The following is a 72,089-nucleotide window of genomic DNA, read 5'->3' on the forward strand; positions in this document are numbered from 1 at the left end:
TTCTGCTTGGGGCCAATCACACGCCTCCCTGATGATATGGCATGATGGAGAAGTATCTGCCTGTATTTCTCAGCATTGAGGACACCATTAATTGGGCAACGTTGAGGGCCACAGACGCAGTGGTCAGCCAAGGAAACTTAATGCAGCAGATGAAAGACACATCATGCTTACTTCCCTTCCACGTCAGGAGATGTCCAGTAGTGCCATCAGCACAGAACTGGTCGGTCCGAGAGAGGACAAGGTGGAACAAGGTGCAGATTCTTTGGAACACAAAGGGTCTTCAGAAGTAGATGACGGAACATAGATCGTGGCCTTCTGAAGAGGAAGTAAGAGGAGAGTACCCAGTAGATCCTAATGTGAACCTACTGTAGCTAGAGTGTTTGTTACCCAAGATGGCGGCGGCATCAGAATCAGCTTGGGTCTTAACACACCATGGGATCCCTGGACGGGTGAAGGCCCTAATAGTAAAAGTCAGCAGCTACAGTATTTGTAGTTGCTGACTTTTAATTTCTTGGTGGTGGAGCTGGAGCTCCACTTTAAGCATGTTCCCTTTTTTTTTTTTCTCATTAGGGCAGACAAAAAAAAGGTGAAGGCCAAATGACACGTAAGAATTTCGGTTAAGGTATAAAATGTTCGCTTGTATGAGCCGAACTGAAATTCCTAACGCACGGCCCAGGCGAGTAACCTGTCAGATAAGGGAGCTCGTAGTAACATGACTCTGGAACGCCAGTATGAAAATTTTTATTCTTTTTTTGGGTTGCCAATCGATTTCATGTCTTCCTCGTCCATGGAAAATCAAATAATCTGCCGGTTATTTGATAAAGCTGAAAAGGCACAAAGAAAACCTTTACGGCGGAGTAAAATAATCTACTTTCTCTTCGGGGGAAACATTAGCCATTGGGAACGGTGTTAGGACGGCGCTGAAAAAAAAAAAAAAAGCCTAAATAGTTTTGGACAGCCGGCTTCTTTATAATTAAGTTTTGGTTCGGCCCCGAAGACAGTGAGGCGAAATATGTTGGAAACTCCGGGTTTGGATTGCGTATCGTGTAACGTTCCTCTAATACGGAGTAACTGAAGACGTCTTCTCCTTTCTGTCATCCAACGTGTCAACCAAAATTGGAGCGCTGTGTCAGACGGCGCGTTGTTTTAAGGTTCCCTCTGCGTTTTTTGGGGCTTTTTAAAAAGAAAAAAAAAAATGTAAGTAGAATTTGAGAGGGACATTGCTGGAATGGTCAAAACAGTCCTTGTATCGAGAATTCTTGGAAATATTATTAAGGGGAAAAATACTGAGATGAGTAATTTTGTGGTTTATGAGCTTTGACCCTTTATATTGAAATGCCACGGATGGCTAGGACTGGGCTGTATCTATCTGGGAGTATCTATCCAGCAATCGATCATTATGACAGAACATTGCAACCTCAGAGTTAGCACAGGAATCATTTTTAATGGAACGTATAGTGGTTTAGAACATACACTCACCGGACACTTTGTTAGGTCCCCCTTGCTAGTACCGGGTTGGACCCCCTTTTGCCTTCATTCCTGGTGGCATAGATACAACAAGGTGTTGGAGACGTTCCTCAGAGATTTTCCTCCATAATGACACGATAACATCACGCAGTTGCTGCAGATTTGTCGGCTGCACATCCATGATGTGACTCTCACGTTCCACCACATCTCAAAGGTGCTCTATTGGATGGAGAGTGGTGAGTGTGGAGGCCATTGGAGTACAGGGGGTCCCCTACTTACAAACATCTGACTTACAAACGACTCGTACTTACAAACGGAGGGAGACAACAGGAAGTGAGAGGAAATCTACCCCTAGGAAGGGAAATTCACTCCTGTAAGAGTTAATATGGGAAAAAGGTGTCTCCACTGATGCTTTATCACCTATCCTTATTTCCCTAATAACCCCAAATTTTCAAAATCCAATTGTCATTGGGACAGAAAGTGAGGTGAAATCTTCTGAACAGGGGCACAGACAGCAAAACAAATGTTACAGGGGTGATAACCCTTCCCTATGCTATCTACAAAACTTAAAAATAGATTTTTTGGCTGGAGCTACACTTAAAGAATTTACCTGTTCCGACTTACAAACAGATTCAACTTAAGAACAAACCTAAAGTCCCTATCTTGTTTGTAACCCGGGGACCCCCTGTACAGGGACCTCATTGTCCAGTGGTGAGATGATTGGAGTACAGGGACCTCATTGTCCAGTGGTGAGATGATTGGAGCTTTGTGACATGGTGCATTATCCTGCTGGAAGGAGCCATCAGAAGATGGGGACACTGTAGTCATAAAGGGATGGACATGGTCAGCAACAATACTCAGGTAGGCCGTGGTGTATAAACCATGCTCAATTGGTACTAAGGGGTCCGAAGTGTGCCAAGAAAATATCCCCCCACCATTACACCCCCACCACCAGCCTGAACTGGTGATACAAGGCAGGATGGATCCATGCGCCAAATTCTGACCTCACCATCTGAATGTCGCAGCTGAAATCCAGACTCATCAGACCAGGCAACGTTTTTCCAATCTTCTTTTGTCCAATTTTGGTGATCTTGTGCCAATTGTAGCCTCAGTTTCCTGTTCTTAGCTGACAGGAGTGGCACCCAGTGTGGTCTTCTGCTGCTGTAGCCCATCTGCTTCAAGGTTGGATGTGTTGTGCGTTCAGAGATGGTATTCTGCATACCTTGGGTGTAACAAGGGGTTATTTGAGTTACTGTTGTCTTTCTATCATCTGGAACCAGTGTATGTTCTCTTTATTTATTTTTATTTATTGTGGAACTACACGGCATCTGAGCACCACAAGCTTTCTAATTCCTTTTTAATATTCAAAGCAAACTCCCCCATCCATCCATTCATCTCACCATGCTTTATTTTGCTAAGAAATCACTTACAAAAACGCCCCCTAGCCCCCTAGCAATTCAAATGCAGCAATCTAGAAATCGGATGAAAGGTTTAGTGCTGGAAAACACTTTTTGATAGATAAAAAGTGCATTTTATATAAAACTGTATAGATCAGACCAAAATGAGGGACAAATGAGGAGGAATGAGGGACAGAGGGACATTGCTCCAAATCAGGGACAGTCCCTCGAAATCAGGGACAGTTGGGAGGTATGCCATTGGTCTTGGTGACCACTACAGTTTCCCCTCAGTTTGTAGACTAAATCTATAAAGTCAGGCCTGGAGGTCCTACAAGGTGGGTAGTAGTGAATGTGAATTGGAATGGGACCCGTCTTGGGTACGGCTCCCCCTAATTTAGAAGGTTTATGGTAATACCTGAGATTACCGGCAACCGTCTCTGAGTCGGTGTGGTGTGGCTGGAGGCCTACTTTACGAGTTGTCTAAGGAACTAAGTTTAGTTCAGATTAGGTGCCTACAAGGACCTTGAGACTCCAGTATACATTAGTCATTGGAGGTCATTCTGTTTTTATGAGTTTTTTTGGTGTATTTGTTATTATTATTGGTTATTTTGGTAATAAAGTGGTGGCTGTGGCCATTAAAACTCCAATTGGTGTTGATCTGGTTTTATTTTGGTAGCTTGTTATGGTGGAGGGGTGGCCAGGCAGCATGAGTACCAAACTTCATCTTTAATTTCTTATCCATGATTATAATAAGCTTGTTGCTGTGGCCATTAGAACCCCAATTGGTGTTGATCTGGTTTTATTTTGGTAGCTTGGTATGGTGGAGGGGTGGCCAGGCAGCATGAGTGCCAAACTTCATCTTTAATTTCCTAGTCCATGATTATAATAAGCTTACCAAAATTTCCTGAATGAAATCCAGGGACACGCTAGTGGCTATGCCCACTTTTGTCCATACAAAAATTTATTGGAGGAACCTGCTAGCCAACATTTGTTGGCGGAAAGTCCGACAAGAAATGTCCGATGGAACGTGCACACGTTCGGACTTTCCGCCAACAAGCTCACATGCAACATTTGTTGTCGGAAAATCTGATCGTGTGTACGGGGGAATTAGTGCTTTTTGCATTTTGCAGATTTGTACTACAGTCCATTTAACATGGTTTCCTATGGAACACGTTTTGTAGTGCAAATCTGCAAAATATGCAAAAAGCTCTTAAAAATGCCATAGGTGTGAATCAGGCCTAAGGCTCGATTCACACCTATGCATGTTGCTTTTGAGCGTTTCTGCAGTGTTTATTGCGGTGCTTGCCACGTTTTTGAACATGCGTTTTTGCCGCGTTTTTGACGTGTTTTGCATATTTTTTTTTTTTCAGTTTTTTTTTTTAATACTGTATACAGGAAAAAGGAAAAAAAAAACGCAAAACGCGGTAAAAACGTAGTACTTGCGTTTTTGGATGGGGGTCCATTGAGTTCTATTAAAACGCTGCAAAAACGCTGCACTTGCACCAGCATCAAAAACGCAAGTGCAGCGTTTTTGCAGCGTTTTTGATGCGTTTTGCGTTTTTGGCGTTTTTTTTTTTTTAACTGTATACAGTCTAAAAAAAACTGTAAAAAAAAACGCAAAACGCGTCAAAAACGCAGCATAAATGCTGTAAAAACGCTACAAAAACGCTGCTCAAAAACGTGGCAAGCATCACAAAAAAAACTCCAAAAACGCTCAAAAGCAACATGCATAGATGTGAATGGAGCCTAAGTGGAGATTAACTCCCGGCCTGGTGTAACAGATATTGTGTTCTTTAAGAAGTTACATGTGACACATATGCAGTAGTAATTTTGACCATGCAGAACAGGCTTACTACTTGGTTGTCCCGGTAGACCTTTCACATCCAAGTTTGACACCATGTCTACCACCGCTAAGAAATGTCCCTCATGTTCCTTACATCAAGCGGAGTTTCAGGCCCATACTCTACTCCAACCTCCAGCTCCCATTCAATCCCAAAACTGCGGCTTTGCACTACTCAAAGCTGAACCCCCCCCCCCTCCACTAGACTCAGATGGACGTGCTGCTGGGTTGCCAATACCTCCTGACCACTAATCTCCCCTTTCTCCCCTTGATTCTGTTACGTTGGCGTTCGTATTTCCAACCCACCAGCCTAAGATCCAGGCACTCTCCCCAACGTCAGGTAATCATAAAATATGTGCTGTTTGAAGACTGGATGGCTCGGAGGTAAAATGGAAAAGCCGTGCAGACACATATGAAACTAATAGCAGTAGCTCAAAAGTAGCCAAACAAAATTCTCCAAGAGCGACCGTGCCAAAGAACCTCAAGCCTGACCTGCAATATCTCCGGCAATTGGGTCCCGCTCGGGGGGGGGCTGCAGATACCGTGTTACATCATATATGTGTGTGTGTGAGATATTAAGCGCCCGCTCGAGACTCTGTAACGGCTCCCAAAACTAATTTATTTCCCAAGCGCTGCGACTGACGTGAGGCTTCATGCTGGACCAAGAAATTTTTAGAGAGCGTGGAAAATGGTAGCACAGTCGTCTCTCTCTCTCTGTCGGTTCTGGCAAGCCTTGCCGCTGTCCTAATCACCAACATGACGGATGTTCATTACAAACGTCTCACTCGCTCCCCTATACTCCTGTGGTTTTTGTATATTTCGAAGCCATGAGAAGTCCCTAATGGAACGTAACAGTATCCTAATGTTTCCTTTCAAAGTTGTTATTGTTTCTCGAGGATATAACCCGGCCCTCCTTATTTTTCTGGCCATCTCTGCTAATCCACGATTTAATCCCCTTTATTTCTTGGGCTTTCCCTAGTCGCAAATGTGTATAGCTGTCAATTTAACCCAAGGCCCTCCATCTTCTCTAAAAACAACTTCTTGTTTGCTGCCTTCTGGGTGAAGGCTCAGATCCATAGAAAAAAAAAAAAAAAAAACGCAAGAGCGACCGGGGGCTTCAGGTCTTCTGTTCTAATCAAAGAGCTATTTGGTAATTCTGTTTAATGACTACAGAGCTTAAAATATAATCATATACTAGACAAGTGACATGCGGAACATACGGTAGGAACTCGTTTTAGAGCTGCTTACGTAGAATGGAGTGAATGAATGCTTACTATTGTGTGTCAAATTATGGTCTTTTGGTTTCCCACTATCAACTCCCAACCTGCAGCTGTTGGAGAAGAAAAAAGCATGGAGTTCAAAATTTTCAAATGTAGCGCGCCCGCCAAGGAACCGCAAGTAGAATGGGATCCCCCACCCTGCCCATCCAGGCACACACACATTTTTACAGGCACTCCAGGTTTGTTTTTTTGTTTTTTTTGTTGAGGGATTAGAACTTGGATAGGGATTGAGAAATTATGGGATGCCCGCTTGACTTCAAACACCTTCTGGGATGACCTTCCTATATACAGTCTATTAGGGTTGCACCGATACTAGTATCGGTATCGGTGCCGATACCGAGAATTTGCACAAGTATCGGTACTCGTGCAAATGCACCGATACCTGGAACCAGAGGCGGCTCTAGACTTTGTGAGGCCTTAGGCAACACTTAGACATGAGGCCCCACTCACTCCCATAATGGGAAAAATAATTCAAGGGATGAAAATGAACTGTATTAGAAGGGTACAGTATTGGGGAGTGGACAGTACAGGGGGTAGGTAAGTGGGCATAATAAAGATATATTTTCCTCAAGCAGAGCTGCACAGGGAAGCTGCTCTCACAGATCCTACCTATTCTGGTAGGCTGTCACTAAGAGAGAAATTAAGGGGGATGGGTGGAGAAAGAAAGAAAGAAAGAAAGAAAGAGAGAGAGAAAGAAAGAGCTTGTTGTCGGAAATTACTGACCGTGTGTAGGCCCCATCACACAGTTTCCATCTGAATTTCCGTCGCATAAAATCTAAGTTCCCCCCTCTACTGCGCCTGCGCAGTAGGTATCGGCGGAAATAGCCGAAGCAGAACAGCTGAAAATCAGCTGTACACGGTGTCTGTAAGAGGGCCCCTCGCAGGCTCGCTTCGCTCGCCACGCTTCGGGCACGGCCTCGCTGCGCTCGGCACTTTTAGATTCCCCCTCTAGGTCCACTTGGATGGTGGGGAAGGAACCTGGACCCAGAGCGCAGGCGCCGTGTACAGCTGATTGAAGCATTTGAGCTTCGGCTATCTCCGGCGGCTGAGAGTAGTATGTACTGCGCAGGCGCTGCGCCTGCGCAGTACAGGGGGGAACTTATCCGCCGAGGGAACATTCTCGGCAAGACACCGGCAATGTTAACAGCCCCTGAGGCTCGGTTCACACTGGGGCGACTTGGGATCCGACTTGTACGCCCTCAAGTCGCCCCAAGTCGCCCCAGAAATAGTTTCAATGGGAGTGAACGCTAGCGTCTTAATAGACGCTACTGAAGTCGCTCCGACTTCAGAACGTACTCCCTGTACTACTTTGATCCGACTTGGTAGGCGACCTGTACCATAGGAATCAATGGAAGTTGCCTCCAAGTCGGATCTCTCTGTAAAGTCAAGCGACTTTGCAGGGAAAACCCCTCCCTCCCCCCTTCCTTCCCAGAGAGCTGATTGGCCACAGGCGAAGTGGCCTGTCATGGAGGCGACTTCAAGTCGCCTTGTAATTTGCTGAAGTCGCGCTGAAGTCGCGCTGAAGCCGCGTTGAAGTCGTGGTACAAAGTCGCGCTGAAGTCATGTTGCCCCAGTGTGAACCGACCCTGAAACACTAACATAAAAAGAAACATTGTTTCTTTTTGAATCTTTCTATTTCCTCAACTGCAGATCAAAGGGATGAACAAATGTTCCTCTATTTAACCCCTTATAAACCCTTAATTTACTCTAATCAGCCTAAATTAACTCCCTATTCTCCTCCATTTAATTATTTTTCTTTTTTTTTCTTTTTTTTTTTTTTTCACGTCTATTTTATAAACGATAAACAATTAAAACTTTTTTTTGTTTGCTTTGTTAGTGAATATTTTACCACATCTATATTAACATATATTTACACATTTCACATTGAAAAAGCGCAAAATTAAAAAAAAAATCTATTTATTTCATTTGTAAATAACTTTTCAATGCTTTGTACCATTGCTGACAGCTGAAGTGAAAACACAACAGTTACAGTAGGTACCTGTAATTGGTGTCAGTGGGAGGAATAGTGCCCCATCATTGGTGTCAGTGGGAGGAATAGTGCCCCATCATTGGTGTCAGTGGGAGGAATAGTGCCCCATCATTGGTGTCAGTGGGAGGAATAGTGCCCCATCATTGGTGTCAGTGGGAGGAATAGTGCCCCATCATTGGTGTCAGTGAGAGGAATAGTGTCCCATTGTTGGTGTCAGTGGGAGTAATAGTGTCCCATCAGGTGTGTAGTCCTGGGAACTCAGCACAAGGATGGAATAGAAAGATTAAGATATTAATATGCAGCGCAAATCTGATGTTACATATGTCATAATGGGGTTAATTTACTAAAGGCAAATAGACTGTGCACTTTTAAAAGTGCAGTTGCTCCAGAGCTTAGTAAATGAGGGAGAGCTCTGCTGGCTTCCATCATCCAATCATGTGCAAGCAAAAATGAAGTTTTTTTTATTTTCCTTGCACATGATTGGTTGTTCTTTGTACCTCATTTACTAAGCTCTGGAGCAACTGCACTTCCAGAGAGCAACTGCACTTTCAAAAGTGCACAGTCTATTTGCCTTTAGTAAACCAACCCCATAGAGTCCACATAGTGGATGATGAAGAAAACAGATGAAAGCCCCGAACCAGCTTCAGTGTGAAGAATGATACACACAACACCACAGTGTTTCCCGCAAGTCTCCTTACCAGAGGGGTTGGACCCTCAAGTTATAGAATGGTCATGTATGCATGTGACACAGGACTACCCCAGTCCTTAGCACTGGACATCAGGTGAAGCGGCTCACCTTAAGGTCTCTATGGGCTGTATGTGCAAACTCCCTATGCATGCAATCGGCATCACGATCATATGCACACTCCGCTCCCTGATCATCATTAAGCTCAGCAGGATAATAAGCATGAGAAATCCCATAGTGAAGCACGTTTAAGAAGATTCAATTCCTTTATTAAAAATTGTACTTACAAACATCCCATAAAATCAGGCATCAAAATGGAACAGTCATAATGGCAGTGGCTTTTGGCGTGCTTGCGACATTCCTAACGCGTTTCGTCATCAATTAGAGGCATACTAGGCACATGATGGTGAAAACCCCTCAACCCTTACAATGGGCACAGCAGGTGCACAGACCCAGAATTCAGCACAGGGATGGTGGGAACCCCTCATAATGGGCAAAACGGGTGTACAGACCCACGAACTCAACACAGGGATGGTGGAAACCCCTCATAATTGGCACAGTGGGTGTACAGACCGGGAAACTCAGTGCAGTGATGGTGGGGACCCCTCATAATGGGCACAACAGGTGTGCAGGCCTGGGAATTCAGCACAGGGATAGTGGGAACCCTTCATAATGGGCACAGCGGGTGTGCAGATCCAGGAACTCAGCGCAGGAATGGTGGGAAACTGCCATTCCGTTCCTTGACAGCGAGGTGTGAGGTTGCTGGTTCCTTTGCTTCCAGAGACCAGGGGCTGGAGTTGCTTCTCTGCCCCAGGAGAAATGCTGGATCCTGGGGAGGACCTTGGCGGGGGCACCCTGGATAGGCCTGTGACTAGGCCTCAGCCTGTGGAAGATACTGGGCCTGGCCCAAGGAGTGATGAGTCCCTGTCTGCCTTTAAACAGAGGATTGTTGGAAAGCTGAAGCGGATTGAGAATGAAGAGGAGAAATTGTTGATTTTGATGGCTGAATTTAAGAAGAAAAAACAGGTTTGTGCCAAACTATACAGCAAGAAGAGACCGGCTCTGAGGCCTGAGTTGAAGGACTTGGAACAAGCTGTGAGGAAGCAGAAGGAACTGGTGAGCTCTCTGAAGAAGAATAGTGGAATATTTAAAGAAAAATATAGAAATGAGGAGCAGCGATTTAATTGCATGAGAAGAGGAGCCGCTTCCTGCATGGAAAGTGACCCAATCAATGAGGAGATGCAGGTACCGACAGAGTCAGCAAAGAGTGAGAAAGTGGGCCCGGAGGATGAGCCCAGCTCTTCAACACCTCAGGCATCTGCTGAGCCCTCAATGGCGGAGGCCTCTGTCCCCCTCCCTCTGCAACAGCAATATGGAACATCTGAGCAGGAGGTTGAGGGAGGTACCGGCATGCTGGAGTTTATCACTAAGCTGGAATCCCCTTTGGGTGTGGATTCCTCAGATGATAATGAGGAGATGGACACGGATCCTCGTCCTGTGAAAGAGAGACCTGTGGAGAGAGCAAGATTCACCATGAAGTCTGCAGCAGCTGGGGGGAAGTCTGATCCCACCGTCAGCCATAACATCTCAAAGGTAACAGCACAGCAAGCAGGTACAGTGTGTGTGTAGGATGGTGATGTGGACTTCATTAGTGACAATGGGCTTGCTGAGGGTTGTAGTGCTACGGGCAGTCAGCCCAGACCCATAGACTATGTACAGCATGAAGTGCAGTCTGAATTACCTGCTGAAAACAAAGCTTCAGATGAAACTGGTGAGAGTAACTGTCAGCTTCTGGGGGAAGAGTCTGCAGAGAGGAGCGCCATGAACAATACAGAGACTTTGCCTGGACCAGGCACAGCGGCTGTTTCTGTGAATGGTGGAGGAGATGCTGGGAGCAGTAGTGCTACAACTCTCCAGGAGTCTGCAGTAATTAAGACTGTGATTGATCCCAGGATTGAAGCTGTGTGTTCAGAGCAGGGGGAGGGGGAGGGTCCTGCCTCTGCTAATCAGAAGACTGCTATCCCAGCTGATTCAGACTCTCTGCCAGCAGGTTTGATTGTGTCTAAGGACAAGACTGCAAATGCTGCTGGTGTAAGGAAAACTTATGCTGGTGTTGCTGCCACAGGATCTGGGAAGGGGCAGCAAGTAGGGAAGGAGCATGAAAATGGTTTATCTTCCTCCCTGTTTAAAAGAAGAAATGTTGTTCAGTAAAAATGGGAAGGCGGTGGAATCCCCCCACATAGGAGGGCAGTGGTGGATAAGATTTTGCAGCAGGTGTACAGACCCGGGGAACTCAGCATGGGGATGGTGGGAACCCCTCATAAGACATGGGACCTCAGCACAGGGATGGTGGGAACCTCTCATAATGGGCACAGCAGGTGTACAGACCTGGGAACTCAGCACAGGGATGGTGGGAACCCCTCATATGAACCAGAAACTCAGCCCAGGGATGGTGGGAACCTCTCATAATGGGCACAGCAGGTGTACAGACCTGGAAACTCAGCACAGGGATGGTGGGAACTCCTCATAAGACATGGGAACTCAGCACAGGGATGGTGGGAATCTCCCATAATGGGCACAGCAGGTGTGCAGAGATGGAAACTCCGAGACGGCAGCGCAGGAATCTCACCAATAGAGTCCTTGAAATAAGGGACTGTCAGGTGGTTTAATTCTCCAGCATCCACTGAAATATTCGTTCTGTGTGGACTGGGCCGTTAAGAAAGACATAAAAAGAGAAGAGTTCCAAGATCCGGGTTATAAATAAAAATGGAAACATAGTTTTCTTTCTATTTTTTTTCCTCTTGAGTTGTGTATGGGATCCAGCACTCTGTTCACACATGGCCCTTAGCAATTGCTCGGCCTCACCGTCTTTAGAAAAATTCTTGTTTTATTGTACTTTTAGAGTCAATAAGGTTGGTCAGCCACCATCCATCTCTCGTCGGGTTCTGCTGGTTTTTTTTTGCCATCGCCATGGCAATGTAATGAATAAATGCTTTTATCTATTTTAAACAAATTGGAAAATGTGTATCTTGATTGCTGGGCCACCTGATTAATCACCCGGAGTTTTGTCACAGGAGCCTGCGATCGCTCAGCTCGCCTCCCGGCTGGGCACAGGGTGTGAGGGAACTGACAGCTCATATGGGTGTTTGTGGTGGGAGCCGAAAACCACAGAGCCCCGAGCATATGGATCCTATTCCCTATACTGGACAAGGATGGAAAGCCGGCCTGTAGAAGGGCGAACACCTCCCTCCGAAGTATGGTGGCGGTGCCACACATTTCCATTTCTGTTTGCAGTTTTGCATCACGTAGAATTAAAGGGGATCAAATCTAATTAGTTTTTTTATTATTATTTTAGCCTTTTTAATTGCTACAGGCTTGCACCTTTGCATTATGTGCTAATGAGTGGCACTTTGCACACTGTGTTGGAGTTCCATTCACTTTAAAATGGCAACGCACCTCACAAGGTGTCAGCAGGCCCGCACTCCAGCACACCGCAATCTACATTGCCATGCATTGTGTTTTGTTGCATTAAAAAATGTTGCAGATCCAGCCTTTCTTCCTTTGTCTTGCATAGGCAGCCTATTAAAAATGTATCAAGAAATGAAATGACCCACATGTACCCCTAGCATGCAAGAAACAGTGAGGATAGGGATTTCAATGTGCTTCAAATACCTCCAAAAGGACACAACACCATCATGATATATATACATAACAAGTCAAGTTTATTCTAACATTAAAATATTCCCTCATACAGTGGAACCTTAGATTACGAGCATAATCCATTCCAGGAGAATGCTTGTAATCCAAAGCACGTGCATATCAAAGCGAATTTCCCCATAGAAGTCAATGGAAACGAAGATAATTTGTTCCGCATTGACTTCTATTAGATGCAATACCGCATGTGGTCAGAGGTGGAGGGGGTGCGCCAGAGAGCCTCGGAAATACTCTGGGACAGCTCGGCTTAACTCGGAAAGATTCGGAAACACTGGGGAACGGAGTATTTCCGAGTGTTTCCGAGTATTTCCGAGTGGTTCAGAGTATTTCTGAACGGCTCCGAACCATTCCGAGTGTCCCCGATGCCCCCGCACCTCTGGCCAAATGTGGTACTGCATACCCCATTAGCTTGAATTCTGCTGGTTTTGTGAGACAGCGCTCGCAAACCGAGTCAGAATTTAAAAAAAAAAAGTTGCCCATCTTTAAATACGCTCGTTAACCGTGTTAGTCTTTAACCAAGGTTCCACTGTACATATAAAAACAGTGGTCAACAGCTGCCCAAATAGTTTTTACATTTAGGTACAAGGAAGTAAAGAAGCGATGGATCGACATGTTTCGCCCGGAAGGGGCTTCTTCAGGATCCACTTCCTCTTGTAGTCTTTCCAACAAAGTAGCCAACCAAAAAGAGTTTCTTTGCTTCAGTTAAGGGCCAAACAAAAGGAGAAGTACCCAGCGGTTAGTAAGAGTCTCAAAAATACGGAAATATCGATCATGAGTCATAAAGGTAATCAACAGGAAAGGAGTCACCTAGATGGATCCCACCCACTAAATCCACAGGGCTTAACCCAGGGACTTGACAAATATCAAAGGAGGGGAAAGATGACACAAAAGTCACCTATGCCCAATATCTCCTATGCCCAAAATATAAAGATCTTAACCCTAACAAAAAAAATATATAAACCCGGAAGCGTCCATAAATCACAGTTCAAAAGGTGCTGTTGCCATTTTTTGAACTGTGATTTTACTGTATTTGAGGCACATTAAAATCCCCATGCTTACTGTCTTATTGCAAGCTGAAGGTACATAAGGGGTTTTTACATTTCTTGATAGTTCTAATACTAAGGGATGGTGCGATTTTTGTTGTTAACAGGATTCCCCACCCTTTATGCCATAAACCTATTCAAAATGTGTTGAAATGGCCATTTGTAGTCTCCTTTTGGAAGCCCATGTGACAGAGTGAGAACATTTTGGAGACAGAGGCAGAACGTTGTCAGTGTCACCCTGTAACAGGGAGTACGTTTGGCCTCAAATAGGCCAAAATGATGTCATACATCTTGGGAGTCTTCAGGAGGGAAGGTGGGGCTTTCTCAGCCAAGCACACCCTCCCGCCTGCATGCCCCAGCTAAGGGCAGATGGATTTCAGGAAGTAAATGCTACATGAATCATCTGCCCTTACTCAAGATGGTTCGTCCAGAAATGCTAGGCGGGGGTGTTTTTTTTTTTTTAATTTGTCAGCAAAATAAAACATGGAGACATGGATGAATGGGGGGAGTTTGCTTTAACCACTTAATCCCCGGACCATTTGGCTGGCCAAAGACCAGAGCGTTTTTTGCGATTCGGCACTGCGTCGCTTTAACTGACAATTGCGTGGTCGTGCGACGCTGCACCCAAACAAAATTGATGCCCTTTTCTTTCCCCACAAATAGAGCTTTCTTTTGGTGGTATTTGATCACCCCTGCAGTTTTTATTTTTTGCGCTATAAACAAAAAAATAGCGACAATTTAAAAAAAAAAACGCTATATTTTTTGCTTTAATAAATATCCCCCAAAAATTATATAAAAAAACTATTTTTTTCCTCAGTTTAGGCCGATACGTATTCTTCTACATATTTTTGATTAAAAAAAAAATTAGCAATAAGCATTTATTGATTGGTTTGCGCAAAAGTTATAGCGTCTACAAAATAGGGGATAGTTTTATGGCATTTTTATTGAGTGCGACATTATGGCAGACAGATCGGACAATTTTGGCTCGATTTTGGGACCATTCACATTTATACAGCGATTAGTGCGATTAAAAATGCATTGATTACTTTGTAAATGTGACTGGCAGTGAAGGAGTTAACCACTAGGTGGCGCTGTAGGGGTTAAGTGTGTCCTAGGGAGTGATTCTAACTGTGGGGGGGGGGCTATGTGTGACACGACACTGATCACCGCTCCCGATTACAGGGAGCTGTGATCAGTGTCCTGTCACTAGGCAGAACGGTGGAAATGCTTGTTTACGTCGGCATCTCCCCGTTCTTCCTCACCGCGAGACGATCGCGGCTATCCCCGTGATCTGTGGGAGTCCGCGGGACCCGCGGTCACGGAGCTCCGGGGGGGGGTCTCGCAGACCGCCTCTTAAAGGGCAACGTATAGGTACGTTAACCTGCCTGTACGTGCCCTTCTGCCGCCGTATATAGGCGGTCGGAAAGCGGTTAAGGGGGTCGCAAACCCTCATTTTTTTTTCACCTTAATGCATTAAGGTGAAAAAAAACTTCTGTCACTGACCGGCCCCCCGCGCCCCCCCCCCCAGTTTTACTCACCTGAGTCCTGTATTCTCCCGCCGGAGAAACGCGCTCTTCCTCTGTGCTCGAGGTTCTCGGCTCTCGATTGGATAGATTGATAGCAGCGCAGCCATTGGCTCCCGCTGCTGTCATTCAAATCCAATGACGCGGGTGCCGGGGGGAGGGGGGGAGGTCGGGGGGGGCCGAGTCCCACATTCGGCGTCTATGGAAGGCAAGGTAACCCCCCCGGTAGAGCGCTTCTTCTAGGGGGTTATACGATGCGGGGAGGAGCTACCAGCTACTTCCTGGTTTCTGGCCTAGGCCAAAATGATGTCATACATCCTAGGAGTCTTCAGGAGGCGAGGAGAAGGCGGGGGGCGGAGATGGGGAGGGGGGGGGCGCTTTCTCAGCTAAGCACACCCTCCTGCCTGCATGCCTGAGCTAAGGGCAGATGGATTACAGGAAGTAAATGCTACACGAATCATCTGCCCTTACCCAAGATGGCCGCGGCCAGAAATGCTAGAGGGTTAGAGTTTTTCAAAGTGATCTGTCAGCGAAATAAAGCACGGAGACACAAATGGACGGGGCTTTGAATAATAAAAATGAATGGAATAGCATTTTTTTGGTTTGTGGTGCCGCGTAGTTCTGTTTTAAAGTGGATCTTCACTCCATAGGTGTGCGCACAGGGTGTGCCGGGTGTGCCCAGGCACACCCTATGCAGCACAGAGTCCCCCTACTGCCCTGGCTCCTCCCTCAGCGCTGCCAGCTTCCCTCCTCTCCCTCCGGCTGTTGCTGCAGGGATGTTTTAGGATGAGTGGGGGGGAGGGGCCGGTAAATATGTAACTTACTGGCCCCTTCCCTTTCACTGCGAGTGATCGATACTATGCGCTTGAGCTTTGGGGTGCACACCTAAATGCAATAGGCTGCGCTCACCTATGCTTCACTCTCTCATTCAACATTGACTATTTGTATTCCTTATGCTGCCAGCATAAGTAAATACTGCAGAAAGGTACACATAGGTATCTGTATATTATATATACTTATTTTTAAACTTTTTTTTTTTTTTTCGTCAGTCACTTCCTGGTTTATGGCCTAGGTCAGTGATGGTGAACACCCCAGATGTTTTGGAACTACATTTCCCATGATGCTCAATTACACTGCAGAATGCATGAGCATCATGGGAAATGTAGTTCCAAAACATCTGGGGTGCCAAGATTGGGGTGTCCATGTTTTTTTTTTTTTTTTCCGTTTTTCGGGTCATTTGTTATGATCGAAATTCGTTATTTCAAATACATTCGAAAATTCGTAAACTCGTAAATTCGAAAATTCAGAAAACCAAAAATTTCGAAAATTTGGAAATTTTTCGGAAATCCGAAAATAAGAAAAGACAATCCGAAAAAACGAAAATCTGAAAATTCTAAAATCCAAAATAATTAACTAACTAATTAATAATAACTAACTATTAAATTATAGGTATTGGAGTCTCCTTTCAAGTTTAGCTGTTAGTGAACGTAACGAATACAAATTTATCCAAAGTTACTACGAATTATCCAAAATAACGAATGCCGCATCTAATTGAATGGAACGTAACAAATTAATAATAATAAATAATCATAATAAAAAGTTTATATGATTATTATTATTTATGATATACAGAACGGAACAAATTCATAATAATAATAATAATTAAAACGTTTTATTATTATTATTTCTTAATTATTATTTTGGATAATTGGATATTATATTTATTATTATTTATTATTAATAATTTGTTACGTTCCATTCGTTTAGATGCAGCATTCATTATTTTGGATAATTAGATATTATATTTATTATTCTCTATTATTAATAATTTGTTACATTCCATTTGTTTAGATGCGGCATTCGTTATTTTGGATAATTAGATATTATATTTATTATTATTTATTATTAATAATTTGTTGCGTTCCATTCGTTTAGATGCGGCATCATTATTTCAGATAATTAGATATTATATTTATTATTAATAATTCATTACGGTCCATTCATTTAGATGCAGCATTCGTTATTTCGGATAATTAGATATTATATTTATTATTATTTATTATTAATAATTCGCTACCTTCCATTCGTTTAGATGTGGCATTCGTTATTTCAAATAATTAGATATTATATTTATTATTATTTATTATTAATAATTAGTTACGTTACATTCATTTAGATGCGGCATTCCTTATTTTTGATATTTAAATATTATATTTATTATTATTTATTATTAATAGTTTGTTACATTCCATTCGTTTAGATGCAGCATTCATTATTTCGGATAATTACATATTATTTTTATTATTATTTATTATTAATAATTTGTTACCTTCCATTCGTTTAGATGCGGCATTCGTTATTTCGGATAATTAGATATTCTATTTATTATTAATAGTTCGTTACGGTCCATTTGTTTAGATGCAGCATTCATTATTTCGGATAATTAGATATTATTTTTATTATTATTTATTATTAATAATTTGTTACGTTCCATTCGTTTAGATGCGGCATTCGTTATTTCGGATAATTAGATATTATTTTTATTATTATTTATTATTAATAATTCATTATGTTCCAATCGTTTAGATACGGCATTCGTTGTTAGATAATTAGATATTATATTTATTATTATTTATAAAATATATTTAGTAAATCAACCCCTTTGCATTAAAAAAACTTTGTGGTTGATTTACTACAGACAAATAGACTGTACACTTTGTGCAGTTGCATTTGCACCAGTGCAAGCAAAAATGTGATTTTTTTTTTTTATTTTTTTTTTTTTATTTTTTTTTTTAATTTTCCTTGCATGTGATTGGGTATTCTTTGCAAAGTGAAGCTTCCCCCCCCCTCATTTACTAATCTCTGGAGCAACTGCACTCTGCAAAGTGCACCGTCTATTTGTCTTTAGTAAATCAATCAACCCCGTGATTTATTTGTAAACCGAATGAGCAATTTATTCTGAAAAAAATTTCAGAAATACAAAATTCCCCTTTAAATAAATAAAAAAAAAAAATGTCCCCAAACGATGACATGTTCCTATTTGGAAAGGTTTTCCTTCATCCTGGCGATAGATCCGCCTTCGCTGAGCCCTTCCTCCACACACACAATATTGAAGGAAGGAACTGGTTTGTCCTCTTTCTCGGTCACGGGTCACGTCATCGGAGTTCTTTCACTTTGCTCGGTCTTGTGATCTGAGCTCCTCCGGGTGTCAGACGGGTCCCGTGGATCCGGCTCTTCCAGTGGGCACAATGTTCTGCTGCCTGCCCTGCTGTGCGCAGGGTAGTGCCGAGGAGGTAGGAGGGGGGCGGGGTCGTATTTAGGGTGAATATGTGTGTGTCGCTGACAGTGGCAGTGGCGTGTACCTGCTGTGAAGTTCTCTGTTCCCAGGCCCTTCAGATAGGATCTTTGGACAGGAAACATTTCTTAACTGATCATTCCAGGAAGTAACACAAAGCTTGATGATAAGAAAGTCTAAAGAATGAACATTTTTGCGTTACTGTGATGGTTATTTTTCAACAATAAGTCCAAAGTTTAAGCCATATCTCCTTTATTATTATTTTTATTATTATTATTTTATTATTGTTTGTATTTTTATTATTTTATTAACCTCCCTGGCGGTTTTCCCGAGTGTGACTCGGGGTTAAATTTCATCACCATTAGCGGTACCCCCGAGCCACACTCGGGATTGCATTGCAGGATCCTGGTGTGGTGTACTTACCTTGTCCCCGGGATCCTGCAATGTCCCCCCCACTGTGTCTGAAGCCTCTCTGTGCTGGGATCTGTTCCCTGCGATTGTCGCAACGCACAGGGGCGGAGCCCGGCGGCAAATAAAAAAAAAGTGAAAAATCATAATACATACAATCAGGGGCATTGCTAGGTCTACAAAAGATCTGGGGCTAGAACCCATAGCAGCGTATTAAAGAAAGCCATACACTTGGGTGGGCATACACATGTAATATACTGTACGTGTGTGTATATATCCCCAGAGAGCCTCCCCCTTGCATCAGGGTCCCCAAAGAGGCTCCCCCATGCATCAGGGTCCCCAGAGAGTCTCCCCTTGCATCAGGGTCCCCAGAGAGCCCCCCCTTACATCAGGGTCCCCAGAGAGCCCCCCCCTTACATCAGGGTCCCCAAAGAGGCTCCGCCTTGCATCAGGGTCCCCAGAGAGCCTCCCCTTGCATCAGGGTCCCCAGAGAGCCCCTTCTTACATCAGGGTCCCCAGAGAGCCCCTTCTTACATCAGGGTCCCCAGAGAGCCCCTTCTTACATCAGCGAGCCTCCCCCTTGCATCAGGGTTCCCAGAGAGCCTCCCCCCTGCATCAGGGTCCCCAGAGAGCCCCCCCCCCTTACATCAGGGTCCCCAGAGAGCCTCCCCTCCCCTTGGGGACCCCTGCAGAGACTTGGGGCTATGGGCCCCAGATTCAGGGCTTTAGCCCCAAAAGCCACCCCCTAGCGACGCCACTGCATACAGTACACTGTAATCTTACAGATTACATTACTGTATGAAATTATTTCACATCCCCTTTTCTCCCCAGTGCTTTGTCCAATGCCCCGCATGCAGTTTTATATTATATATACTGTTGTCCATAGCAACCAAAAAGTGTCCCTTTACTTCAAAAGTGGTTTTAGACCAGCTAGAAAACAGCGATAGTAAATTAGAACACTTGCAGAATTGAGCGATAGTGAATCGTGGGGAAAATAATTTTATTATTATTATATTATTATTTTTTTATAAGTATTTATAGTTATTTATTATATTATAATTTATGATTTTGTGTTTCAAACTTCATTATACCCGGGATATCTACTAGACTCTTGTTTGGACAGATTTAAGTGTGTTATTGCTAAGAATTACAGGCCTACAATATAAAACGCCAAATTTCTATGCAAAATAATTGTACCGCTTTGAGACGCAAAAATCTGACATAATCATACTGCCAGGGAGGCTACTATTATTATTATTAATATTATTATTTGTGTTATTATTATTTTATTTATTATTATTATTATTATTTATTATTAATAATTTCAGCCATATCCCCATTATTATTATTATTATTTGCATTATTATTTGTATTATTATTATTTTATTTATTATTATTATTTATTATTAATAATTTCAGCCATATCCCCATTTTTATTATTATTATTATTATTATTATTATTATTATTATTATTGTTGTTGTATATTATTCTTGTTATTATTTGTATTATTATTATTTTATTTATTATTATTATTATTATTATTATTATTATTTTGTTATTATTTGTAATGTTATTATTTTATTTATTATTATTATCATTATCATTATTGCATATTATTTTGTTATTATTTGTATTATTATTTACATTTGGTATTATTATATTGTTATTAATATTAATTATAATACTATTATTATTTAAAATGTTTATAATTATTATTATTACACGATATTGCCATTTAGACACCTGCCTTTACACGCACATGAACTTTAATGGCATCCCAGTCTTAGTCCGTAGGGTTTAATATTGAGTTGGCCCACCCTTTGCAGCTATAACAGCTTCAACTCTTCTGGGAAGGCCGTCCACAAGGTTTAGGAGTGTGTCTATGGGAATGTTTGACCATTCTTCCAGAAGCCCATTTGGAAGATCAGGCATTGATGTTGGACGAGAAGACCTGGCTCGCAGTCTTCGCTCTAATTCATCCCAAGGGTGTTCTATCGGGTTGAGGTCAGGGCTCTGTGCAGGCCGGTCAAGTTCCTCCACCCCAAACTCGCTCATCCATGTCTTTATGGACCTTGCTTTGTGCATTGGTGGGCAGTCATGTTGGAACAGGAAGGGGCCATCCCCAAACTGTTCCCACAAAGTTGGGAGCATGAAATTGTCCAAAATGTCTTGGTATTCTGACGCCTTAAGAGTTCCCTTCACTGGAACTAAGGGGCCAAGCCCAACCCCTGAAAGACAACCCCCACACCATAATCCCCCCTCCACCAAACATTACACTTGGCACAATGCAGTCAGGCAAGTACCATTCTCTTGGCAACCGCCAAACCCAGACACGTCCATTGGATTGCCAGAGAAGCGTGATTCGTCACTCCAGAGAACACATCTCCACCACTCTAGGGTCCAGTGACGGCGTGCTTTACACCACTGCACCCGACGCTTTGCATTGCACTTGGTGATGTAAGGCTTGGAAGCTGCTGCTCGGCCATGGAAACCCATTCCACGAAGCTCTCTACGCACGGTTGTTGTGCTAATTTGAAGGCCACACGAAGTTTGGAGGTCTGTAGCTATTGACTCTGCAGACACTTGGCGACTTCTTCGCACTGTGCGCTTCAGCATGCGCTGACCCCGCTCTGTCATTTTACGTGGCCTACCACTTCGTGGCTGAGTTGCTGTTGTTCCTAGTTGCTTCCACTTTGTTATAATACCACTAACAGTGATGGGCTCAGGCATGTTTGGGATGGTAGCCTCAACCCACCTGAGCAATCCCACCAGGAAGCCGACATTGCACACCGCAAGTCATAGGCAGTGAGGCATTTCCCAGTCTGTGCAGCTGCAGACCAGGAAGTGCCTCACTGCCTATGAGTGGCGGTGTGCCGTGTCGGCTTCCTGGTGGGATTGCTCAGGTGGGTTGGGACTAGAATCCCAACACGTCTGAGCCCATCACTAACCACTAATAGTTGACTTATGATGGACTTATTGCACAGGTGGCAACCTATCACGGTTCCGCAAAGCAGTCTGCATGCCTAGGTGCGTGATTTTATACACCTGTGACCATGGAGGTGATTGGAACACCAGAATCCAATGATTTGGAGGTGTGTCCCAATACTTTTGGCAATATAGTGTATTATTATTAATATTATTATAGAGGATTTATATAGTACCAACAGTTTGCGCAGCACTTATCAATATACAGAGGGACAGTTATAATACAATACAGGAGGTTCCCTCTTATAACAGCTTACAATCCTAAAAATGTAGACCCCTTTAAAAAAAAAAACCCTTGTAGCGTATTGATAAAGCTTTAGGGGAAGGTGGTGTCATGTGCAAGTTAGACTTGCCTCCATGATGTCCAAAATGCACTGATCAGCCATACCATTACTGACCACTGACAGGCAATATTGATTATCTCATTGCAAAGGCACCTGAAAGTGGGTGAAATATCTTAGGCAGCAAGTGAACATGTTATCCCTGAAGTTGATGTGTTGAAAGCAGAAAAAAAATGTACACGTGTAAGGATCTGAGGAACTTTAACATGGACCAAATTGTATTGTCTAAAAAACTGGGTCAGAGCAACTTCAAAACTGCAGCTCTTGTGGGATGCTCCCATTCTGCAGTGGTCAGGACCAAGCAAAAGAAGTCCAAGGATGCAAAACTGGCCATATTACATTTTGTTTGGGGAGGGGGCATCACACAACCCAGGAGGCTTCGGGCAAATCTGCAGTACACTGTGCCAGGAACTCTGCACGTGCCGCCACACTTCATCAGGGGGTTGATTTATCAGGCAAATCTGCAGTGCCAGGAACTCTCCGCCACACTGTGCATGTGCCGCCACACTTCATCAGGGGGGTTGACTCATCAGGCAAATCTGCAGTGCCAGGAACTCTCCGCCGCACTGTGCATGTGCCGCCAGACTTCATCAGGGGGTTGACTCATCGGGCAAATCTGCAGTGCCAGGAACTCTCCGCCGCACTGTGCATGTGCCGCCAGACTTTATCAGGGGGTTGACTCAAAGACCCTGGAAGAGACAAGTGGCTTCTTGGTGATGCCATGTGAGAAGATGGTGGCGCGGGACCTGGAGCGCAGAGATGGAGCGGCAGCTTATACCAGACAGCGCTGGATTTGCTGGGTGGGTGGGACTTTCTTTTGCGAACAAACCAGAGAACAAAGTACGAGGGTAAAATTTGGGTGAAATTTTAATTGGGTAATACATGTAAATATCATTTGAAAAGCATCTCCAAAAACAGATATGCAACAAAGTTTTTACCACAACGCACTATTGCAATGGGGTGCTGTTCACAATGAATGGCACAGCGATCCATCAGTGCAGTTAACGTGTGTTACCATGTGCTGCAGTAATACGGGGGTCACAGCAAAGTCAGGGCCCTCTTTAATACTGATTGGACCCTGGGCAAACACTTAAGCCCCAAACAATGACTGGGCCCGGGGCAGCAGCCCCTTTTGCCCCGTGTTAAAGACAGCCCTGAGCAAAGCCCTCAGTCCTATGACTGTACCCAAAGATGCAGTTACAATTTAAGCACCACCATTAAAAAATAATCTTGCTGAGCTCTTCCAGGTAAATCAAGCAAATGTGAAAATGTTCAGCTCTTACCTTTTTTCCTGCTCCTGCTGTCCCCAGGGAACTGTATTGGGATACGACCCCCGGCCAGGTTACATTATCTTCCTGATGATCTGCAGACATCTTCAAGGAAAAGAGTTTGTGTATCAGGGAACATTCTTCTTCTCCGTGGCTTTATGTCAGGCATGTTGTAATGGGGAGGAGGAATGGAAGGGCGCTAGGTGATCAACATTTTATATGCCGTTTATTTTTATCTCCTCATTTCATTTGTCAAATGCATTTTTTTTTTCCACAGACTGAACCCTTGTCTACACAAGTCAGGCACCCCAGACAAGTGAAAGGTAGGTGTTTTAAATAATATTAAAGTGTAACCCCACCCACAAGGAGCTACTTAGCTTTGGGTACGTATCTGTTTATTTATTAACCACTTGAGCCCCGGACCATTATGCTGCCTAAGGACCAGAGGTCTTTTTCCAATTTGGCACTGCGTCGCTTTAACTGCTAATTGCGCGGTTATGCAATGCTGTACCCAAACGAAATTTGCGTCCTTTTCTTCCCACAAATAGAGCTTTCTTTTGATGGTATTTGATCACTTCTGCAGTTTTTATTTTTTGCGCTATAAACGGAAAAAGACCGAAAATTTTGAAAAAAAATGATATTTTCTACTTTTTGTTATAAAAAAAATCCAATAAACTCAATTTTAGTCATACATTTAGGCCAAAATGTATTCGGCCACATGTCTTTGGTAAAAAAAATGTCAATAAGCGTATATTTATTGGTTTGCGCAAAAGTTATAGCGTCTACAAACTAGGGTACATTTTCTGGAATTTACACAGCTTTTAGTTTATGACTGCCTATGTCATTTCTTGAGGTGCTAAAATGGCAGGGCAGTACAAAACCCCCCCAAATGACCCCATTTTGGAAAGTAGACACCCCAAGGAAATTGCTGATAGGCATGTTGAACCCATTGAATATTTATTTTTTTTGTCCCAAGTGATTGAATAATGACAAAAAAAAAAAAAAAAAAAAATATTTACAAAAAGTTGTCACTAAATGATATATTGCTCACACAGGCCATGGGCCTATGTGGAATTGCACCCCAAAATATATTCAGCTACTTCTCCTGAGTACGGGGATACCACATGTGTGGGACTTTTTGGGAGCCTAGCCGCGTATGGGACCCCGAAAACCAATCACCGCCTTCAGGATTTCTAAGGGTGTAACTTTTTGATTTCACTCTTCACTGCCTATCACAGTTTCGGAGGCCATGGAATGCCCAGGTGGCACAACCCCCCCCCAAATGACCCCATTTTGGAAAGTAGACACCCCAAGCTATTTGCTGAGAGGCATATTGAGTCCATGGAATATTTTATATTTTGACACAAGTTGCGGGAAAGTGACACTTTTTTTTTTTTTTTTTTTTTTTTTGCACAAAGTTGTCACTAAATGATATATTGCTCACACAGGCCATGGGCCTATGTGGAATTGCACCCCAAAATACATTTAGCTGCTTCTCCTGAGTATGGGGATACCACATGTGTGGGACTTTTTGGGAGCCTAGCCGCGTACGGGGCCCCGAAAACCAATCACCGCCTTCAGCGTTTTTAAGGGCGTGAATTTTTGATTTTACTCTTCACTGCCTAACACCGTTTCGGAGGCCATGGAATGCCCAGGTGGCACAAACCCCCCCCAAATGACCCCATTTTGGAAAGTAGACACCCCAAGCTATTTGCTGAGAGGCATGGTGAGTATTTTGCAGCTCTCATTTGTTTTTGAAAATGAAGAAAGACAAGAAAAAACTTTTTTTTTTTTTCTTTTTTCAAATTTCAAAACTTTGTGACAAAAAGTGAGGTCTGCAAAATACTCACTATACCTCTCAGCAAATAGCTTGGGGTGTCTACTTTCCAAAATGGGGTCATTTGGGGGGGTTTTGTGCCACCTGGGCATTCCATGGCCTCCGAAACTGTGATAGGCAGTGAAGAGTGAAATCAAAAATTCACGCCCCTTAGAAAGCCTGAAGGCGGTGCTTGGTTTTCGGGGTCCCGTACACGGCTAGGCTCCCAAAAAGTCTCACACATATGGTATCCCCGTACTCAGGAGAAGCAGCAGAATGTATTTTGGGGTGTAATTTCACATATTCCCATGGCATGTTTGAGCAATATATCATTTAGTGACAACTTTGTGCAAAAAAAAAAAAAAAAAAAAAAAAATTTGTCTCTTTCCCGCAACTTGTGTCGCAATATAAAATATTCCATGGACTCGACATGCCTCTCAGCAAATAGCTTGGGGTGTCTACTTTCCAAAATGGGGTCATTTGGGGGGGTTTTGAACTGTCCTGGCATTTTATGCACAACATTTAGAAGCTTATGTCACACATCACCCACTCTTCTAACCACTTGAAGACAAAGCCCTTTCTGACACTTATTTTTTACATGAAAAAGTTTTTTTTTTTTTGCAAGAAAATTACTTTGAACCCCCAAACATTATATATTTTTTTAAAGCAAATGCCCTACAGATTAAAATGGTGGGTGTTTCATTTTTTTTTTTCACACAGTATTTGCGCAGCGATTTTTCAAACGCATTTTTTGGGGAAAAAACACACTTTTTTAAATTTTAATGCACTAAAACACACTATATTGCCCAAATGTTTGATGAAATAAAAAAGATGATCTTAGACCGAGTACATGGATACCAAACATGACATGCTTTACAATTGCGCACAAACGTGCAGTGGCAACAAAATAAATACATTTTTAAAAGCCTTTAAAAGCCTTTACAGGTTACCACTTTAGATCTACAGAGGAGGTCTACTGCAAAAATTACTGCCCTCGATCTGACCTTCGCGGCGATACCTCACATGCATGGTGCAATTGCTGTTTACGTTTGACGACAGACCGCCGCTTGCGTTCGCCTTAGCGCAAGAGCAGGGGGCGACAGGGGTGCTTTTTTTTTTTTTTTTTTTTTTCTTTATTATTTTTTTGCTTTTTTATCTTATTTTTAAACTGTTCCTTTCATTTTTTTTTTTTTTAAATCATTTTTATTGTTATCTCGGGGAATGTAAATATCCCCTATGATAGCAATAGGTAGTGACAGGTACTCTTTTTTGAAAAAATTGGGGTCTATTAGACCCTAGATCTCTCCTCTGCCCTCAAAGCATCTGACCACACCAAGATCGGTGTGATAAAATGCTTCCCCAATTTCCCAATGGCGCTATTTACATCCGGCGAAATCTAAGTCATAAAATGCTCGTAGCTTCCGGTTTCTTAGGCCATAGAGATGTTTGGAGCCACTCTTGTCTCTGATCAGCTCTATGGTCAGCTGGCTGAATCACCGGCTGCATTCTCAGGTTCCCTGTTGAGACAGGAGAGCCAGAGAAAAACACGGAAGACGGTGGGGGGGGGGGGGCATTCCCTCCCACGGGTTGTAAAGGCAGTCTAGAGGCTAATTAGCCGCTAGGATTGCTTTTACATGAAAGCCGACCGCTGGCTGAAAAGAATGATACCAAGATGATACCTAAACCTGCAGGCATCATTCTGGTATAACCACTCAAAGTTGTGAATGGCGTACCTGAAGACAAAAAAATGGTTAACAATAAAGCACAGTAAACAATAAAGTATAAATAATTACATACCTGAAAAACAAACATGATAAAACATAATAACAATAACAATAACAATAACAATAAAACACTGCAGAATAGAATACAGTAAAAAAAGAGCAGAACAATAGAGAGAGAGAATAGAGAGAGAGAACAATAAAACGACAACTATTTTTTTTTATTTTATATATATTTTTTTTTTTTTTACACTTTTTTTGTAACTAACTTTTATAACTGTAACCGGTTCCAGGTTCGGGTCTCTCAAAATGCGATGGCATCTTGGGAGACCCTGTGAAAGTGTGCCTAGTCTGTGCAATGCTGTACCCTACGCTAATACTCAACTAGTGTATGGTAGCGTTCAAAACATTCACCAATGCAAAGACCAGGATTGTCAGGACAGAAGGGACAATAATAGCGGGTGTCACGCCTATATCCGCGTTTGCTGCAGACACAACATCTTTTTGGGGGGGGTTCGTTGGGTAGGGGTACTCGGGAGCACATAAAAATGCCTCTCATGCAGCCGACTGCATTTCGTTGGGGGATGTGAATGGGGGAAGTACGGGCGCTGCAGAAGTGGTGGGTTCCCAATTAGGATTGGCGAATGCAGCAGGAAGGGCACTATGGGCACGACGGGCCTGTGTTTGTCTTTTTGGTGGCAGCGGGACACTACTTGTGCTTGTCACCTCACCAGCTTGAACTGCACTTATGGGACTCGCCACGTCACCAAGTGTTACTGCAGTGCTGGTTTGACTACGACCGGGGTGTACTAGGCCGCTGGTGCTTGCCAGTTCAATAAAAAGCTTCCAAAAAAACTGTTAGCGATCGCAGGGATCAGGCCTGACTCTGCAAACGCTGCAGTTATGCGTTTAGTGTTTTGTAAGTGACAGTGATCGATCGATACTGCACTTGGGTGGGCTGGACTGGGCCGGGCGGAGGGGCAAAACGCAGGTGCTAGCAGGTATCTGGGTTGATCCCGCTAACACTGCGTTTTTGGGAACCCTAAACTGCTGGGGACGCTAGTATAGATCTGATCTGATCGGATCAGATATTGATCCGTTCAGATACTATACCACTAAAGGAGGCGTATGCTGCGTGCGTGGGTGTTAGTGGTACTGGCGCTAACCTGACGCTGCCTGGGGCCGGTGCTTGCTAGTTCACCAAAATGCTACCAAAAAAACTGTTAGCGATCGCAGGGATCAGGCCTGACTCTGCGAACGCTGCAGTTATGCGTTTAGTGCCTTGTAAGTGTCAGTGATCGATCGATACTGCACTTGGGTGGGATGGGCTGGGCCGGGCGGAGGGGCACAACGCAGGTGCTAGCAGGTATCTGGGCTGATCCCGCTAACACTGCGTTTTTGGGAACCCTAAACTGCTGGGGATGCTAGTATAGATCTGATCGGATCAGATATTGATCCGATCAGATACTATACCACTAAGGGAGGTGTACGGTGCGTGCGTGGGTGTTAGCGGTACTGGCGCTAACCTGACGCTGCCTGGTGCTTGCTTGCCAGTTCACCAAAATGCTACCAAAAAAACTGTTAGCGATCGCAGGGATCAGGCCTGACTCTGTGAACGCTGCAGTTATGCGTTTAGTGTTTTGTAAGTGACAGTGATCGATCGATACTGCACTTGGGTGGGCTGGGCGGAGGGGCAAAACGCAGGTGCTAGCGGGTATCTGGGCTGATCCCGCTAACACTGTGTTTTTGGGAACCCTAAACTGCTGGGGACGCTAGTATAGATCTGATCAGATCAGATATTGATCCGATCAGATACTATACCACTAAGGGAGGCGCATGCTGCGTGCGTGGGTGTTAGTGGTACTGGCGCTAATCTGACGCTGCCTGGGGCGACGCATATCACCGCCGGGCGATCAGGGGGCTAAACCTTTATTAGGTAATAAACGGCGGGTGCCCTGACACTATAAAAAATAAACGAACTAACCTGCGTCACCCGTAACGGTTATACGGTGATCAGTGGTGAAAGGGTTAACTAGGGGGCAATCAAGGGGTTAAAACATTTATTAGGTAGTATATGGGGGTCCCTGTCACTATAAAACGCTGACGGCGAACCTAAATATTTACCTCACTAACTAGCGTCACCAGCGACACTAATACAGCGATCAGAAAAATGATCGCTTAGCAACACTGGTGACAGGGGGTGATCAAGGGGTTAAAACTTTATTAGGGGGGGTTAGGGGGGTACCCTAGACCTAAAGGGGGGTGATACTCACTGTCCCAACACTGTAACTGTCACAAACTGACACTATGCAGTAATCAGAAAAAAAAAAAAAAAAAAAAAAAAAAAACCTGCTGGTGTCAGTTTGTGACAGGGGGGGGGGGGGTGATTGGGGGGGGATCGGGGGGCGATCGGGGGGGGGATCGGGGTGTTTTGTATGCCTGGCATGTTCTACTGTGTGTGTGTGTGTTGTGCACTCACATTGATGTCTTCTCCCCTCGGCGCTGGAACGGAAAATACCGAGCCGAGGGGAGATGACATCATTTCCTTTGCTGCTGTTTAGCATACAGCAGCAAAGGAGTGTTCCCATTGGCCGGCGGCGATCGCGAGGGGGGGGCCACGAACGGATGGCCTCCCCCTCATCTCGGATCGCCGGGGAACAGAACGGGACCGCTTCGGGCACCGGGGGGGGGTCCGATCGGACCCCCCACCCGCGAGAGGCAAATCACGTACATGTACGTGATTTTGCCTGCCCGTGCCGCCTTGCCGACGTAAATCGGCGTTAGGCGGTCCTTAAGTGGTTAAGCTGCTGCTCATAAAATTTTCAGACATGTTGTAGGAAAAGTTACCAATTTATAAAGTTATGTTCATCAGAAACATTTGGAGAATCCAGCAAAAATTAGTTGGATGTGTCAGTGCCACGGCAATGGGCGGAGCTGGGGTCCACTGCTGTGGATTTCCTTTAGGCGGCAGGGTTGGGCTAACAATTCAAGCTGAGCAAAAGTTTGGCCTGAACATCGCCTGAATTTGCGTGTCCAAGGCCCCCCCCCCATGCTGCTTTTTTTTAACATTTCTGTATTGCCAACAACTTAAATATCATTTTTTTCTCTTTATAGATGTCAGTTTTGCTGCAGCAGGTTCTATACATGGTACAGATGCGCTACTTTATAGGCATACTAAGGGGACCCCCAGGCACTATATTTATAGGAATTTTTTTTTGTTTTTTTTGTTTAAACATTTGTTTAAACACTTTAAACATCATTAATTAAATCATTAATTTAATTTGCATATAAGCCTTCAAAATGGGGCCATTTGATTTTCCAAGTTCGGGTCCCATAGACTATAATAGGGTTCGCAGTTCGGATCTTTTGCGATGGTCGAGAGTTCTGGCGCAAATCTAACCGGGGGGGGGTTGTTCGGCCCAAATCTATTAGGCGGTTGTCGTTGGCTCTGGATATGATGGGTGTATTATTACTGGTTGATGAACTCGGTACTGTTTTCAGAGCTCTGTTGAAACTTTATTTAGAAAAAGACCTTTGTTTTCAGTGCGGAAACAGCAGTCTCTCTGCACAGGTATGACACACCCCCTACTGAGTCAGAACTACAGCTCTTCCATCATCACAGCTCATTTTCTCTGCTGATTGGGGAGCTCTGGCTAGTACCCAGCAGGGGTGTGTGTTTTACTCAGCGGTAGATTGTCTGACCTTTGCAGAGAGACCTCTGCTTACCCACAGTGAGTAAGCAGGACTTACTAACTGCACTAACTGCACTTTAACTTCTTTCTTTATTTCATCTGTACAATCGGTTATATCCTTTCAGTTCTGGAGAAAGGGGAAAGGCTGCAGGTGAAGACGGTCAATGTTCCTGAATACGATGAGAAATTTTCGGAGATCGCCGAGCTGTACAATAAACAGGTGGAGAACCACAACACCATGAACCACTGCTTAGCCCAACTCAACGTCAGTGCTTCCCGCAACCTTGGCAGCTGTATAGAAACCCTGAAGACGCAATATAGTATGTGACCCATGTGTGTTGTCTGAGTGATTGCCATTTTCTGCTGGAGGGGGTAAGCGGGCCATGGGGGGGGTTAAATTCTTGAAACACAAGGGTCATCTCAGCAATGACCATCCTATAGGCACTGTACAAATCAGCCACTTTATTAGTTACACCTTGTTAGTAGCGGGTTGGACCCCCTTTTGCCTTCATTCTTGGTGGCATAGATACAACAAGGTGTTGGAAACATTCCTCAGAGATTTTGGTCCATAGTGACCTGATAACATCACCCAGTTGCTGCAGATTTGTTGGCTGCACATCCATGATGCAAATTTCTTATTCTACCACATCCCAAAGGTCCTCTATTGGATGAGATGTGGTGAGTGTGGAGGTCATTGGAGGACAGGGACCTCATTGTCCAGTGGTGATATGATTGGAGCTTTGTGACATGGTGCATTATCCTGCTGGAAGGAGCCATCAGAAGATGGGGACACTGTAGTCATAAAGGGATGGACATGGTCAGCAACAATACTCAGGTAGGCCGTGGGGTTTAAACCATGCTCAATTGGTACTAAGGGGACCAAAGTGTGCCAAGAAAATTACCTTCCCCCCCACCATTACACCCCCCACCACCAGCCTGAACCGGTGATACAAGACAGGATGGATCCATGCGCCAAATTCTGACCCCACCATCTGAATGTCGCAGCTAAAATCGAGACTCATCAGTCCAGACAACGTTTTTCCAATCTTCTCAATTTTGGTGATCCTGTGCCAATTGTAGCCTCAGTTTCCTGTTCTTAGCTGACAGGAGTGGCACCCGGTGTGGTCTTCTGCTGCTGTAGCCCACCTGCTTCAAGGTTGGATGTGTTGTGCGTTCAGAGATGGTATTCTGCATACCTTGGGTGTAACAAGTGGTTATTTGAGTTACTGTTGCCTTTCTATCTTCTGGAACCAGTCTGCCCATTCTCCTCTGACCTCAACAAGGCATTTTCCTCCACACAACTTCCGCTCACTGGATATTTTCTCTTTTTCCCACCATTCTCTGTAAACCCTAGAGATGGTTGCATGACGCTATCATGTCACTTTGGATCAAAATCCCTAAAGGAATGTTCCCTTGTTGAATCTATGCCACGAAGAATGAAGGCAAAATGGGGTCCAACCCGCTACTAGCAAGGCGTACCTAATAAAGTGTCCGGTGAGTGTATATGGGAGGCAGGGACAGAGCGTTGTCACCCTATTACAGGAAGTGACTGGACAAGGACTTCCATTGCAGGATCAACAGGGATTATTTTAATGAAAAAAAAAAAATATTGCTGATGACAATTCTTTTAGTGACCTTACCAGTGTAAAGCTTCTATGAAATATTGGTGATGGGTTTATATCTACTCTACCAGTAACTATGAACATTTTCAATTTTATACAACAGATAATAAAGTAGCCTGTGAGTATATATATATTGTGGGGACGGAAAGTATTCAAACCCCCTTAAATTTTTCACTCTTCGTTATATTGCAGCCATTTGCTAAAATCATTTAAGCTCATTTTTTTCCTCATTAATGTTCACACAGCACCCCATATTGTACACACAGCACCCCATATTGTACACACAGCACCCCATATTGTACACACAGCACCCCATATTGTACACACAGCACCCCATATTGTACACACAGCACCTCATATTGTACACACAGCACCCCATATTGACAGAAAAACACAGAATTGTTGACATTTTTGCAGATTTATTAAAAAAGAAAAACTGAAATATCACATGGTCCTAAGTATTCAGACCCTTTGCTCAGTATTTAGTAGAAGCTCCTTTTGATCTAATACAGCCATGAGTCTTTTTGGGAAAGATGCAACAAGTTTTTCACACCTGGATTTGCGGATCCTCTGTCATTCCGCCTTGCAGATTCTCTCCAGTTCTGTCAGGGGGGATGGTAAACGTTGGTGGACGGCCATTTTTAGGTCTCTCCAAAGATGCTGTATTGGGTTTAAGTCAGGGCTCTGGCTGGGCCATTCAAGAACAGTCACAGAGTTGTTGTGAAGACACTCCTTCGTTATTTTAGCTGTGTGCTTAGGGTCATTGTCTTGTTAGAAGGTAAACCTTCGGCACAGTCTGAGGTCCTGAGCACTCTGGAGAAGGTTTTCGTCCGGGATATCCCTGTACTTGGGCACATTCATCTTTCCCTCGATTGCAACCAGTTGTCCTGTCCCTGCAGCTGAAAAACACCCCCACAGCATGATGCTGCCACCACCATGCTTCACTGTTGGGTCTGTATTGGACAGGTGATGAGCAGTGTCTGGTTTTCTCCACACATACCGCTTAGAATTAAGCCCAAAAAGTTCTATCTTGTTCTCATCAGACCAGAGAATCTTATTTCTCACCATCTTGGAGTCCTTCAGGTGTTTTTTTAGCAAACTCCATGCGGGCTTTCATGTGTCTTGCACTGAGGAGAGGCTTCCGTCGGGCCACTCTGCCATAAAGCCCCGACTGGTGGAGGGCTGCAGCGATGGTTGACTTTCTACAACTTTCTCCCATCTCCCGACTGCATCTCTGGAGCTCAGCCACAGTGATCGTTGGGTTCTTCTTTACCTCTGTCAGGTCCCACACTTACCAGACAGGTGAGTCCGCTTGGGCAGAGGGTAGGCTCCCTTAGGTATCCGATTCGGGGCCCCTGGTAGAGTAGACAGGAGGCCCGCGAATGCGGAGTGGTATGAGGGCCTGAAGTGAGAGTCCTGGAACACTGTGGTCTGGCAAGCAACCGGTAGGTCTTCAGGCTGGATAGAGCAGATGCTGAGCAGGAGCTAATCAGGCAGGTCACACACAGGCAGAGGTCGGCAACGGGCTGGCAGCAACAGTACAAGGGATAAGGCAGAAACGAGGTCAAACAAGCCAGGGTCGGGTTCAGGCAGCAGTCAAGGAGGGTCCAAAGGCAAGCCGGGTCACAACGGGTAAACACTACGAAGATACAGGAACACAAAGATGATCACGGGACAAGGTACACAGCTGTTTGATCAGGCAGCACCGGGACAGTGCAGAGGCAAGCTTCAAATAGACTGATTGGCGCCAAAACGCCCCGCACGTGCGCGCGCCGATTCGCCAAGGCGCGCCGCGCCCCCGCACGCGCCCGAGCGCGCCCCCGACACCGGCGTGCACGCCCACACTACCGGACATGTCAAAGGTAACGCCCGCAAGCGGACGCGCGCTAACGCGGACGCGCGCACGCACGAACGCCCGGACGCCACCCCGCACGCCACGGCCGGCCGGCCCAGACACACCGGCGCCCCCAGGGACACGCGCCCCAGCACGAACAGGGACACGAGCGCCAACGCGCCCCGGCGCCCAACCAGGTAACCTTTCTGACAGTGCCCCCTCCTCAAGGGCAGACTTCGGATGCCCAGCTGGGCCATCTTTGAGGAATGAGAGGTTTTAAAGGATTGCAGAAGTTCTTTAGCATGTAAATTGTTTTCCGGCTCCCACGAATTTTCTTCGGGCCCATAGCCCTTCCATTTTACCAGATATTGTACTTGGTTGTGCCTTCTTCTGCAATCTAGAATTGCCTCCACTTCGAACTCCTCTTCGCCATCAACCACAATAGGTTTGGGTGGGCCAATACTGCGACCAGGAAAGAAATTGGGGGTGACCGGCTTCAGGAGGGACACGTGGAACACTGGGTGTACCCTCAAGGAGTTGGGAAGATCCAGTTCATATGCCACATTGTTGATCTTCCTTTTGATCAAGAAAGGACCCAGGTATTTGGGGCCCAGTTTCCTGGATGGGCATGCTAACTTGAGATTAGCGGTGGACAGCCAGACAGAATTGCCAGGTTCAAGGACAAGTTCCCCCCGTCTCTTTCTGTCAAAGATCTTCTTGTAGTCTTCCTGAGCCTTGGTCATGGTTTCCTGCAGCAATTTGTTGTTGTTGGAGAAAAAATCCAAGGTTTCGGATACTGCAGGAACAGGGCATTCAGGAAGTGCTCCAGGCAAGAAGGATGGGTGGAAACCATAATTGGCATAAAACGGAGACTGATTAGTTGCTGAATGTAGTGAGTTGTTATATGAAAATTCTGCGATGGGAAGCAAGGAAGCCCAGTCATCCTGGGAGAATGCAGAGAAACAGCGGATGTATTGCTCCAAGGTCTGGTTTGTCCTCTCGGTTTGTCCGTTAGACTGAGGGTGGTAGGCCGAAGAAAAGGACAACTCGATCTCAAGGGCGCCACAGAGGGCCCTCCAAAACCTGGAGGTAAACTGGACACCTCTGTCTGAGACTATACTGGTCGGGACTCCATGTAGTCTGACGATTTCTTTAATAAAGATGGAGGCGGTCTCCATGGCTGAAGGGGTGCCCTTCATGGGGAGAAAATGAGCCATTTTAGACAGCCTGTCTACTACGACAAAAATGGACGAAAAACCCTCTGATGGTGGGAGCTCAACGATAAAGTCCATTGAAATCATGGCCCAAGGTCTGTCTGGGACTGGTAATGGTTTCAACAGGCCCCATGCTCTTGTCCGGCTAGTCTTGTTTCTGGCACACGTGTTACAGGACTCCACATATTCTTTGCAATCCTTGGCAAGGTGAGGCCACCAAAAGGTGCGTTGGACAAGGTCAATTGTTTTCCGTGTGCCGAAGTGACCCGCAAGCTTGTGATCATGGCACAGGCTTAGCACTCGTACTTTTAGCTCCTCAGGAACCACAATCTTATTCTTGACCCAAAACAGCCCATCCTTGGTACAGGCTTCAGCAGGAGGAGGCATTCCCAAGGAAGCTCGTCTGATCTGAGAAATCAAGTCCTCCTGTAGAATTAGGAAATTTCCAGAGGGGAGAATGGTGTCTGGGGACAGGGTTTTTTCCGATTCGAGAAACATTCGGGAAAGGGCGTCAGATTTGACATTCTTGGATCCGGGTCTGTAAGTGATGTGGAAAACAAATCGTGAAAAAAAAAGTGCCCATCTGGCCTGCCGGGGTTTTAATCTCTTGGCTGTTCTTAGGTATTCTAAGTTCTTATGGTCTGTGTAGACCAAAATGGGGTGTGCTGCACCCTCCAGGAGATAACGCCATTCCTCCAGAGCTGCCTTAATGGCTAGAAGTTCTCGATCACCTACGTCATAATTTTTCTCGGACGGAGAGAGTTTACGAGAAAAGAATCCCACGGGGTACAGGAGTGCTTTGGCACCCTGTCTCTGTGACAGTACGGCTCCAACTGCAACCTCGGAAGCATCCACTTCCAGGACGAAAGGCAAGGCAGGGTTGGGATGCTTAAGAATAGTGGCTGATGTAAACAGCGTTTTGAGTCTTTCAAAGGCCTCTTGTGCCCTAGGGGTCCAGCGGAACCGGCATCCTTGTTTGATAAGTTCTGTAATAGGAGTTATGATTGAGGAAAATCCCTTAATAAACTTCCTATAGAAATTGGCGAAGCCAATAAAACGCTGTACTCCTTTTTTCTCAGTCGGTGCAGGCCAATCCAGAATAGCGGATACTTTCTGTGGATCCATTTTAATGCCATCAGGAGAAATGATCAGGCCTAAGAACTGGGTGGATTGGAGCTCGAATTCACACTTTTCAAGTTTGGCGTAAAGGCCATGTTGTCTCAGCCGGGAGAGTACATTTCGTACGTGTTCACGGTGCTCCATCAGGGAGGCAGAAAAAACCAGGATATCATCCAGGTAGACGATGACATATAAGTCCAGTAAGTCATGAAAGACATCGTTGACAAAGTGCTGAAAAGTTGCCGGTGCGTTGCACATACCAAAAGGCATGACGAGATACTCGTAATGTCCGAATCGAGTACGAAAGGCTGTCTTCCACTCGTCTCCTTCTCTTATGCGGAATGCAAATTATAGGCCCCACGGAGGTCTAGCTTAGTGAAAACGGTAGCAGATCCTAGTCTCTGAAATAATTCAGGAACCAAGGGTAGCGGGTATCTGTTCTTGATAGTGATTTTATTAAGCTCCCGGTAATCAATGCAGGGACGTAAGGAGTGATCCTTCTTTTCCACGAAAAAGATGCCTGCCCCAGCTGGAGACATGGAAGGACGAATGAACCCTTTCTTCAGGTTTTCGTCTATATAGGTTTTCAAGGTGCCCAGCTCCTGCACAGTTAGAGGGAAGATCCTCCCAAAAGGAACTTCGGTACCCGGTAGAAGTTCTATTGGGCAGTCATAGGATCTATGTACCGGAAGGGTTTCTGCTCCCTTTTTACTAAACACGTCCAGGAAATCCCGGTACGGTTCAGGAAGATCTGGGTAGAGCTTAGTTTCCGAGTCCATGCACAGGCATTGGGAGGAGGTTAGGGAGGTCCCCCGTAAGCAGTTTTGTCTACAATACTCAGAAGAAAACTGGATTTTGCCCGTAGACCAGTTGATACTAGGGTTGTGAGCCTGTAGCCAAGGTATTCCTAGGATAACTGGGAAGAGAGGAGAGGAGATGACATCTAGACGTAACAGTTCCTGATGTTCTGGGCCAATGGTGGCCAATAAGGGAACCGTTTCTTGGGTAACGGGTCCGGAGCGGAGGGTGGAACCGTCCGCTAGGAAGACTGCCAGTCCTTGGGCTTTGGTTTGAGTGGGGATATGGTGAGTTTCAACAAAAGTCCGATCAATGAATCCACTGCATGCTCCCAAATCAATGATGACCGGTACTGGGATGCTCCTTCCAGGTAACTGTAAGACAATGGAGAATGTTAAATGGTTACCGGTACTAGGTAGGACAGGCGCACACAATGAGGAAGACGGCAGACACTTACGTCTTTTATTGGGGCATGCTCTTGCAAAGTGACCAGGCTCTCCACAATACAAGCACAGGTTGAGTGTGCGTCTTCGTGTCTTCTCCTCAGGAGTCAGAGCGGGACGGAGCAGTCCCAACTGCATGGGTTCCGAAACCTCCTGGGCAGGGGCAGATGAAACAGGCGGAGCTTGGTTCGGGGCACTAGGGGCCCTGGGCAACATCCAGGTGAGGCGTGGGTGATTCACAGATCTCTCAGAGCGTCTTTCCCTGAGGCGGCGGTCAATTTGAATTGACAGATTGATTAGCTCCTCTAGTGTCTGGGGTACCCCTACTCGCGCTAATTCATCCTTTAGGGAATCCGACAACCCCAGCCGATATTGGTGACGCAAGGCTGCGTCATTCCACTCCGTGTCTGAGCTCCAACGAATAAACTCCACGGCGTAATCTTCGGCCGCTCTGCGACCTTGTTGGAGGGAGTGCAAGGCGGCTTCTGCCGTGGCTGTTAGCTGAGGATCCTCATATAGCTGAGACATGGCTAGGAAGAAGTCACTCAAGGAGTCAAGAGATCGAGCCTTTTGCTCTAGTAGATGGTGGGCCCAAGTTTGAGGCTCGCCTGTCAGCAAGGATATGACGAACCCCACTTTAGTAGCCTCCAGGGAGAACGTACGGGGTTGTAGGGCAAAGTAGAGTTCGCACGCGTTACGGAACGCCCGGAACTTACTGCGTTCTCCTGAAAACTTTTCGGGTGGAGGAACCCTGGGTTCTGGTGGGAGCATCACTACAGAGGGCGCTGAGGCAGGGTTGGATATTGCTCCGGGAGGAGAGGCTGAGAGGGCCTGGACCTGTCCTTCCAGTCTGGTGTAGCCTTCCTGTAGACTTTTAACAGCTTGCGTAAGGCCTGCTAAATGCCTGCATAGTTCATCCATGGGGGAGGCCCCCTGCCCGGACTCAGTCATGGCTGCCTGATACTGTCAGGTCCCACACTTACCAGACAGGTGAGTCCGCTTGGGCAGAGGGTAGGCTCCCTTACGTATCCGATTCGGGGCCCCTGGTAGAGTAGACAGGAGGCCCGCGAATGCGGAGTGGTATGAGGGCCTGAAGTGAGAGTCCTGGAACACTGTGGTCTGGCAAGCAACCGGTAGGTCTTCAGGCTGGATAGAGCAGATGCTGAGCAGGAGCTAATCAGGCAGGTCACACACAGGCAGAGGTCGGCAACGGGCTGGCAGCAACGGTACAAGGGATAAGGCAGAAACGAGGTCAAACAAGCCGGGGTCGGGTTCAGGCAGCAGTCAAGAAGGGTCCAAAGGCAAGCCGGGTCACAACGGGTAAACACTACGAAGATACAGGAACACAAAGATGATCACGGGACAAGATACAAAGCTGTTTGATCAGGCAGCACCGGGACAGTGCAGAGGCAGGCTTCAAATAGACTGATTGGCGCCAAAACGCCGCGCACGTGCGCCCGCCGATTCGCCAAGGCGCGCCGCGCCCCCGCACGCGCCCGAGCGCGCCCCCGACACCGGCGTGCACGCCCACACTACCGGGCATGTCAAAGGTAACGCCCGCAAGCGGACGCGCGCTAACGCGGACGCGCGCTAGCGCGAACGAGCGTACGCACGAATGCCCGGACGCCACCCCGCACGCCACGGCCGGCCCAGACACACCGGCGCCCCCAGGGACACGCGCCCCAGCACGAACAGGGACACGAGCGCCAACGCGCCCCGGCGCGCCCCGGCGCCCAACCAGGTAACCTTTCTGACAACCTCTCTCACCAAGGCTTTTATCCCCCGATAGCTCAGTTTGGCCGGACGGCCAGCTCTAGGAAGGGTTCTGGTCGTCCCAAACGTCTTCCATTTAAGGATTATGGAGGCCACTGTGCTCTTAGGAACCATAAGTGCAGCAGAAATTTTTTTGTAACCTTGGCCAGATCTGTGCCTTGCCACAATTAAGTCTCTGAGCTCTTCAGGCAGTTCCTTTGACCTCATGATTCTCATTTGCTCCGACATGCACTGTGAGCTTAAGAGCCCATTCACACAGGGGCAACTTTGGATCCGACTTCAAGTCGCCCCTAGTCGCCTCAAGTCACGCTACATGAAAAAATCAATGTAAATGAATGGATCCCTCTTAATGCACACTACTGCAGTTGCTCCAACTTCAGAAAAGGTTCCTGTACTACTTCAATCCGACTTGAAGGCAACTTGTACCCACTGATTTCAATGTAAGTTGCCTCCAAGTCTGATCACCGTTAATACTGAGGCAACTTTACAGGAAGCAGAAAGGAAACAGAAAGTAATTTCCTCCACTAAACAGCCAGCCCCCTCCTTCTCACACACAGCTGATAAGCTCTGATTGGCCACTTGTAAAGTTCCCTGTCCTGGAGGCGACTTCAAGTTGTGTTGTAAGTTGCCCCAAGTCGCGCTGTGATTCATACTCAAGTCGTGTCCAAGTTGCCTCCCAAAGTCACGCTGGAAGTCGTGTTGCCCCTGTGTGAATGGGCTCATAAGGTCTTATATAGACAGGTGTGTGGCTTTCCTAATCAAGTCCAATCAGTATAATCAAACATAGCTGGACTCACATGAAGGTGTAGAACCATCTCAAGGATGATCAGAAGAAATGGACAGCACCTGAGTTATATATATGAGTGTCACAGCAAAGGGTCTGAATACTTAGGACCATGTGATATTTCAGTTTTTCTTTTTAAAATAAATCTGCAAAAATGTCAACAATTCTGTGTTTTTCTGTCAATATGGGGTGCTGTGTGTACATTAATGAGGAAAAAAATGAACTTAAATTAGTTTTTTTACAGAGTTAAAATCTGAAAAAAATTTAAAAAAAAAATTAAATTTATAAATGAACAAAAAAAAACCAAAAAAAAAAAAACATTTCCAGGCCCTCTCGGATTTTCCTCGCTTCCTTCCCGTTTACAGGTTTTATTTTTTAGGCGGCGTGAGCGCAAATCAAAACCATCTCGTTGGCCGTAAATCTGTCCGGCCGGGCAGGGACGCGCGGCCAAAGTACATACGGCTCTTAAACAAACCCGCAATAAAGAAAACAGAGCGGCGGGCCAGCGAGTTCCAGCCGGATCATGAGGCATTTCCATTAGGTTGGGGACGAATACACGGAAGGGAAGGATTGGGGCTGGAGGGCTCATTAATTATACAGAGCGATGGGAAAGACAGAAGCCGCCCGGTCCAATGACATGAGGCGCTGACGTGTCTCATTGTTTCCCCTTTAATGCTGAGCAATAATAGGATTACATTAACATGACTTTATAGAGAAGCAAAACTAGCAACCAATATCATCTGTGAACCGCCAATCAGATCCAAAGGAAATGATTAAAAAAAAAAAAAAAAATCACCCCATTTACTTTAAGGGTTCATTCACACTAGATGCTGTGGGGTGCATTTGTGAGCACATTCCCAATGCATAGCAAGCAAAAAAATAATGGTTCCCTATGACGCAGTTCCCACCAACACGTTGCATTGCTTTGCATTTGCCCAGAGCTGAAAAAAACGTGCTTATAAGCGCAACACACTGCAAGGCAAACAAAGCAAAACAAAAAAAAGACAAACAATACACGAGTCGTGTAAAATGCACGCCAGCCCATTACAACACATGCAAAAAATGCAACGCACTGCGGCACAACACACATGCAATAACACATGCGTTGTGGCGTGAATGAGCCCTTAAAGTGTTACTAATCCCAGTAATATGAAAATAGTTAATCAGCCCCCCCCCCAGTGCCCACAGCTTATAAATCTTTTTACATTAAAATACTGCCACTATATACCTTTTTGAATGATCTGTATACCACGGTCACATGATAAACTGCACAGTTTCCCCAGTGCTGAGAGTTCAGGTAGGAGGAGATTTCCACTACAGCCTGTATACACGCCCACATGTGTGATGGCTAGCTCTGAGAACAAGTAAATGTTCTCTCCAGCATGAAAGACACAACTGAGCATGTGCAGGCCGGCTACCGTGCCTGTTTTAGCTGGCCTTCCCCAGATAGACAGTGCAGAAGGGGGAGGATCTATGCATACAGGATCAAAGAGCCTTTTTACACAATGCAGAGGATTAATCCCTTAAAGTGGATGTAAACCCAATGTCATCCTTTCTAAACTACTGCCATAGGGGTTATCTATAAGGATATACATGCCTCCTGCATGTATCTTTACCTGTCAAATGTCTCCCCCTCTGTCTGTTATGAGAACCCAAAAACTGCAGATTCTGTGGGCGGGGTCTGTTGTCTGGAGCTCGGTGGGCGGAGTTGTGATGTCAGTAGACTCCCTGCCCACCTCTACACTCCCCTTGTCAATATGCATTTTCTTCTGTGTATTTCTTACACTGAACTTCTGCTATGATCTCTAACATCCAGTGAAAAGACAGGAAAGTAACCACATGACTTCAGCATGCCAAATCATGGTGAGGTGTGGGACAGCCAATCCCTGCAGAGCTGCTGAAGAAAGGAGTGGGGGTGGGAATTAGAAAATAATGCATGTCTTAGGCTGGTGCACGAGATATGTAAATCACCTGTCACTCACAGCAAGGGGGAGGATTTGACAAAGTTTTTCTCTGTTTGTCAAGATTTATCTCCCTGAACAATAAAAGAGGATTGCTCAGAGCTGGATTAACGCTTTGTGGCAAGACTGGGCTCAAATGATAGGAAATCTTATACATTATGACATAAAAAAAAAATAATAATTTGGGTTTACATCCACTTTAAGTATAAACATTGTAACAATTTGTCAAAGGAATAGACTTCGTGTGTAAATGAAGGGAAGTTTAACCACTTAAACACTATATTATGACATAAAAAAAAAATTTAAAAATTCAGGTTTACATCCACTTTAAGTCCCACAGTGAGTATAACAAGCATGCTACGCTGCATATACAGACTGATTTTACTGTTGTGGGTTTAGTAGCACTTTAAAGCTGAACTTCGGAAAGATGAAAAAAAAAAAGATGTACATTAATGCAGCTGTGTATACAGTAATACTCCATTTAATGAACTTTGTAAATACAAGCAGCGTAAGTACCTTGGTATCAGCCTCTTGGAATTCTCTATTCAGCAAAGTTCAGACAGGGAGAGGGAGAAGCAGCACCAGGAGACAATCATCTGCTAACCAGGAACATGCTGATAGGAGCAGAGAGCAGAGTGACAAAGAGGGGAATTCATAATACTGAGGGGATGGCAGGAACAGAACAGTGTGGACACTGTACACTAGGTGTCAGGCAAAATTGAGTGGTCATGTACAGACAGGAGTCTTGACAGGCAGACAAACCATAGAGAGTATTCAGATCCAGGGAGGGGTCTTGCAAGTCAGTAAACAAGAAATTAGTCAGGTCCAGGGAGATGTCAATGCAGGCAGGGGATTAGTCAGGTCCAGGCAGTGGTCGAGGCACGCAAGAGAGTAGTCAGGTCCAGGCAGGGGTTGAGGCTCGTGGTAATCAAAATAGTAGTCAAATCCAGCGAGGGGTTTTGGAAGTCAGCAAACAAAAAAATTAGTCAGGTCCAGAGAGGTGTCAAGGCAGGCCGTTAAGTAGTCATATTCAGGCAGTGGTTGAGGTAGGCAGCAGAATATTCAGGTCCAGGCAGGCGTCGAGGCCAATGGTAATCAAAAGAGTAGTCAGATTCAGGTAGGGGTCTTTGAAGTCAGCAAACAAGAAATTAGTCATGTCCAGGTAGGTTTTAAGGCAGGCCGAAGAGTAGTCAGGTCCAGGTAGGGGTCGAGGCATGCAGGAGAGTAGTCAGGTCCAGACAGAGTTTGAGGCAGGCAAGAGAGTAGTCAGATCCAGGCAGTGGTCGAGGCAAACAGTAATCAAAAAAGTAGTCAGATCCAGGTAGGGGTCTTGGAAGCCAGTAAACAAGAAATTAGTCAGGTCCAGGCAGAGTTTGAGGCAGGGAAGAGAGTAGTCAAGTCCAGGCAGCGGTCGAGGCAGGCATCAGACAAAAAGTTGTCAGGTCTAGGCAGGTGTCAACATGGGCAAGATTGTAGTCAGGTCCAGGCAGAGGTCGAGGCAGGCAGCAGACACAAGTCATCAGGTCCAGGCAGGTGTCAAGGCAGGCAAGATAGCAGTCAGGTCTAGGTAGCAGTCAAGGCAAGCAATAATCAAAAGATTGGGTTTCTTATTAGGCAACCTCAGAGGTAAGTATCATAGGTCTGTAACAAGGGGCCGCTGGTGGGAAGATACAGCACCAATCACTTCAAAGGCTTGCGCTTAAATATCCTTTTGGTCAAAAGACATGGCCAGTATTGTTTCAGGGAACTCTGGAAATTGTGGTGGGGATTCTGTGAGTACCATTGGAAGTTCTAGCAGGGATTCTGGAAACCCTGGCAAGGATTCTGTAAGTACCACTGGAAATCCTGCCAGGGGTTCTGGAAGACCGGACATAGATTCTGGAAGATCTGGCATGGATTCTGGAAATTCTGACAGGGATTCTGTGAGTACAATTAGAAGACCTGGCAGGGATTTTTTGGGGGACACCACATAAAGGACTTTTTGGACTCTCAAGACTAGGGATGAGCTTCGTGTTCGAGTCGAACCCATGTTCGACTCGAACATCGGCTGTTCGATCGTCCGCCGAATTGCGAACGATATGGGCCGTTCGCGCCAAATTCGTGTGGCGCGTCACGGCCCATAATTCACTGCGGCATCGCAGTGCATTGCTTGCTGATGATTGGCCAAGCATGCACTATGACCCGCATGCTTGGCCAATCACAGCGCCGCCTTAACAGAGAGCCATAATTGGCCAAAGCCAAGGAGGCTTTGGCCAATTATGGCTCAGGGGATTTAGTACACGCCCCACACTATATAAGGCCGCCTGCACGGCGGCCCTGTGCAGTGTGTTCCGGTGTGCTTAGAGAGAGAGAGAGACAGTGTCATTTCATTTGAGTTAGCTAGATTAGGCAGGACAGTCAGTCAGTTAGCTGCACTTAAAGTGTATTGTGTATATATATGCATACCAGGTGTTGCATATATATATATATACACTGTATTCAGTTTAGCTAGATCCGTTCCTGTTATCTTCTAGACTATTTACATTTAGTGCAGTGCGTCCTGCTCACAGTGTTCAGCTAGATCCGTTCCTGTTATATTCCTACTGACAGGCAGGCTTGTCTTGTTACAGTATTTTGAAGAAAATTACTGGTGTTCTTTTGATCCTATTAGTACCACAGTCAGGCAGCTAGACTATTTACATTTAGTGCAGTGCGTCCTGCTCACAGTGTTCAGCTAGATCCGTTCCTGTTATCTTCTTACGGACAGGCAGGCTTGTCTTGTTACAGTATTTTAAAGAAAATTACTGGTGTTCTTTTCATCCTATTAGTACCACAGTCAGGCAGCTAGACTATTTACAGTTAGTGCAGTGCGTCCTGCTCACAGTGTTCAGCTAAACCTACAAGTTAGTGGGGTGCGTCCACCTCACAGTGTTCAGCTAAACCTACAAGCTAGTGGGGTGTGTCCTGCTCACAGTGTTCAGCTAGATCCGTTTCTGTTATCTTCTTACTGACAGGCAGGCTTGTCTTGTTACAGTAAATACAGCTACCTGAAGAAAATTGCTGGTGTTCTTTTGATCCTATTAGTACCACAGTCAGGCAGCTAGACTATTTACAGTTAGTGCAGTGCGTCCTGCTCACAGTGTTCTGCTAAACCTACAAGTTAGTGGGGTGCGTCCACCTCACAGTGTTCAGCTAAAGCTACCTGTAGAAGGTTGGTGGTGTTCTCATACTACAGGCAGGCAGTTGATTTTGCTAGCTGCAGTATCAGTACATATATATATATATATATATATATATATATATATATATATATATCTCAGCTTAGTGCAGCTACAGGCCATTAGTATGTCTGGAAGGCCAAGAAGGAGAGGCAGACAGTCACAAGCCAATAAGAGAGGGCAAGCAGGCTCTGTGTCTCGTGCTGGTCGTGGAGACGGTGCATCCTCATCAGCACGTGGCCATGGGACACGCTTGGCCTTTTTTTCGGCAGCTGGCCATGTTGAGCCGCAACATGCGGAAGACTTGGTCGAGTGGATGACCAAGCCGTCCTCATCCTCCTCATCCTCTCTCACCCATGCCCAGGGTACTTTGTCTGGCAAAGCAGCGGCCTCTTCCCTCGGCTCAATGTCATCAGTGACTCCTTCCCTAGCCCCACCATGTCCTCCTGAGGAGTCCCTCGAACTGTTTGACCACAGTGTTGGGTACATGCTCCAGGAGGATGCCCAGCGTTTGGAAGGCTCTGATGATGATACTGAGCTCGATGAAGGCAGTAACACGAGCACGGACAGAGGGGGTGCCCAAGAAGGACAGCAATCTGGCAGTCATGCTCCCCCTGCTGCAGCATACTGCCAGGTTTGCTCCAGTGATGAGGAGGGAGGGGATGATGAGGTCACTGACTCAACGTGGGTGCCTGATAGGAGAGAGGAGGAGGAGGAGGAGGCGGCACATCACCAACGAGGCAGGATGCCCTCCAGGGGCCAGCCTAAGGGCAGCACATTGACTGCATCACACCCCAAAGCTCCACATGTGCAGGGCGCTGCAGTCTCTGCGCGTTATTCAAAAAGTTCTTTGGTGTGGGCCTTTTTTGAGACGAGTGCATCAGATCGCACCGCTGCTATTTGCAACATATGTCTCAAGCGTATCTCGCGTGGCCAAAACATCTCCCGCTTGGGTACCACATGCTTGACCAGACATATGTTGACCTGCCATGCAGTTCGTTGGCAAGCGTATCTAAAAGACCCACACCAAAGAACAAAGAGGACCTCTGCTTGCTCCTCATCAGCTGAGATTTCCAACCCCACTAGACCTTCAGTCCTCTCTGAGACCTGCACTGAGAGGAATGAAGGTGTAGAATTAGGTGTGTCACAGCCAAGTACTTGTGGGCAATCTGCTTTTGGTACACTGACGTCAGATTGTACCAGGCAAATTTCCCTGCCCCAGCTGCTGCACCGCCGAAAGAAGTTTGCTCCCAGCCATCCACATGCCCAACGGTTGAATGCTAGCTTGGCAAAATTGCTAGCACTTCAACTGCTGCCTTTTCAGTTGGTAGACTCTGCCCCCTTCCATGAGTTTGTGGAATGTGCGGTTCCTCAGTGGCAGGTACCCAAACGCCACTTTTTCTCACGGAAGGCGATTCCGGCTCTCTACCAGCATGTGGAAGGCAATGTCCATGCCTCGCTGGACAGGGCGGTCAGCAGTAAGGTGCATATTACCGCTGACTCATGGTCCAGCAGGCATGGACAGGGACGTTACCTAAGTTTCACGGCGCATTGGGTGACTCTGCTGGCAGCTGGGAAGGATGCAGGACAAGGTGCAGTAGTGTTGGAGGTTGTTCCGCCACCACGCCTCCAAAATGCTAATGATTGTGACACACCTCTCTCCTCCACCCCCTCCTCTTCTTCTTCCTCCATGGCCTCTTCCTCGGAACCAGCGGTGCTCCGTAGTCGTTCAAGGGGCTACGCAAGTACGCAGGCCAAAAGATGCCATGCGGTGCTTGAGCTGGTGTGCTTGGGGGACAGGAGCCACACTGGGGCAGAGGTTCTGTCAGCTCTGCAGGGGCAGGTTCAGAGGTGGTTGACGCCACGCCAACTTAAGGCAGGAATGGTGGTTTGCGACAATGGCACCAACCTCCTCTCTGCCTTCCGACGGGGACAAATGACCCATGTGCCCTGTTTGGCTCACGTCCTTAACTTGGTGGTGCAGCGGTTCTTGGGCAGGTACCCGGGCTTACAGGATGTCCTGAGGCAGGCCAGGAAAGTCTGTGTGCATTTCCGCCGGTCATATAATGCCAGTGCTCGGCTGACGGACCTCCAAAAGGAGTTTAACCTGCCCAAGAACCGCCTAATCTGTGACATGCCCACCAGGTGGAACTCAACGTTGGCCATGCTGCAGCGGCTGCACACGCAGCAGAGGGCCATCAATGAGTACCTGTGCGACTATGGCACCAGGACAGGGTCAGGGGAGCTTGGTTTTTTTTCCCCACGCCAGTGGGCCATGATCAGGGATGCATGCACTGTCCTGTCACCATTTGAGGAGGCCACGAGGATGGTGAGCAGTGACAGTGCATGCATCAGTGACACTGTCCCCCTTGTCCACCTGTTGGAGCACACGCTGCGTGGAATAATGGACAGGGCACTTGAGGCAGAACAGAGGCAGGAAGAGGAGGACTTCCTTAGCTCTCAAGGCCCCCTTTATCCAGACAGTGTTCCTGCGTGCCCGCCGATCACACAGGAAGAGGACGAGGAGGAAGAGGAGGAGGAGGAGGAGGAGGAAGATTGTGTCAGTATGGAGGTGGAGCCTGGCACTCAGCATCAGCAGCAGTCTTTAAGGGATCAGTCCCAAGAAACACATGGACTTGTACGTGGCTGGGAGGAGGTGGCTGCGGACCATGTCATCCTTAGTGACCCAGAGGACTCCGGACCGAATGCCTCAGCAAACCTACGCTGCATGGCCTCCCTGATCCTGCAAAGCCTGCGTAAGGATCCTCGTATTCGTGGTATCAAGGAGAAGGACCAATACTGGCTGGCAACCCTCCTTGATCCACGTTACAAGGGTAAGGTTGCAGACCTTATCTTGCCATCGCAGAGGGAGCAGAGGATGAAACATCTTCGGGAGGCCTTGCAGAAAGGTCTGTGCAACGCGTTCCCAGAGACTGGGAGGTTACAAACTCCTGTTTCTGGACAACGTGTTGCTGAGGCTTCGGTCAGTCAAAGAAGGAGCGGTGGAGAAGGTGGCCGTCTGACCGATGCGTTCAGACAATTTTTTGGTCTGCAGCCCCAAGGTATGATCGGTTCCAGCAACCATCGCCAGCGTCTGTTTTACATGGTGCAGGAATACCTAGGGGCAAGATCAGACTTGGACACCTTTCCCACCGAAAATCCTCTGGGTTACTGGGTCTTGAGGATGGATCACTGGCCAGAGCTTGCACATTCAGTGCTGCTGGAGGCGTGGTAACCGATCACAGGGTGCGTCTGTCCACTGACTCGGTCGATCGACTGACCTTCATAAAAATGAATGAGTCTTGGATCACCACCAGCTACCAAACACCTGATGCTGATGTAACCGAATAATTTTTTTTGAAATCTCAGATCCCTTCAAAGACTGCCTATGCTGATGCTGAGTGACTATCCCTGAGTAATTATCCTCTTCCTCCTCAATCATCACGCTGATAGCTTGTAAGAACATTTTTGGTTCTGGGTGCCACCACCAGTGCCTAAGGCACAATTTTTCAGCCCCTGTTTAACAGGGGCGTGTAATTACGATTTTTTATGTAATACTTTGCAGCAGGGCTCGTTCCTGCATTCCAACTAGAGTGTCTGTGAGGGGTTGCAGTGTTGTGGCACCAGCACCAGTGCCTAAGGCCCAATTTTTCAGCCCTTGTTTAACAGGGGCATGTAATTACAATTTTTGATGCAATACTTTGCAGCAGGGCTCGTTCCTGCATTCCAACTAGAGTGTCTGTGAAGGGTTCCAGTGTTGTGGCACCAGCACCAGTGCCTAAGGCCTAATTTTTCAGCTCCTGTTCAACAGGGGCATGTAATTACAATTCTTGATCTAATATTTCACAGCAGAGCCCTGTGAGGGCTTACAGTGTTGTGGCCACAGCAACACCTAAGGCCCAAATTTCTGCTAAGTATATAGGGCAGGACCCTACTTTCAAACAACTAACTTACAAACGACTCCTACTTGCAAACGGAAGGAGACAACAGGAAGTGAGAATAAATCTACCCCTAGGAAGGGAAATTCTCTCCTGTAAGAGTTAATATGGGAAAAACATTTCTCCTTTCCACTGATGCTTTCCAATCCATTGGGACAAAAAGTGAGGTGAAATCTTCTGAAGAGGAGGAAAGACAGCAAAACAAATGTCACAGGGGTGATAACCCTTCCCTATGTTTTCCAAAAAGCTTAAAAAAGATTTTTTGGCTGGAGCTAAACACGTTAAAAATGTACCCGTTCAAAATTACAAAGAGATTCTACTTAACAACAAACCTACAGCCTGTATACTGCTGTTCAGAGTATATAGGGCCTGGTGGCCCCACACCTTTCCTTATTTTAATTTGGGTGCGGAGTTCCCCTTAATATCCATACAAGACCCAAAGGGCCTGGTAATGGACTGGGGGGTACCCATGCCGTTTGTCTCACTGATTTTCATCCATATTGCCAGGACCCGACATTACATTAAACCCGCAAGCAGTTTTAAATGAGATTTTTTCCTTTAAAAATGACATTTGGTGCAGGGACTGTTCTAAACACGGGAAACACGCGTCACTTTACAGGCATACTATAGACACCCCTCAGGTACGATATTTAAAGGAATATTTCACTTTTTTTTTTTACTTTAAGCATCATTAAAATCACTGCTCCAGAAAAAACGGCCGTTTTTAAAACTTTTTTTTGCATTGATACATGTCCCCTGGGGTAGGACCCGGGTCCCCAAACCCTTTTTAGGACAATACCATGCAAATTAGCCTTTAAAATGAGCACTTTTGATTTCGAACGTTCGAGTCCCATAGACGTCAATGGGGTTCTAACGTTCGTGCGAACTTTCGGTCCGTTCGCAGGTTCTGGTGCGAACCGAACCGGGGGGGTGTTCGGCTCATCCCTACTCAAGACATTTGTTTGGTGCTCTTTTTGGTTCATGTATGTGCGAAGGACCCTTTGTCTTGGCTGGTCCCCTACTTTTTGGAAGGCTTCCAATCTCAAGCCATTAGGCTAAGCCAATAATTTGTTGATGGGTTATAGATATGAATCCAGCACCTCACTCCCACCTCACTTGGACTCCCCTCATTTATTGTCCTGGTGTCCCAGGGACAGGAAGAGAGATGATATCTAACAAGGTCCAAGACAGCAGTACATCTTGAAAAAAGTTTTTAATATTTCCAACAAAGTTTTGGCAGCAGCTGGGCATTAATTTATTTGAATTTTTTTTTTTGCAGGTAGCTATGACCCCAAAATCAAGATGGAAGGCTACAACTTCTCCCTTACCACACAGACAACAGACAACCTCCCAGAGGCCCTGCAGGAATCCCAGGGGCTGGTGACACAGCTGAGCCGGGCAGTCAAGCTCCTGATGAGTACTCAGACCAAGCTGGGCGGGATGGTGTTCTCTGTGCCTCAGGACAAGTCAGAGATGGAAAGTAAAATAAAAGAAGTTAATACCGGCTACCTGGATCAGATACGTTTGGTGGAAAACCTCCAGGAGAACACGAGGAACATAGACATGGCCAAAAAACATTCTAAAGAGTATGAGGAAGAAGCCAGGAGTCTTCTGACGGAAATAGCCAACATTTCAGGGATCTCACTCTGAAGGTTCCTTAGGCTTTTGGCAGCTTAAGAGGGATCACAGGACACACTACTACTGGCATAAAAATTCACATGACCATTACTATCCCTCTAACTTTTCTAGCTCAATTAAGTATAAATAAATATTCAAACTAATATTTTTCTAGCTTGGTAAGATAGATAGACAGACAGATAGACTGATTCCTAACGTAATTTTAAACAGGGCTATTTGTGATTATTTTTGGCGTAATGGTCTGGTTTTTAAAATCTTTTTTTTTTGTAGAGCTACAAACCTCAGCTGTCCTATAAGGTTACGGCTGAGGGGTAACTTTTGGAATCTCCTGAGTCTGACCTCAGCTCTTATATCCTGGAAGCTTCATTGTTTAGTTTTTCTTTAGAGTTTCATTAATAGGGCCCCCCTTCTATTCCAGGGCCCCATAGCAGTCCTGTAGGCTGCTATGGCCATTGTTATGTCATAGGTACCAATGTAGTGTGAAGTCGTGCCCTGTTCGTCAATGAAGCTTTTTTAGATAGTATGATGCTTTCAGTGGAATTTGTTTTTAGATCATGGAAGGGTTTAAAGGAGATCTCCGGTCACAGCATACACTCTCGTTGTATACAATCAGCATGTTAATAACAATGCAAACAATAATTATTATTGACAATCCAATATAAGGTTACTTATATATATGAGGCCCTTCACCCCATCAACATGGGGACAAGGTGCTTTGGGGGGCTACCCCAAAGCACCCTCCCAATGTTGAGGGCATGTGGCCTGGTACAGTTCGTGAAGGGGGGCGCTCTCTCGTCCCTCCTCTTTTCCTGTGGCCTGCCAGGTTGCGTGCTCATATAAGGGTCTGGTATGGATTTTGAGGGGGACCCCCACGCCATTTTAAAAAAAAATGTTGGCACAGGGTTCCCCTTAATATCCATACCAGACCTGAAGGGCCTGGTATGGAATTTGGGGGGACACACGCATTTTTAAAAAAAATTTTGGTTTGGGGTTCCCATGTAGGGGAATTCCATGCCGTTTTTATCAATGAACTTTTATGTGTATTGCTTTACCGACAATTCATTAATAGCCGCGAGTAGTTTTAAATTACTTTTTTTCTTTATAAATGTCATTTTGCTGTCAGACTGTTCTAAACACGGGAAACATGCGCCCCTTTACAGGCATACTATAGACACCCCCCAGGTATGAAATTTAAAGGGATATTACACTTTTATTGTTTCACTTTAAGCATTATTAAAATCACTGCTCCCGAAAAAACGGCCATTTTTAAAACTTTTTTTTGCATTGATACATGTCCCCTGGGGCAGGACCCGGGTCCCCAAACACTTTTTAAGACAATACCATGCATATAAGCCTTTAAAATGAGCACTTTTGATTTTTCATGTTCGTGTCCCATAGACTTTAACGGTGTTCGCGTGTTTGTACAAATTTTTTGCCTGTTCGCATGTTCTGGTGCAAACCGAACAGGGAGTTGTTCGGCCCATCCCTAGTATTAAGCAGCTTCAGAGAGAAGAAGGAGCGCGGGGTGGAGCTCAGCAATGTGCTGCTGCTCTCTCATAGTCCAATGAGCAGGCAGGTGACACAGGAAGCTTTGCAAATGAGCAGCGGTGTCACCTGTCTGGATATGTAATTGGTAAAAGAGAGTTAAATAATATTTTGTCAGGCGGTACAGTTTACATCCGGGCATTTTCACTGTATATTTATCAGTCCAGCTGGAGATCCAATTAACAAGAATGGAAGACAGTGTGTGAGCCGCAGTATATGTACAGCTGTCCATCACAATGGTCTGTTTATCGTCTAAGTGTAAATCTCTCATATTTTCTGTATGACTCGCAGTGAGATTTTTCCATTCTGTCTGTCTGGCTTGTGCTCTATCATTTACAGGTTATTTTATTGACCATCTGTCTTCCCCTTGGAGGAATTCTGTACAGAAGCTCCAATAGATACTTCCCTTCAGATGTTCTATTGAAGTTACACTGTTGCTAGTTAAATGATCTAAAACATGATCTTGTTTTCAGAGGATACAAAACAATTGGATCAGGTTATGATCATATAGTTACATTGTTGGACAAACTGAAAAAAAATGGAATAAAAACTAACAAAATAAACAAACAAATAAAAAACCTCCATAGTCATATAGAACACTGTACCCACAGAAGAAGGCAAAAATAACATTAATAAACAGTAAATATTTATGGATAGTGTGTAATAAAGGTTTCATGATTGATGGATTTTTTGATTTGTCCTTCTGCTTGCAACCCAGAAACATCAGGTCTGCATGGATTTTAATTGGCCTCAGCAACTCTTTTATACGAAGTGAATGTAAATAGACGTGTGTGGTTTGTTTTGTTGCAAACTGAAATTCGGACAAATTTTTCATTAGTGTCCATCAGTGCCACCCATCAGTGCTCATAAATGCTGCCCATCGGTGACGCATATCAGTGCCCATCCATGCTGCATATCAGTGCCTATCAGGGCCATCAGTGCTGCATTTTAGTGCCTTCATCAGTGCCCATCAGTGGCGCCTATCAGTGCCCATCAGTGCTGCATATCAGTACCGCCTATCAGTGGCCATCTGTAGCTGCATATTAGTGCCACCTATCAGTACCATCAATGCTGCATATTAGTGCCTCCTCATCAGTGCCCATCAGTGCCGCCTCATTAGTGCCCATCAGTGCAGCCTATCAGTGCCCCTTAGTGCCACCTATCAGTGCAGCCTATCGGTTCCCCAAAGTGCCACCTATCAGTGCCCCTCAGTGCCACCCATCAGTGCTGCCTATCAGTGCCCCTCTGTGCAGCCTCGTCAGTGCACATCAATGAAGGAGAAAAATTATTTATTTACAAAATTTTGTAACAGAAACTAAGAAAAAAAATTTTTTTTTGGTCTTTTTTCATGTTTAGAAAAAAATTTAAAAACCCAGTGGTGATTAAATACCACCAAAAGAAAGCTCTATCTGTCTCAAAAAATTACAAAATTGTTGTTTGGGCACAGCGTTGCATGACCACGCAATTGTCATTCAAAGTGCGACAGCGATGAAAGCTGAAAATTGGCCCTGGGCAGGAAGGGGGTGACAGTGCCCGGTATTGAGGTGGTTAAACTTTGATAATAAAACCTGGAAGCCGATTGGCTCCCATGCACAGCTGCACCAGATTCTGCACTCTCCAGTTCTAGTAAATCAACCCCAATCGATTTACAGATAAAGCAGAATACGAATGTTAATCTACAGATTCGGGGCCAGCACATCATTGAGGTATTTTCAGTCATTTGGTCTCCGCAGTGCAGGAGGAAAAGAAAAAAAATAAATAAAAAACAAACGTGTTCCTGGAAATCCCCCATGTCATATTATCCAGCCAGAAATTCTAAATATTCAGACACTTCCTTCTTATAACACCCGTTTGGATAACCCAGGTTGGCAAAATGTGAGCAAATATCTCCTTTACTGCACTGAAATAAAGTCAGCAGAGCATTTAACCCCATGTTGTCTTATTGTTTAAAGGGGAACTCCACACAAAACACAAATAACTAAGCAAGAGTCATTTAGCAGGACTAAGGCAGTGTGAGCCCTTCCCGCAGTCACACTGGACTCCTGGTCATGTACTGTAAAAGCTGGGTATGTGTATCAGAAGGCAGAAGTAGACTGGTAAAGGGGTCCAAAGGGCTAGAGGTGCCCTTTACTGGGTCATCTCAAGCCAGCAATCCTAAGGACCACTTTACCAGTTTACTTATAGCCAGTGACCCAAAGGACTCCTGGATTCAGCAATCGAACATGGGTACCTTAACTAGTTCACTTCTAACCAGTAACCCAAAGGACCCCTATCCTGTGATAAAGAGTAAAGTTGGGTCGGACACCCCCCCCCCCCATTCCGTTTGCACTAGAACTCCTGAACAGGGAAAAAGTTTGGCCCCCAACCGCGAACTCCATTGAAGTCTATGGCAATGGAACATAAAAAATAAAAGTCCGTATTTTGAAGGCTTTTATGCTTTTTAAATTTTTAAGTTATTGACCATAAAAAGGGTAAGGGGCCCATCTACTGCCCTGACTTACATATATCAATGCAATTGTTTTTTTTTTAAAAACAATCACTTTTAAAGGAGCAGTGATTTTAATAATGTATAAAGTGAGAAATTAAAAATGAGAAATTCCTTTAAATTTAGTGCCTGGGGGTCCCCTTGGTCTGCCTGTAAAGTGGTGCATCTGTTGCATGTATAGAACCTGCTGCAGCAAAAATTTGTACAGGGAAAAAAAAAGTGAAATCTCATTTAAATTGACTCATAGTTGCAGCTGTATAGAACCTGTATAACAGGTTCTAGGTTCTATACATCCACCCAGCTATTTTAAAAAAAAGAAAAAAAAAAAACGGCGTGGGGTTCCTCTTAGTATCCATACCAGACCCAAAGTGCGTGGGGTGTGGGGCCCCCCCCAAAATCCATACCAATTGCTTATGATACACATTGCTTCCTTAGCAACCGTTGACATTGGATATAGTTGTATTATACATTGTAGCAATTGGAAAACATTTGGCTCCTACCAGATTGCTTAAAAATCTGGCAAATGGATGAACCCTGAACAGCCAAGGTTTGATCTGCGCTCGCGTTCCGATTAGTGGCGGCCAGTGCTCAATATTTGGAGGGGGCAGCAAACTAACGCCACCCCCCAGCACAGGAGATGGACAGGAAGGAGGCGATCCCCCCGCCCCATGGGGGATGGATGGGAATGCGGCGATCGACCCACCCCCACTCCCCCCCCCCGGGAGATAGACTGGAATGCGGCGATCGGAGGTCTTACCTTGGGAGGCAGGGGGAAGGAAAAGCCGGGCCGTTGCTTCTTCTTCTGGACGAACAGGAAGTGTGTCCTGAGACCTGATCAGTCAGTGTGTCCTGTGACCTCCTTCCTGATTGGCCAGGAGGAGAATCAGGAAGACAATAGTGCATGCTAATTCGCTATTGTCACACAACTGGGTGGGCTCAGGCGCACTTTTTGAAGCCAATTAGAGCTTCTGGCTATAATCATTTAGCCCGGGTTCACACCATAATTCGCTGCGGACCGCACAGGAGCGCTGTGCGTCCCTGTTCACCGTTTCAGGGACGAATCAGGGCCGATTCTATGCCTGAATTCGGCCCTGAAACGCAGCCAAAGACGCACAGCGTTTTTGTGCAGTGCGCACCGCAGCCTCCCCGGAGATATGTGAACCGGCTCCATAGGGAGCCAGTCACATTCTCCTGCTATGCGAATTAGATGTGCGGAAACGCACATCTAATTCGCATAGGTGTGAACCCGGGCTAACTTAAAAAAAAAAAAAACATTGGAATCCATGCGTCAGGTGCCCTGCGGCGCCCTGCATGTAGATTAGGTGCTGGGCTCATGGGATAGGGGACGGCCTGTATGGACAGGCCGCCACTGGTTCCGATAGAACCAATTGCTTATCATATTGTCAATTTACTTCGGGATTACATGTACTTTTGCTCCGTCATCATTAGTACCTACAATAAACCCCAGACTGGCATTTTAGATGACGATAGAAGCTCTCCATTTATTCCTTTCCTGAGCCTTTGCACACAGGTGTCCCACGCATGCATGTTGCAGTGACAGTCAGGAGGTGGAGGTGGGGGTGGCTGTAATGTGAAGTACAGTAGATACAGGCATTATATAGCTAAGGTATTAATTTTATGATTTATTTACTTTCCTGTCTGCATTATAGTCTTTTTATGGGCCCGGGGGAGGGGTGGGGTGGGGGGGGAGGCTTCCTTCAGACGCCTGCTGCTTGCTAATTTAGTTCTTTTCTCCTTCACTGCGGGTTCTTCGAGCTGAAATCTGATGTCGTTTAAGTTAAGATGGTAAACTGAAAATACGCCGAGGCGGGGAAGAGCCGTGCCATCTGCAAAGATTTACTGCTAATCTGTCTAGTGCCTGTGTCAGGATCCCGGGCACGACGCACAATGGAGCACCGACGTCCAACGAACGCATGTACCGGGGATAGGGATCAGTTATTCCGGAACTTTTTACAATGTTATTTTTGTTTCGTTTGTAATGCTGGGGGATCAGGGATTCGGAAATAAAACCAATATGTTGCCATTTGGGTTCTTTTTTAAAGTGATTGTAAAGGCAGAAGGTGCATTCCATGCATTAAAGGGGTTGCAAACCCTCATGGTTTGTCACCGTCTCGGCTCTTAATTGGATAGATTGATAGCAGCGCAGCCATTGGCTCCCCAGCATTCTTCCGCTTTATGGGGAAGCAGTGGTCTCCCTGCAGAAGTCCTACATGTCCCTATTTTAATCAGAGCTAGAGCTGTCCAATCAGCAGGTAGCATAAGCTTTGCTGATTGAAGAGCTCAGTGTCTGATTCAGCAGAGGGGTGTGTGTGTCGGACCTCTGAGGAGAGACCACTGCTTCCCCACATAGAGCAAGGGTCCATCTTTGCAGTATGCTGCAATGCTACGTATAACATCCTTCCAGTCACGCACCTCCTGCATGCTCTGGCAGCTGTGCTGCGGCTCAATCTGTCACCAGTGGACACAGCAGATGACTGATTGGTGTACCGAGCCAGCCCCAGTATCAGTGCAGGGACAAGGCCATCCAGGGACCAGGGCAAAGATGCCAAACTGTGCCCCCTCCTTCTCTTAGGGTTGGGCAGTGGCGTCTCCAGCTTTCATATTTAGGGGGGCACATGGGGGGACAGGGACAAAAGTAGGGGGACAACTATAAAATGCAATAAAATATATGTCACCAGCATACCAATAAAATATAAGGGTCCAAAGCAGTGGGAGAACTATAAGGGTTGCAAAGGTTGTCTTGCCACCAGGCCCTGGTGTTCTGCCACTGTGGGGTTCCCCAGCCTCCTCTTGCTGTCCTGTCCCTGCTATTGACAGCGCTGGTCTGGCATCTCTTGGAGTTTACAGGCTGGTTCTCCTGTCCTAAGGACGGGAGAAATCAGTCTGTTTTTTCAGTAACTGAGAGTCCTGGTGGAGTCCTTCCTGCAACTCGCTCTTCTCCCTGCCAATGAGGATGCAGGGGAAGGAGCAGATCGGGCGGCCGTGGTTGTGTGAGCGCTCGCATTATGCAGTGTCAGCGAGCAGAGGGAGGGGGGAGGAATCACCCACAAGAGCTGACTGGGGACGCTCTCCCTCTCAATTTTTTTTTTTTTTATTGGGGGGGCACATGGTGGGGCACAGCATAATGTTGGGGGGTCAGGGCCACCTCTGGCCCCCCTAGGGACGCCATTGGGGTTGGGGTCAGGGCGCAAACATCCTTGCAATAAATTGTTGCACCCAGGGCAGTCACCCCTTGTTTCAGCCCTGCCCAGTATCATGTGATCGCTGTTACCAATCACTGATGACATGAAAGTTGCACAGAATGAATGGCTTTCTTTCAAAGCCATACATTGAGTACTATTGTGATTGGTCACAGTGATCACATGGTACAGACAGAGCCAATCATAGAGCACTGTACCATGTGATAGCTGTGGCCAATCACAATTGTCCCAATATTACATAATGGCTATGAATGGATGCCATTCCTAAAAGGATTGCTTGTAACAGTGGCCATCACTGTTATAAGCAATCATAGAGTTCAAATAAAAAAATCCCGATCACCTCCCCAGAATAGTACAGTGTCGCTATAGTAACATGAGGAAATCTCAACCCGATAGAACATCTTTGGGATGAATTAGAGCGGAGACTCATCCAACATCAGTGCCTGACCTCAGAAATGCGCTTCTGTCTCCTCTTGTAAATGTGCTGTTTAACCAATCATACCAGATAGTATGTCTGGGCAGGGTTTTCCCGTGGCTCAACGTCCCACTTTTCCAACTCCGGGATCTGGTGCATCCTGTCACGTGGAGATTATATACCTTTGATACTCTACGTGAGAAATGTGATATACCATCCAAACTTTTCCATTTTTATTTGCAGGTTAGACATTTTTTTCACTCTAAATCCCCAGCATTAACTCTTGACAAACCAACCACCTTTGAGTATCTATGCGCGCAGGGTCCTCACCAATTACATTTAATATCGTTCATTCATCGTATCCTCCATGAGTCGACCCCTCTTACCGAGACCACACACCACTACATGAGGAGATGGTCCCATTTAATAGGTAGACCTATTTCGGTCCAGGTGTGGGATAGGATTTGGTCCTCTACTTTCAAGTAACCCACAGGGAGACGTCCATTAAGATCCTCATGTTTTGGTATAAAACCCCTGATGTAATTCATAAATATGATCCCTCAGTCTCGTCGCGCTGTTGGCGTTGCGGGACTGATACAGGTTCCTTATTTCATATTTTCTGGCTATGTTCTATGATCCAAACCTTTTGGCATGAGGTGAGGCTACTAATACAAAAGGTGGTGGATTTGTCACTTCCGTTCAATCCCTTAAAGTGATGTTCCGGCCAAAATTATACTTTTTAAATAAAAATACCCCTATAATACACAAGCTTAATGTATTCTAGTAAAGTTAGTCTGTAAACTAAGGTCTATTTGTTAGTTTATAGCATTAGTTTGTTATTTTATAAACTTACAGCAGTCCGTGGCCATCTTAAGTGTGGGCATCTGAAGCCAGACTGTATTTTTTCCCGGATCTCATCCTTGCACATGCTCAGTGCAGCACAAGCAGTGTGATAGGTTTCAGGTCAGGTTTCCATAGCAACGGCAGTGTCAGAGGAAGTTGCCTCCCCTTCCCAGAAGGCATTGCAAACAGGAAATGATGCGATGGGCCGCGGCCAGGGAGGAGGAAGTGAAAAACGAATACAGCAGATATACAGTAAGTGCTGAGAAAAAAAAAAAATATCCAATTCGTTTACAGTGCACAGTTTAATGAGGGATGCGGAAGAGTTGTAAAAGTGAGTGGAACTCCACTTTAAATTATTTGTTGGGCCTCCCTTTTTCTGGTATAACCAGAAAAGTGAATCGGCTTCTTTCTTACATTTTGTTAGCTGCCAAAAGTCTTCTTCCATTATGTTGGCTGTTCAACACACCTCCTTCTTGGTCCAAATTCCTACATCTAGTGGCTGCGATCCGGAGGATAGAACGTACTCATAAAATCTATGTACATGATACTATCCCCCAATTTAATAAAATATGGGAACCTTAGGATTGATCGGAATATGGGACCCCTATGCCATCTTAAATGACACTGGTATCGTATTATTTGTGACCGTAGCACCTCCCTCCACTCCCCTATTCCCATGTATGCCATTTGATGCCTTTCTGAGTCTCTTATCTTGTATCATTTATCCTTCATAAAAACCTTTATCTTTTATTATATGATTGTTTTTTGTTTTTTTGTTTTTGAACTTATATTACCTACTTATGAGCTGTTAACCTGACATATATTTAATATGCCGTGCAGAACACCCCTGTGCTCTGCACTCGTGGACTTTGTTTTATTGTACCTTCTATCTCATTTTTTTTTTTTTTTCTGTGATATCATTGTGTTTTCGATATCTATGTACTCTACATTATGTAACAATTCTACATTTGTTCGTTCAAAAAACAAAACAAAAAATCAATAAAAATACAATTTTGCAAAAAGAAATGCTCTTCTGAAAGAATGGTCAAACATTCCCATAGACACACTCCTAAACCTTGTGGACGGCCTTCCCAGAAGAGTTGAAGCTGTTATAGCTGTAAAGGGCGGAGCCAACTCAATATTGAACCCTATGGACTAATGCCCCATACACACGGTCGGACATTGATCGGACATTCCGACAACAAAATCCATGGATTTTTTCCGACGGATGTTGGCTCAAACTTGTCTTGCATACACACGGTCGCACAAAGTTGTCGGAAAATCCGATCGCTCCAAACGCGGTGACGTAAAACACGTACGTCGGGACAAGAAATGGGGCAGTAGCCAATAGCTTTCATCTCTTTATTTATTCTGAGCATGCGTGGCACTTTGTCCGTCGGATTTGGCTACACACGATCGGAATTTAAAGGATCGGATTTTGTTGTCGGAAAATTTTATAGCCTGCTCTCAAACTTTGTGTGTCGGAAATTCCTATGGAAAAAGTCCGATGGAGCCCACACACAGTCGGAATTTCCAACAACAAGCTCCGATCGCACAATTTCCGTCGGAGAGTCCGACCGTGTGTACAGGGCATTAGACTGGGATGCCATTAAAGTTCATGTGCGTGTAAAGGCAGGCGTCCCAATACTTTTGGTAATATGGTGTCTATTAAAATTGACACCTTGCAGCGCTGGAACCTGTCGTTAGTCCTAGTGCTGAAAAGGTTAATATTTTTGGAGCCGTGTGCGGGTCCTGCCTGGGAATAAAGAGCTTTCAGCAGCACATAATGCTTTTACAAAGTGATGGATTTCAGGCCTTCTGCTCGGGGTAGGCTGTCACAGTTGGCTGTTTATTGTGTGTGTCTGGTCTCCACAGTAACCCGCTCGCCCTGTTTCACTGATTTTTATAACTTTCCTGTAAATGTTCGGTACGGCCTGGATTTATTTTAAACTGTCAACACCTACAATGGAACCCACCTCTTTACGCGGTCGGGCCTGGCCAGGCGCCGCGCTGTTCCTCTCCCCTTTTCCTCTTCTTTTTTTTTCCCTTTACTTTCCTCCTACTGAACAGACACAGAAGCCAAAGTGACAGGGAATGGGCCGACAGGACGATCGCACATGACATTGCAGTGCACCTGGACTGCGGCTGGAAGAGAATTATTGTTTGCGGGTGGAGTTTTGATGACTGTTGCTTTTATTTATTCTTTTAAGTGAAATTTTCTAAGTCAAAACTTTTGTTTTCTAAAGGAAATTTCCTTTAACTTCCTGCCCCAGAGAATCAGCAGGCAGTGAGAGGAAATCCCTTCAAATAGAGAGGAAATCCCATCTTAAGCTGGCTGTACATGCAGGGACCGGACGGATTTCAATCCATGTATGGGCACTGTGGTCGTACAGAAGTCGATCAATCGATCCGCTTTTCCCTGTTTGATCACAGGGCTGGATCTGGGGGGGTGGGCTGTGCCTCCCCAAGTCTCTAAGAGTGCATCCACTGTTCCATGACCCAGACTGGTGCAGACAGTTTATGTAAGGGACAATCCATGTAAGGGGGTACTCTGATGTAAGATTGCACTCTGATGTAAGGGGTACTTTGAGGGGGACATCTGATGTAAGGGGGTACTCTGAGGGGGACATCTGATTTAAGGGGGTACTATGATGGGGACCCTGATGTAAGGGGGCACTCTGATAATGACCCTGATGTACGGGGGGTATTCTGATGTGGACATCTGATGTAAGGGGTACTCTGAGGGGGACATCTTATTTAAGGGGGTACTATGATGGGGACCCTGATGTAAGGGGGCACTCTGATGTGGACATCTGATGTAAGGGGTACTTTGAGGGGACATCTGATGTAAGGGGTACTTTGAGGGGGACATCTGATGTAAGGGGGTACTCTAAAGGGGAACCTGATGTAAGGGGGCACTCTGATGATGACCCTGATGTTCGGAGGTACTCTGATGGGGATATCTGATGTAAGGTGTACTTTTAGGGGGACATCTGATGTAAGGGGGTACTCTGATGGGGACCCTGATGTAAGGGGGTATTCTGATGGGGACCATTATGTAAGGGGGGACTCTGATGGAGATCCGGATATACGGGGGTTCCTGATGTACGGGGGTACTCTGATGGGGACATATAATGTAAGGGGACACTCTGATGAGCACCCTTATGTAAGGGGGGACTCTGATGGAGATCCGGATATACGGGGATACTCTGATGGGGACCCTTATGTACGGGGGGACTCTGATTGAGATCTGAATATACGGGGGGACTCTGATGGGGACTCTGGTGTAAGGGGGTACTTTGACAGGGATATCTGATGTAAGGGGGTACACTGGTGGGGACATCTGATGTAAGGGGAGCACTCCTATGGGGACCCTGATGTATGGGGGTACTCTGGTTGGGACATCTGGTGTAAGGGGGTACTCTGATGGGGAACCTGATGTAAGGGGGGCACTCTGATGCAGATCCTGATGTAAGGGGGTACTCTACTGGGAACATCTGATGAAAGGGGGTACTCTGGTGGGGACAACTGATGTAAGGGGGTACTCTGATGGGAACATCTGATATAAGGGGGCACAGTCAGGTTCTGTTTAATCCCCCTGATCTAATGACATCCTAATACATACCAGTGTTGACATTATGCCCCCTGGCTTTTGCTACTGCACCCCCTGATCAGATCACTGCTTGATCAGCGAATTTCGATCCATGTATGAACATTGTGATTGTACATAAGCCGATCTACCAATCGACTTTTCCCTCCTTGATCAGCATCACCGCCTATAGCCTGCAATGCAGATTGGTGAAGTCTGACAGCGAGGGAGTCTCACAGCTGTCAGAATACAATAGCCCATCATGTATCATTCTTGTTTTATGTACAAAGCACGGAAGGATTGTTTGCTGCTCTGGAAAGTGATCACTTACTTTTCGTTCTTTTCAAAAAATAATAACAAACGATTGAAAAGAATACAATATCCCATCAGGGAGAATTCCCTCATTCGCATACAGTGTGGATGGGGGGGAATCAAGTCAGTTGTTTTTTTTTCCCCGTTTAACAGCTGACTCATCTATGGGTCGCTTTAAGCTGGCTACACACCAGTAGAATTTAATTTAAAAAGTGTTTTCGTTCTAAGAACGTTTGTTGAAATGACTAGTCATTAGTTGGGTCAGCCACAGTGATGGGAAAAATCAAAGGAACAGGGTGGAAACTTTTTCTCAAGCAAACAAACAAATTGCAAACAGTGAATGTGGTTTTTGTTTTGGGGAAAGTCCATTCATTCCAAAATCGAAAGTTTGAAGTATTATCTAAAGACATTGAATGTAGGAAGAATTTTTGTACGAATGTTCCTTCTATTACTAGTGTATGGCCAGCCTTAGACAGTTGTCACCAGAACAGATTGTATCTTTTGGTAGATTTCTTATTACTTCCTTTTCCTGTAAATGACTTAAAAATGTTACATTGTCCATCACTTGGAGATGATGTATGAGATTAGTTACAATAAAATGTATCATTATTATCCTGAAGGTTGACACCTTTCTAAAGTGATATTCAACCACTGGAGTACCTGCCTGTAATACCCCCTCATTATCAGGCCACTTTTCAGTCTTCAGTGCTTTGATAGTTTGACTGACAATTACGTACAACACTCGACCCAAATTGGTGTTTTTTTTTTTTTTTTTTTTTTTTAGACAGATAGAGCTTCCAGACGATGAAGTAGGTCTGCATGCACTCTGAGGTTCTCTCCATTCCGAGAGGAAAAAAAGCCGAGATGTCAGGAAGACGGGCGGAAAACAGCATTCCGTAGACAATTACACCATCGCAGCGCTTCTGACCACATGTTTTATCATCTTGTACAAATATCCAGTAGGGGCAGATCTCAACCCGTCTATTCCCCATTCTGACTTTATCATTTGCTTCAGTACTTTTCACCCAGATTGGCGAAGTCTCCTAATTTGCAACAAAAGTTCAGGGGAAATGAAAACGGTCAGTTTTGCTAATCTAAAGTGGTAATACTAGTACTATAATAACAACAGCAATTATATATATATATATATATATATATATGTTAATTGGCTTGTGTCTAAATTGGCCCTAGTATATGAATGTGAGTTAGGGACCTTAGATTGTAAGCTCTTTGAGGGTGGGGACTGATGTGAATGTACAATGTATATATAAATAAGTACCTTAAATAATAATTATATATATATATATATATATATATATATATATATATATATATATATATATATATATATATATATATATATATATATATACTGTATAATACTAATTATCATTATCTCTCTCTTTTTTTCCCCCTTTTGTTTGGAGGGAGGATTGGCACTACCAATCTTTAACAAGACAGGTAAAACAAAACCAAAGAAAATTCCTGGCTCAATTTATTAGCCGGCCTGCAACCATCCAATTATCCTATCTAATGGTTTAAAAGCATGGGGTTTAGTTTGCACACATTTGCAAATACAGGCGTAAGCTGTGGAGGCCATGGCAAGGCACCCCATTATTATCCGCAATTCGGTTGGTTGCAGGCCGGCTGACAAGTTGAACTGGGAATTTTCTTTGGTTTTGTTTGGCCCTTCCATGGGCTCCCTGCCGCTAAGGCCAGTTATAGGTGATGGGCAGTGGCCACTTGTTTGTACCCTTGACAAAACAGCCCAAACCCTCCTTGTGGCTTATTAAAGTGGTGTTCCACCCTAAAAAAAAAAAATTCATGACTGTGCCTAAAAAAAAATTAAAAAAAACTTTTGGAAATTATTATTTTTTTACTTACCTCTAAATGTCTGTTGCTATGGGTTCCCTCGTAGTCTGCCTCTTCCAGTGCCTGGGCTGGTGACATCACTTCCCCCTCGGCACAGGAAGGACTCGGCTCTGCTCCCTCCCTCCTGTCAATCATCTGGGACCCATTACAGGTCCCAGGTGACTGAGCGGCCAATCACGGCGCGCCGCGCCGCTCGCGCATGCGCAGTGGGTGCCAGGCTGTGAAGCCACAGCCCGGCGCCCACAGTTGCAATGCCGGCGCCGCTGAACGGAGGGGGAGACGAGCAGGGCTTCGATCCCCCGCACCGCTGGACCCAGGGACAGGTAAGTGTCCAATTAAAAGTCAGCAGCTGCAGTATTTGTAGCTGCTGACTTTTATTTATTTTTTTTGATGGGCCCTCCTCTTTAATATCATAAAGATATTGATAATGATGATGACAACAACGATGATGATGATTATTAATATTATTATTATTTTACCTTCTGTTCTTGTTTTTGTGGAGCTTCAGGTAAATAATACTAATGCAGGAGCAGTGGTCCAGCAATAGGAGGACTAGAGCTGTCTAGCAATTACAGGCAGTCCCCGGGTTACAAACAAGATCGCGTCTGGAGGTTTGTTCTTAAGTTGAATCTGTTTGTAAGTCGGAACAGGTACATTTTTTAACTGTAGCTGCAGCCAAAAAAACTATTTTTAAGCTTTGTGGATAGCATAGGGAAGGGTTAACACCCCTGTAACTGTCTGTGCCCCTGTTCAGAAGATTTCCCCTCACCTTCTGACCCAAATGACAATTGGATTTTGAAAATTTTGTGTTGTTGTGGAAACAAACCTTGGTGATGAAGCATCAGTGGAGACACCTTTTCCCCATAATAACTCTTACAGGAGAGAATTTCCCTTCCTAGGGGTAGATTTCCTCTCACTTCCTGTTGTCTACTTCCATTTGTAAGTAGGAGTCGTTTGTAAGTCGGATGTTTGTAACTCGGGGACCGCCTGTAATAAGACCCTGTTCTTTATTATTATTATTTTATTATTGTTGTTGTTATTATTGTTATTATTATTATTATTATCTTGTTGTTATTATTACTACAAGTACAACTAGTATGATCTTCTCTGGTCTCTGGTGCTGGGGCAATTAATGATGTTGGAGCCGTGTTACAGCTATGGGAGGTCTGGCATTGCCTGCATTTAATAGGAAAGCCCTGGACTTTATTATTATTATTATTATTATTATTATTATGATGATTATTATTATTTTACCTTCTGTTCTTGTTTTTGTGGAACTTCAGATAAAAAAAATACTAATTCTGTAGCAGTGGTCCAACAATAGGAGGACTAGAACTGTCTAGCAAATAATAGGGCCCTGCTCTTTTTTATTATTATTATTATTATTGTATTGTTTTAGTCATTATTATTATTATTAATAATATTGTATTGTTGTTTTGATTATTACTACAAGTACAACTATTAGGATCTTCTCTGGTCTCTGGTGCTGGGGCAATTAATGATGTTGGAGCCGTGTTACAGCTATGGGAGGTCTGGCATTGCCTGCATTTAATAGAAAAGCCCTGGACTTCATTATTATTATTTTACCTTCTTTTCTTGTATTTGTGGAGCTTCGGGTAAATAATACTAATGTTGGAGCAGTGATCCAGCAATAGGAGGACTAGAGCTGTCTATCAATTAATAATGCCCTGTTCTTTATTTTTTTTATTTTATTGTTGTTATTGTTATTTTATTGTTGTTATTGTTATTATTATTATTTTATTGTTATTATTATTACTACAAGTACAACTATTATGATCTTCTCTGGTCCCCGGTGCTGGGGCAATTATTGATGTTGGAGCCGTGTTACAGGTATGGGAGGTCTGGCATTGCCTGCATTTAATAGAAAAGCCCTGGACTTTATTATTATTATTATTATTATTATTATTATTATGATGATGATTATTATTTTACTTTCTGCTCTGGTTTTTGTGGAGCTTTAGGTAAATAATACTAATGCTGGAGCAGTGGTCCAACAATAGGAGGACTAGAACTGTCTAGCAATTATTAAGGCCCTGTTCTTTGTTATTATTACTATTTTATTGTCATTATTATTAATAGTAGTATTAATTATTATTATTCATTTTATTTTATTGTTGTTATTATTACTACAAGTACAACTTTAATGATCTTCTCTGGTCTCTGGTGCTGGGGCAATTATTGATGTTGGAGCCGTGTTACAGCTATGGGAGGTCTGGCATTGCCTGCATTTAATAGGAAAGCCCTGGACTTTATTATTATTATTATTATTATTGTTATTATTAATAATAATAATAATAATAATAATAATAATAATAATAATAATAATAATAATAATAATATTATTTTACTTTCTGCTCTGGTTTTTGTGAAGCTTCAGGTAAATAATACTAATGCTGAAACTGTGGTCCAGCAATAGGAGGACTAAAACTGTCTAGAAATTAATAGGGCCCTGCTCTTTATTATTATTATTATTATTTTATTGTTGTAGTCATTATTATTATTATTATTATTATGATTATTATTTTACCTTCTGTTCTTATTTTTGTGCAGCTTCGGGTAAATACTAATGCTAGAGCTGTGGTCCAGCAATAGGGGGACTAGAACTGTCTAGCAATTAATAAGACCATTCATTATTATTATTATTATTATTATTATTATTTTGTTGTTGTTGTTATTATTATTATTTTATTGTTGTTATTATTATTATTACTACAAGTACAACTAGTACGATCTTCTCAGGTCTCTGGTGCTGGGGCAATTATTAATGTTGGAGCTGTATTACAGCTATGGGAGGTCTGGCATTGCCTTCATTTAATAGGAAAGCAATGGATTTCATTATTATTATTATAATTATTATTTTACTTTCTGCTCTGGTTTTTGTGGAGCTTCAGGTAAATAATGCTGGAGCAGTGGTCCAGCAATAGGAGGACTAAAACTGTCTAGCAATTAATAAGGCCCTGTTCTTTATTATTTTTACTATAGTCATTATTATTATTACTATTATTATTATTATAAGCTGAAACGCTTTTGTTCTTTTTGGATTGGATGTCAAAACTTTAGCGCAGTTTCAGTGCTTGCTGCTGAACTTTGGCAGCCCACTGATTGAGTTCCCTTGTTTCTTACAGTCACCCTTTAAATAGTTGTAACTAATATATGACCATGATTGTGAGCAATGATCGTTGGTAGTCTGCTGCATCTCTGTAGACATACAGTATACATCTGCATGTAATGGCTTTCCACATCTTTTCAACATCAAATTTTACATTTACACCCAGCCTCCTCAGTCAACAAAACCATCCTCTCCGACTTGGATATTCTTCCTGGAAAGAATTAAAAAAACCTCACAAACGAGTCTTGTGCGCGATGTTTACTTAGATTGTAGACGCTCGGTAGAGGAGGCGGTTGGCCACAATTGCGGGGTTTCTGGCTTGATGGGGTGCAGATTGCTGAGTGTTTCCGAACGCGGGGCCCTGCACTGCGACGTGGAATCTTAATATTCAATCAGGGAGATTATTTCATATTTCATTTCGGGCCTGATTAGACAGGGTACGTTTATTTGTTGTGATCACGGCGATTATGTGGGCAGCGCCGAGCCCACATTCTGTAAACAAAAAGGCAGACTTCAGATAATTGTAAGAGTTGAGGCTGGCTTTTCGGTGACGTGAAATGAAGCTTTCAGCCACTTTAAGTGCTGGTGGATTGGAGTCTCAGGGCTCGTTTAGTGCTCTCCTGCAGACAGCATTATGACTGTTAACATTATACATCTCATAATCTCCTCAATTCCTTCTTCTCTTCCATCCTGGATTTAAGATTTGATGCCCCTAGACCCTCCAAGACCCTTTAGATCCTTCTAGACCCTCCAAGACCCCCCTAGACCTTCTGAGACCCTTCCAGGCCCTCCAAGAGCCACTGAGACCCTCCAAGACTCTTTGAGACCCTTTAGATTTTTCTAGACTCTCCAAGACCCCCCTAGACCTTCTGAAATGCCCCTAGAATCTTCAAGAGACTCTAAGACCTTTCTAGATCCCCTGAAACCTGCCCAGTCCCTCTGGGACCCCCCCCCCCAGACCTTTTGAGACCCCTTTGGACTCTCCAAGACCCCCCTAGAACCTCAAAGGCCTTTTTAAGCCCTCTTAGGCCCTCCTAGATCCCTGTAGACCTTCTAAACCCCCCTAGACCTGCCAAGACCCTTTAGATCCTTCTAGACCCTCCAAGACCCCTCTAGACCTTCTGAGACCTTTCCAGGCCCTCCAAGAGCCACTGAGAACCTCCAAGACTCTTTGAGACCCTTTAGATTTTTCTAGACTCTCCAAGACCCCCCTAGACCTTCTGAGATGCCCCTAGAATCTTCAAGAGTCTCTAAGACCTTTCTAGATCCCCTGAAACCTGCCCAGTCCCTCTGAGACCCCCCCCAGACCTTTTGAGACCCTTTTGGACTCTCCAAGACCCCCCTAGAACCTCAAAGGCCTTTTTAAGCCCTCTTAGGCCCTCCTAGATCCCTGTAGACCTTCTAAACCCCCCTAGACCTGCCAAGACCTTTAAATCCTTCTAGACCTTCCAAGACCCCTCTAGACCTTCTGAGACCTTTCCAGGCCCTCCAAGAGCCACTGAGACCCTCCAAGACTCTTTGAGACCCTTTAGATTTTTCTAGACTCTCCAAGACCCCCCTAGACCTTCTGAGATGCCCCTAGAATCTTCAAGAGTCTCTAAGACCTTTCTAGATCCCCTGAAACCTGCCCAGTCCCTCTGAGACCCCCCCCAGACCTTTTGAGACCCTTTTGGACTCTCCAAGCCCCCCCCTAGAACCTCAAAGGCCTTTTTAAGCCCTCTTAGGCCCTCCTAGATCTCCGTAGACCTTCTAAACCCCCCCTAGACCCGCGAAGACCCTTTAGATCATTCTAGACACTCTAAGACCCCCCATAGACCTTCTGAGAAAAATCTAGACCCCCTAGACCTTCTAAAACCCCCCTAGACCCTCCAAGATCATTCTAGACCCTCTTAGATTCCCCTAGACCTTCTGAGACCTGCCTAGATCCTCTGAGACCCTCCTAGACCACCCAGGACACTCTTAGACTATCTAAGGCCCTTTAACACCCTCTTAGACCCTCTTAGATCCCCTAGACCCTCTGAGACTCTGTAGATCCTCTAAGACCCTTTGAGATCCCCCCTAGACCCTCCAAGACTCTTTGAGAGCCTTTAGATCCTTCTAGACCCTCCAAGACCCCCCCTTAGACCCTCTTAGAACCCCCTAGACCCTCAGAGATTTTCCAAGACCCACTGAGATTCCCCTAGACCCTCCGAAACCCCCCTAGACCCTGCAAAACCCTAGTAGACCCTCTTTCCTTTCAAATTTCTCCTCCTTTGGGTGTTATTGAATATGTCTTTGTGGTTAATCTTCTCCACTGGCTGCCAAAGGTATATTTGGCTGCAAGATGTGTAAGTGTAGTGTTTCTCTACTATATGATGTTTAGGTACATGTATATGTTTTATGACGGTCTGTGTCCGAATATATGTTAAGGTGTACAAGCACTTGTCATTATATAAACCTTAGGCAGTACTTTTTTTTAATTAAATCTTTATTTAACCCCTTTGTTTCTGCAATATGCCTTTTACAGGTCACATGGCAAGAATTAGGTACTTGCCATGAATGATAATACACCTTGCTACAACGAACTAGGAATACGCAACTCTGCACATTCCTAGCTCCCAGACTAATGGCAAACTGAAAAATGTGTGATATTATCTTTGTCACGTTTGTGACTGAGAACTGTTGATGGCAGCTCAGTCTGTGTGCTGGGAGTACGCAGTGAGCACGCTTTTAGCATGTGACCTCAAGCCACCATGAATGCATATGTCTGGTGGCCGGGTATTAAAGTCCTCCTTTTCCTACCATATATGTGTTACTTTGTTGGCAAGATGTTATTTTTGTGAAACAATGTTTTTTTGCGAAAACTTTTTTCCTTAAGGGCCCGCCCGTTCACATTTGCTTCAAAGTGTGGCATTGGACACACTTTTTTAAAGTGCTCTGAATGCTAATTAAAGCTCCTGATACTAAATAAAATCGTCACCTTACAGTCCTGTTTACATATTGTGTTTGCTTTGCTTCAAAAATTATATTTCATGTTGCTATGTTGGTGCTTCAAAGTGTCCCCAAAGCCTCCATAGAAGTCTACATAGGTGTGCGCAGCCTATTGCATTAGGGTGTGCACCCCAAAGCTCAAATACATATGCATGTGTGTATGTACTGATGGTGTTAGTAGGGCAGTGGACAGTGTCAGTAGTTGTATTTTTATTCTTTTAAAATTATTTTATTTTGTAACATTTTTTTTTTTGGATGAAATATCAGTGGTCTAAACAGGGGGGGGGGGGTGGGGGAATATGCATCACACAAGGTGATTAGGGTGTGCCCAGGAACACCTGGCACACCCTGTGCGCACGCCTATGGAAGTCTATGATAATGCTCGCTAACAGCAACTGCAGCTTTTGAAGAGCTTTTACTCAGCGTTGGCTTTGCTTTGTTTTGCAGGTATGAGATATCCCAGAATGCACTGGAAAACCAACAAGCGAACCAGGAAGACATCATCATCAGTCACTTCCGGTTAACGTGAATATATTCTGGAAGTGTCTGGTGCAGACGTCACAGGAATGTGCAGTGTGGAGCAGCAGGAAGCTGAGCAGGGTCTGGACCGGAGCAGAGCAACTAGCAGACGTGGTGTGCAACATGGGAACGCTATAGTGGAAGGCGAGCATGGACCAGAGAGAGAGAGGACTGAGCGGCAGAGGATCAGCAGAGCTGGGGGCCCGGAGCGGAGCAACCAGCACACAGCACACGTGGTGTGCAACATGGGAACACTATAGCAGAAGGTAAGCAGGACCAGGGAGAGAGAGAGGACTGAGTGGCAGAGGTTTAGCAGAGCTGGGGGCCTGGATTGGTGCAACTACCAGACAGCACACATGATGTGCAACATGGGAACGCTATAGCGGAAGGTGAGCATGGAC

General features: G+C 45.1%; 1 protein-coding gene across 1 annotated transcript; it reads left to right on the forward strand.

The window, feature by feature from the left end:
- Positions 1-18,049: 18,049 nt before the first annotated feature.
- On the forward strand, positions 18,050-55,792 carry LOC141113665 (uncharacterized). Its single transcript, XM_073606904.1, has 4 exons — positions 18,050-18,232; positions 23,515-23,560; positions 30,592-30,786; positions 50,429-55,792. Exons 1-4 carry the CDS (start codon positions 18,188-18,190, stop codon positions 50,797-50,799), a joined length of 657 nt encoding a protein of 218 aa, XP_073463005.1. The 5' UTR covers positions 18,050-18,187; the 3' UTR covers positions 50,800-55,792.
- The last annotated feature ends 16,297 nt before the right edge of the window (positions 55,793-72,089 follow it).

The sequence above is a fragment of the Aquarana catesbeiana genome, linkage group LG12 (assembly GCF_042186555.1).
Source record: "Aquarana catesbeiana isolate 2022-GZ linkage group LG12, ASM4218655v1, whole genome shotgun sequence".
Classification (NCBI taxonomy): domain Eukaryota; kingdom Metazoa; phylum Chordata; class Amphibia; order Anura; family Ranidae; genus Aquarana; species Aquarana catesbeiana.

Excerpts from the sequence above, each read along its gene's own strand:
- LOC141113665 (XM_073606904.1), top strand. The coding sequence starts at position 18,188 with ATGTTCTGCTGCCTGCCCTGCTGTGCGCAGGGTAGTGCCGAGGAG. Across the intron at positions 23,561-30,591 it reads GCACCCCAGACAAGTGAAAG|TTCTGGAGAAAGGGGAAAGG; the intron begins GTAGGTGTTTTA and ends ATATCCTTTCAG. Across the intron at positions 30,787-50,428 it reads AACCCTGAAGACGCAATATA|GTAGCTATGACCCCAAAATC; the intron begins GTATGTGACCCA and ends TTTTTTTTGCAG.